General features: G+C 38.3%; 3 protein-coding genes and 1 long non-coding RNA gene across 5 annotated transcripts; 2 read left to right on the top strand and 2 right to left on the bottom strand.

The window, feature by feature from the left end:
- Positions 1–24,599: 24,599 nt before the first annotated feature.
- LOC145802411 (uncharacterized) lies at positions 24,600–25,208 on the top strand. The gene has a single exon (XM_082895122.1). The coding sequence runs from the start codon at positions 24,600–24,602 to the stop codon at positions 25,206–25,208; it is 609 nt and encodes a 202-aa protein (XP_082751248.1).
- A 66-nt stretch (positions 25,209–25,274) lies between these two features.
- LOC145802410 (uncharacterized) lies at positions 25,275–38,559 on the top strand. Its single transcript, XM_082895121.1, has 4 exons — positions 25,275–25,320; positions 26,182–26,418; positions 30,718–31,028; positions 38,236–38,559. The coding sequence occupies exons 1-4, from the start codon at positions 25,275–25,277 to the stop codon at positions 38,557–38,559; spliced, it is 918 nt and encodes a 305-aa protein (XP_082751247.1).
- A 5,349-nt stretch (positions 38,560–43,908) lies between these two features.
- Positions 43,909–46,163, bottom strand: LOC114276815 (GDSL esterase/lipase At1g71691). Its single transcript, XM_082894140.1, has 5 exons — positions 45,854–46,163; positions 45,593–45,723; positions 44,818–45,042; positions 44,398–44,647; positions 43,909–44,246 (listed from the first exon to the last, which is right to left on the bottom strand). Exons 1-5 carry the CDS (start codon positions 46,122–46,124, stop codon positions 44,074–44,076), a joined length of 1,050 nt encoding a protein of 349 aa, XP_082750266.1. The 5' UTR covers positions 46,125–46,163; the 3' UTR covers positions 43,909–44,073.
- Positions 46,164–50,860: 4,697 nt separating this feature from the next.
- On the bottom strand, positions 50,861–64,783 carry LOC114256737 (uncharacterized). Of its 2 annotated transcripts, XR_014344106.1 has the most exons (5): positions 64,462–64,761; positions 54,114–54,251; positions 53,182–53,302; positions 51,242–51,281; positions 50,861–51,154 (listed from the first exon to the last, which is right to left on the bottom strand). It is a non-coding gene; the product is annotated as an uncharacterized LOC114256737 (long non-coding RNA). The 2 variants fall into 2 exon arrangements; XR_014344105.1 differs by lacking the exons at positions 50,861–51,154; positions 51,242–51,281 and adding an exon at positions 51,807–53,097 and having other exon boundaries at positions 64,462–64,783.
- Between the last annotated feature and the right edge of the window lie 275 nt (positions 64,784–65,058).

Raw genomic sequence — 65,058 nt, 5'->3', positions numbered from 1 at the left:
TTGGATTTCATAATTTGATTTTTTAAACCATGATGTTTTATAAGTTTCCAAGTGTTTTCTAGAATTTTGTCCCAAAAGGATGTGTTTGGAGGTGTTAAACCCATGGTTTGAACTTTGGGAGCAAATTTGGAAAACCCAGAATTTTGCTTCCATACTCGAGCGAAGCATTCCACGCTCAAGCGACCACCTTCATTTTCATACTTTCGGTTGAGCGACAAAAGGATGGCTCGAGCGTAAATTGCATGCTCTCAGGCGTTGGTGTGTCTAGAAGCACACTGGAGCGACGAGAGTTGCGCTCGAGCGAAGAATTGTGTCTTACGCTCGAGCAAGCATCGGGCGAAGATTTCATGCAACTAGAACTTTTCACATTTTTGCAGACCGCTCGAGCAAAGGAGTCTACACTCGAGCGACCACTCACATTCGGTATGCTCGCTTGAGCGAAGGAAGCTACGCTCGAGTGAGACTCCTGCTTTCGGCAAATTTTGAAAAACATTGGTAAGTGCATTTTTGCATCCTCATTTCAACCTAGGCATTCCTAGGCCATGTTTAAGACATCATAATGAGGTTAATGAATTAAAACCACACCAACACAAGTAGACAGAACAAGTTACCAATTCCGGATGTGTAATCTAGTATACGTTCGTTCTGTAACTGTGTAGGGGTACGCACCTCAAGGAAGCTGAATAGCCTGTTTACAGCCCCGTTATCTGTGAGTAACAATGTTGTAAAGATATGTTCAAAGTGTATTATCTTCAGAATGATAAATTATATTGTTTCTGAACGATTACTTTTATCGATCGAATGATGATCCTCTTTTGAATTGTATTCGTGGCATCCATAGCATATTGTTATTGTTATTGTTATTGACATCGCTATTGTTACAGAGATCTCTATCAGTTCCAAATCTTGGAACTATTGTTATTGTATGATGACCATCAATTGATTGGTCGGTCTTTAAGACCTAGTGTATTGTTGCTATTAGATGTACCACGTATGACCTAAAAGAATATGATGGATCGCATTGATTGAATCGAATGATTGATTGACAAAAGATGTTAATCGAAAATGTTCTAATGCTAATTGATCATTTTAAAGATTGAAGGACATCTGTAGACCGCCCCGAGAACTCCCGAGCTCCGCGTCGCGAAGGGCACGAATTCGTTTTGTTCTTAGGCTACTACAAGTTCGGACTCAATGTCATGGTTCTGAATCTAATCTCACAAAGTGCAATGTGAGACCGATAAATCACCAAAGAGTCCAAATCCGGCAAATCGTTTTGGAAAACTGATTTTTATAAAGAAGTGCCAAACATGGATTGATTTGCCAGATATAGAGTCGCCACCTAAATATTTTATTTTGGGGGAATTTAGGAAACCCTGACTCGTGCCTAAGGCCACGTGTCTGTCATTGCCAAAGTTGCCTCGGCTCGGGAACTTGGGTACGAGAGGGGAAGGTCATGCAATGAGCACCCCCGCTCGCCCGATCAAAGATTGACCTGTACTAAGCATGATATTTTGTTTTTGAAAACACATGTGTTTTTATTCTGGTTATTAACCTAGAATTACTATGTGATGCGCATAGCATACAAGTATAGACTAGATTGCCTAAGTTGGAACAAAACATTGCATGTTCGTTTGTGAAAATGATTTGAAGTTGCTACTCGCAAGTAGGTTAAATTGAGGATTTCAATGAATTGTTCCAATTCAAGCAACCCAACATTCACCCACAGGCATTCAGGCAGTTATATCGAATAAGCAGTTAGCCTCATGGCAAGCATGCTTTCATGGAAACATTAACACACATGCAGTATGCTAAAGCGTAACCACTCACAGTGTACTTCGAGCCAAAACAAAGAACTAGTTAGAAATCATGCATGATCCTAGTTCATGTTAAAATGGCTAATACAACACATGCAAAAATGCAACTTAGATAGGCTCGGCTATCCTAAGATGTCATGTGAAATGCAACTTGGTACATGTATTCAAATTGAAATTGAAATACAATACGTTTAGTATGATGTGCCGAGCCCAGTGCATGTAAGATAGATGAATGGATGCACGCATGCAAGCATAAGGTATGCTAATCGAAATATGCCCTAAAACTAACCATCGTAAGCGGTTAAGTAAAAGGGAAAAAGAAATGAGGGTTAGAAGACATGCATCACACACACGCACGCTTATTACAACAGTTGGCCCTCTCGACGAAGGGTCCGAATAAGAAGTTAACTAGCTAATCTAAGCTAATTAAACTAATTATTATAACACAAAACTAATTAACTAACAAGCTAACTAATTATTACAAAACAATTAAGCAGCTAAACGCATTAACTACTTAGGTACAAAACCAAAGCATAAACTAGCTAAGCAAATTAGCTAAGTAAAGCAGTAAATCAAGGTCCTCAGAGGGAGAAGAGTGCACGCATGCCTGGTCGCCTCGTTTGGAAATCCATCACGATGCCCCAACTTGCCTCTGTTTTCAATTGTTCTAGGAACCTTGCACCAAGCTCCAGAAAGCTTCCAACTCACCTTGGGAACCTGCGGGAGGGTGGCCGACTAGTTGTTGATGTGGGAGACCACCTGCCGACCACTTTTTTTTACTGAAAACCAGAGAAAGTGGTCAGCTAGCTAGTTTTTCTGGCTGGCTGACCAGTTGTTGCTGCCAAACTCCAATTTGCTGCAACAGAGAGTAAGAAAGGGTATGGCAATGTATTTGCAAGATATGTGTGCACAACCACCCTCCCTATCATTTCATAAGCTCAAGGGAGTGTGGTTCTCGACCCTCGGGCCACCAATCACGCACCTCGATGCATGATGGCCGAGAAGCCAAATTGCACAATTCAATATGAAATGAATGCACACATAAACACATAAAGCCTAGAACTCTATCATGTATGATCAAGAGCGTCGACGGTCGAGAATTGAGGCACATTTCATCACTTCAAGTATGAAACGGTCCCCCGTTTCTTGTGTTTGGACTAACACCCAATCCAAACACAATGCAAGCAACTCAAGCATGCAAACATGCAATGCAACTTAAGCATCTAAAGATAATATAAGGCATGCATGCACAATGCAAATGGCATGCACTCAATACAATGCAACATGGCATACACAATGCAAAGAACATCATAGCATACACAATGCAATGAAAGATGGCATACTCAATGCGATGAACAACATGGCATACACAATGCAATGCGACCTAAGCATGCACAATGTAAAGAACATGGCATACTCAACATGCTCAATGGACTTAAACCAAAAAGGACAGACCTCAGCCATGCCCAAAACAGTGGCCATAATGTTAAGAAATGAAGGCACAAAAGCATAAAGTAAATGCATGCACATGCATTGGCCTATCAATTAGGCCTAAGAGCCCAACCCTCAAGAGTGCTCAAGGAGTGACAAATGTGGAAGTGTAACAACACTAAGTGCACTAATATAAGGTATGAAATGATGCCAAATCATTCAAACAAAACAAGTATAGCATGCAAAGGTCCTTTAGCATTAAAGCTAGCTAAGAGGAATACAAAGGGGGCATGCAATACATGGCACAAATGCATGAACCAATCATGGACAGAGCTCAAATAGGTCTAAACAAAGACCAAAACATGCTGAGATGAGAGCTCAAGGGCCTAGGTAAGATGGCATACAAGCTAAGCCATAAACAAGGCAACAATGCATAACACTTAAAGGCACTTAAAGAGTGAATGAAGTGGAAACATGGCAATACTACATGCTCTGAAATGTCTTGGTAAATGATGCCAAATCATCCAAATAACACAAATGAAGCATGCTATGGTGCTCAAAGCTTGAAGCTAGCCTAAGCATTTGTACTACAACTATGCAAAACATGAAGCATATGGTCAAGGCAACCTAAAATAGTCCTAGAACATGCCAAAATGAGTCTAAAACATGTATGGAAGGAAGCCAAAATAAGCTAGCATGAAGGGCATAAGGCATGGAATATGCAAGGCAAATAAGGTGGATTACACTACACCTATCAAGACCAAGCATGAGATGGCTTCGCCAACAAAAATCAGAGTTATATCATGGCAAAATAACCCCAAAAACATATTGAAATGATAGCTCGCAAGCTTAGGCATGAAGGCATACACAATGACTCATGTTTAAGGCATAAAGGGCAAACCCTCCAACGCATTGAATAAGTGAAAGATGCAAGTGTATGGCCATGAAACATGCACTGAAGTCACATAATAAATGATGACAAATCATTCAAATAAGCCAAGCAATGCATGCTAGTGGACTTGATACACAAAGCTAACAAGCTAGAATGCACTATAGCTATACAAAGCATGGCATGCATGACCAAAACAACACAAATTAGAGCTAGAGCATGTTAAAACATGGACAAAAGCTTCTTAGAGTTAAGCTAAAAGCATGCTAGAATGATATGTTAAAGCATGATACAGATTAAGCTAGTAAAGGAAATTGCACTACAAGTGCAAGGAGCATGCAAGGGCAAACCAAACCAATCCAAAACAGATCTGAAGCATGTTAAAACAACACGAAAAACCTACTGAGATGGACTCAAAACAAGCTAGAAAGACATGCTACTTCATGAAGCATACAAGACTAGTTTGTGAGATTTACACTACAAGTGTATTATGCATGAAAGGGACGATCAAGACAACCAAAAATAGTTGCATGCGATCTCAAAATAACCCCAAATACATGCTAAGAACAAGCCAACACGAGCTTAATAAACATGCTTAAACATGAGGCATTCAAAGCAAGCATACAAAACACAAGGAGAGGGGATGACCCTTTCCTATTTGGGACCCCAAAACCACCTTTCCACTACTGAAAATCCTCTGGATTTCAGTGGTAGAAAGGTCATGCAAAGGCTAGAACAAGAGCCAAAAGGGATGGCTCAAAACAAGGTCTAACAAGGCCTAAGAGGGAGTAGACCACCCCCAACAAAAAATGACCTTAAACAAACATGCTAAGGACTAAAAAATAGATTTTTTTTCAGTTTAAAGTCAAGCCAAAAACAACATGCAAATAGGTCTAAAAGCTTAAGCAAAGATAAGGGTTTTAAGGGTTAGAAGCTCACCCTTGAAGAACACCTTTAAGACTGTAACTCTAGCAGATTTTTCTTACCAAAACTAGCCCAAAAACTTCAAAAACAACTTCAAGGGACCTCAGCTCCAAGAGTATGGTGTTTGAGTGTGTGTTTATGTGTTAAAGTATGATAAAACTACACTTTTGAGCACAAATATGAAGAGAAGATGCCAGATAGATACAAAGGTGTATCTATATCTCTCAAGCACAATTTTCTGACCCTAGAGAGGGGAGGAAGAGGTTTTCTTATATAGAAAACCAAGCCTCAAGCTTGTTGAGGAAACTAAGGGTTTGTAGACACCCCATTTTTGACCGTCCTCAAGACTTGGACGTCACTGTTTGAACACTCAGTGATCATCCTTGTTTGTGTTCGTCTTGAGTTCTCGGAGGTCTCGGCTACACACGCCTTGTCTCAGGATCTCTCGACTCGACTGTTTTGTGTTTGGTTTTGCACCAAACACTTGTGTTTGGTTTTGCACAAAACACTTGTTTTTTTGCTTTGGAGGGCAGGGAATGGCTTACTGGCCATCCCCACACTCCATCGGCTAGGGCTTGAGGCCACCGGCTATGTTTAGTTGCCATCGGCCAAATATTTGGCCGACCAGCACTCTTTGTAGTCGACCGGCTATTTTTTTAGTCAAATTGCATTTTTGGACGGCCGACCACTGTTCATCTGCTTTTTCAGATATTTTTGTGCCAGCTGTGATAGCTGGCACCCACTTTGCTCCCCTCCATACACGTGTTTGGAGGGATCTCCCTCTTGACTAGCTTACTTGAGATGCTTTGCAAGAGTGATCTCTATAAGAGGGAGGCTGTTCTCCCTCCATTAGGGTTACAAAAAAAAAGCCAGAGGAGCTCTGATATTAGGGTTAGGTCATAGTGTCTCTATCCTATCTCTATATTTCTCTCTCTCTCTCTCTTGCCTTGTGTGTGTTTTGTCTTCCTTTTGTGCACAAACACCTAGTTCTACACCTTCTCTTGGTTGCTGAAGGGCCATAGGGTTGTTCTTGGTGTTCTTGACTAGTTTTGAGCTTTGAGGACCAGCTGGAGCATTGTTCTTGAAGAAGGTCAACAAGGGTAAGAACTTACCCCTTTTATTCCCCATTTTTGCATAGCTTTTTCACCTATCTTCCAACTATTTTTGAGCTTAGCATATAACATATAAAAGTTCTATTTTTTAGTGCTTCAAATAGTTGGTTGAGGGTGTTTTAAGCTTTGGGGTTGTTTGACCCCTCTTAAGCCTTGTTAGGCTCTATTTTTGTGCCATTTTGGTGAGCTCCGAGACCACATTGTTTAGCCCTCCTCACCACTGAAATCTTGAGGGATTTCAGTGGTGAGGATGGTTCCTTGAGGTCCTAAGAAGGAGGGGGCCACCCCCTCTCCTTGTTATCCTTGAAAAGGTCCATTTTTGCCTCATGTGTGAGCACCTAGTTTAGGTTCATGTTGACCATGCCTTAGCTGTTATTTGGTAGTATTTTTCCATGTATTACCTCTATTTCATGTTGGTTTGGACACACCTTGCATGCCTTGCATACATGTCTTGTAATGCCATCATTTAGCCTTAACATGTCTTATACTTTGAGCCCTTGTTCTAGCATGTTTTTGGCCAAGCTTTGTGAAGCTTCCATGCTTGTTTTGGTATGCTTGAAGTCTGTTTTGGGTTGCTTTGGTCGACCATGGCATGCTTTGTATAGCTACCTTACATTTTGGCTTGTTAGCCTTGAGTTCCGGACCATGTTGCATGCTTAACCTGTTGAATTGATTGTGATAGAGGTTGAGCCCCATTGTTCATTTATGTGCATTTCACTCCACATTGAAAATGCACAACTTAGTTTCTTGGGCCATCACGCATTGAAATGCGCGATTGATGGTCTGAGAATCGAGAACCATGTCCCTTTGAGTCATGAACATGATAAGGGATGTGTTGGTGCATACATTTCCTTGAAATCAATTGCCATGCCAAGTTTTTCCCTCTGTTACTGTCAAAAAAAGGTTCTGCAGGAAGTTTTGACCGGTCGACTAAATACAGTGCCGACCGGCCATCCATTGTTGGCCGATGGATCAATTTGTGGTCGGTGATCATTTCCCTTGGCCGGTGGTGTTCCTTCTCAACTAGTGGTGTCCCACAGCACTCAAAGAAGCAACCCTGGGACTTTGGCAGTCTTCAGAGGAGCAGAGCAGAAAAAACAGAGGCAACTTGTGCATGGTGGTGGGTTTCCGAGCGGAACCGAGCGCGCATGCATTGGGCCCTCTTCCCGAGGCTGCTTTTACTGTCTTATTAGATTAGTTAATTTGCTTAACTAGTTTAATTTGTCTGTAATAATCAATTAGCTTGTAGGTTAATTAATTGTATTATTCTTTCGGACCCTCTAAGTGAGGGCAATTGTGTAATAAGTGTGCGTGAGTGTGTGTATGTCTCCCAACCCCACGTCTTTCTTCTCTTTTATTTACTAGCTATCGATGGTTAGTCTAGGGCATATTTAATTTAGCATCCTTATGCTATGCATGCGTGCACCATTCATCAGTGTTGCATGCATCAGGCTCGGCACATCATACTAACTGCATAGTATTTCAAATCAAACTTGAATACATGCTATCTGTTGCATTTCACATGTCATCCTTAGATTAGCCGAGCCTATTCTAGTGACATTCTGTATGCGATGCATTAACCATTTTAACATGAACTAGGATCACGCATGATTACTAACTAGTTTATTGTTTTGGCTTGGAGTACACTGTAAGTGTTTTATGCTTTAGCATCTCGCATGAGTGTGAATGTTGATATGACAGCATGCTTACCATGAGGCTAGCTGCTTATGTGATATAACTGCTTAAGTGCCTGTGGATAGAGGTTGAATTACCTAAATTGAAATAATGCACTAAAACTGTGAGTTTTAAGCCCATTAGATAGTGGCAAAACCATCTTTTCTAAAGCCCACTTGAGGGTGGCAAAACCTGCATTTTAGCCTACTTGCGAGTAGCAAACCATTTTCAAAACAAACATGCAATGTTTTGTTCCAATTTAGGCGATTTGGTCTATGCTTGTTTGCTGTGTGCATAACGTAGTAAATCTAGGCTAATAACCGGAATAAGAACGCATAATGTTTTTAAAATTAGATATCATGGTTAGTAGAGGCCGGTCTTCGGACCGGGCGAGAGGGGGTGCTCATAGCTGACCTTCCCCAATCGTACCCAAGTTCCTGAGCCGAGACAACTTTGGTGATGATGGACACATGGCCTTTGGCACCGAGTCAGGGTTTTCTAAATTCCCCCATTAAAAAAATATTTAGGTGGAGACTCTGTATCTGGCAAAGCAGTCCATGTTTGGCACTTCTTTTCTAAAAATCTATTTTTCTCAAAATGATTTGCCAGATTTGGACTCTTTGGTTCAGATTAAGAACCGTGACAAAAATCGAGTCCGAACTGTAGCACGAAGGCCTCATGCGGGCGCGTTCACAGTTTCTGGCGACTCTGCTGGGGATTTAGAGAACTTGACTCGAACTCATGATATCTTGTTTTGACTACACTTACGTGTTTCTTTGCATTGCATGTGCATTGGCGCGCCTAGGACAATGTGTTTGCCATATGCTATTCCTGAACGATTTGTCGGAGGCTTGCTTTGTCAAAGCATGCCATAAGGCTGACCGGTTACGGGCTCTGCCAGTATGGGAGCACAAACCCCGATTTTACCGGGGCACCATTTTTGACCATTCGACCTAGTGCATATTCGGAATCTATAGTGACCATTCCAAACTAGGACAGGTTGCTTACCCGATAGGTTGTTTGAAACCGCTACGTGCGTAGTGAAACCCTAGCTCCTGACAAAATAGGACAGGGAAACCCTACCCCAACATAGGGGTGTTTTGGCTCTCACTTATCTGCTATGTGCTTTGGAGTGTATCTTTACAGGGGGAACGCGCATATCAGTTTGCAAGTTTAGTACCAGGCCTGAGGGCATCAGTATCAGTGTTTTGGGGATCGGTTATATCTGCGGGTATCAGGTTCAGTTTTTGGGGCAGTGATTTTGGGGAACAGTGATCAGTAATAGGGTACGGTTATTCAGCTATGCTTGTGTCTATTCTGATTGGGCTGAAACGCTGCGTGTTTTCTCTTTCAGTTCAGAAAATTAGTTCAGAATAGCCGGTATTCTTCTTTGCTGAGGCAAGACAGATATCTGATTCGTCAGTCATCGTTCAATTCAGTGGACTTAAGATGACACAGAGTTCAGAGGAAATTGTGGTTATGGCAGCCGCGTTGGACCAAGGGATCATCTTGCAGGATGAGACCAATGTTGATGTACTGTATCCGCCCAGGTCGCCTGCTGCGCGCCCGATCTGGGAACCCCAGATGTTTCAAGTTCGTGAACCTACTACATTGGAGTTAATGGGAATGATCAGAGACCTCCAGATATCCGTGGCCGATTTGGCCTATGGAATGTCGGCTTCGCCACCAACTGCACCGTATGCCGGGAATTTCATACCACAGGAGCCCCCGCTACTGGGGCGGATTGTGATCGAGCTCAGCCAACCAGAGGTTGTCTCCAGCTACAGCAACGACGTGTCAGCAACAACCGGGCTTCGCTCTGATGTAGTAACCCGAACCCCTGATCAGGCTGAGGCTAGAGGTAAGAACAAAGTGGGAACAGATACTGATCCCGTCGAACAACTGCTGTGGGTAGTCGAGGGTTTGAAAGCCAGGGGGATGAATAAGCAACAAGTACTCGCAGTCATGACTAAAGCTGTGGATGATGCTTTTCCCACTCCAGCCGAGGGCAGTTCAAGCCAAGCGGAAAATTGGGATGGGCCCCGTCATGCCAAGACAGTTCCTGTCATTCCCAACCCTGCACCAGGAAAAGATCAGAAAGCCAAGGCAGTGCCTGCCGACCCTTTCGCTAGTGCATCTAGCAGGAACCCTCAGACTTCAAAGTACCTGCCTCGAGGGCGCAGAGTCTTTCATGCCCTCTACATGCCTTTGTCTAGGGCATTTCAAATATTGGCTAAAAAGGGGCATCTTAAACCCCTCGAGCCTCGGCCCCTCCCGAAGAATCTCCCTCTCTCGCATGATGCTACCTTGTACTGTGCGTACCACCAACAGTCCGGTCACAGTACCGATGGTTGTTTCCGCCTTCGTCATGAAGTGTAAGATTTGATCGACAATGTGGTCATACTCCCACCTACCTCAGCAAAGTCTGTTACCACTGGGTTGTTGGACTTCGAAGATACTGCAAGTATGTGATTAGGGGTTGGACCACCTGCGGGCGGCGCTCGGTGCATTTTGGATGTGGCGTCTGGCACGCACTTTTGAGCATCTGCGAATGCCAATTTTTGTGGTTTCTGACTTAGATGTTGAGTCAGTTCGGTGGTCTTGTTTTGAGTCTGTCTCTTTGTTTTAGTCTTTTTGATTAAGGGTCTGTCTTGTCGCGTCGAGTCAGTCCCATTGTATAAAATGTCGGGTGATTCCGGAGTTGTTGCCTTGAACACCCTTTTGTTTTGTAATTACCCTTTTGCTTTCTTTTTAAATCTATCTCTGCCGTGGAGCCAGTTGCAACCAGGGAATCTGAATGAAACAGTTGCGGCTATCACGTTTCCGTGCTTACTGCTATTTTGAACCGGTTGTGCCCGAGGATTTGAATGGAATAGCAGTACATTCCACCTGCTCTCTTGTGCCCTGAAAATCATTGCATTGACCTAAGTTTTTCAAAACCTTCTTGAACACTGCGGTAAAAACAAAGGGGAAGGAATTCATCGGGATTTGCAAAACTCTAATCAAAAGAGAGGCGTGCTAAGCCCTTAATGATTGAAATCATGCTTGTCAGCATGAGTACTGAGAAGGACCCTGGCTTGATCCAGACTGGTTCCACACTATCTTCAGCGCAAGCTATTTGTCATTTCTTTAAAAACTTTCAAAAATAAAATGTTTTGCGCGGTCCTGCGAAGACCTGTGTGGAATTGCTCTTGAGATTGTGTAGCTTAGGATCGCTCTCAGCCTCAAGACTTGAGCCCTTGCTTCAAAACCTTGAACCACAATTCGGAGTGTTCAACGATCGACCATCAAGAGAGGCCTGTGCGGCCAGATTGGAAACGGCCCTCGAACAAAAGGCACCAAAGTCAGATCAAGAAGATCAGATCTCATCAGAAGAAGGTTGTGAAGCTAGAACAGAAGCACCTCTCTAACTAGGGGTAAAAATGTTCGATGTGCTCGAAGAGCCGTAGATGGGTCCTTCAGCAAATCAATATAACAGTCATTTTCCTGGATTCAGACGACTTCAGGGTCTCAAAACCATTTGGCATGGACTTGTTACACTTTTACCCTTTGAGAGGCTCACTGGGCTGAAAACCCGGAAGGGCGACCCAGGCAAAAGTTAGAGCAAGAGAAAATACAAAAAAATGCAAAAGAAATGAAAAGAGAAGAAAAGAAAAGAAAAAAAAGAAGAAAAAGAAAAGAAAAGAAAAGAATCGAAAAGGAAAAGAAAAACAAAGCTCGCAAGGTCGAAAACCCGCAACGGGCGCCTTGGCAAAAGTTAGAGCCTAAAAAGTGAAGGTTAATACCCGAGTGTACCCTAACCGGAACTACGTAAGGCTTGATTCCCATGTTTGGGATACGTAGGCAACTTCATCCTGAAGTCCAGCCCCCAACGCTTTCATAGCGACTAAGTCCATGTAATGATTTTTAATCATCCTTGATTCCCATGATTGGGATACGTAGGTAGCTTCGTCCTGAAGTCCAGCCCCACGCACTTTCAAAGTGACCGTGTCCATATATTGGTTTTGGCCATCTTCGTCTTCTCTGTATCCAAGAGTTTGGTCGTGATCATCACTAATGAGGATTGTTTACAAAATGCTGCGGCGTTATCCAGACAAGGGGCAACTTTTCGTTACCATGGGTCGCCATTCAAACCAGGGGCAACTTTCCGTTGCCATGCAGTGCCATCCAGACAAGGGGCAATTTTCCATTGCCTCCGATCCGAGGTTGTGCATCTCGAGAGTAAGTTCCGTGCTCATTAAGCATTGACTGTTTGCAAAAATAGTTTTTGAATTTTTTTTTACTGAGGTCGACCGTTTTCTCAAAAATTATATCATTTTCCAAAACTGGACCATTTTCTTGGACCCAAAAAAGGAAAATTTTCAGTGCTCATAGCCTGATTTGCAAGATTTTCAAATCAAAAATCGCACAAGTATGTTAATCTAACTCTCGTGTTGGTCAAAATTGTTTTCGTAGAAACCAAAACAAAAAAAATGGTCAAAATGATGAACTAGGGGCACAGTTGAGTCAGGTGTTCTGTCTTTCCCCCGTCATCAACATACTTGCCAGAAGAGCACAACTGGAATTGTCTATAAAGGGCTGAAAGCTCCCAACATCCTCCGAGCAACGAGGTATCAAACCAAGTGCGAAGCACAAGCCGGAATGGATCAAGATACTTCATTCCCTCATCCGGGGCATTGATTAGGCGTCACCGGAGGGAATAGCCGCGAGCTAACAGTGTTGGGCATAAACCCACAACATCTTGCTTATTCACCGACCATATCTGGAGAGGGATGAAAAAAATGAGAGAGTAAAGAATAGAGAGATGTGCGCTGAAAAAAAAAAAGTGAGCAAAAGGGTTTTGAGAGAAAAAACCGAGCCTGAGGGCCGAGAGATGTGAGAATCACAAATGAGAAGAGGGTGGGAAATAATACTCGGAGAAACTGGCTCCTCGTGATCTGAGAAGTCTCTTATTTTATAACGCGTCGGTGTGTCGTGTCTTTTGTTTTGTTTACCTTAACTCTTGTTTTGGGTCTGTTCCAAGTGTGTTTCATTATGTTTAGGTCGTATACCTTTGGTAGAGTTGTAGTATGTTGTGTTCAGTCGTAGGCTCAATACCCGGTTGAAAACCCTCTCCTCAAATCATTTGTGCTCAGAGTGCTGTGCCATTCTCCACATTTGTACAAAGTAAGATTGGTTCTTTCAACAACCGCAGGGTTTAACCCAGGACTTGTCAAAACAGTAGAACCAGGACCTATCTGAAGCTTTTGGGTTCCGGATTGCAAAGCAAGAAATTTTGGAGCATTTGAGTGTGTTTCAACTTCGGCAGAGTTCAGAATGAACCGTGTATCCAGAATGGGTAATGTGCTGCTGTGGGCTATGAGTTCAGAATGAGCAGTGTTCAGAATGGGTCGTGTGTTCAGAATGAGCAGCGGGTTGTGCAAGTTGTTTGTCATTAGCTAGTTCACTATCTGGTTATTGCAATACAAGCGTTTGATTTTTAGACAAAGGATCAATCTCATTTACATTTAGGTGTAATATGATGCAATGCAATGCAGAGTATGAAATGTACAGATGTAATAATTTTTCAAACAAAAAGTTTTATTTCATTTCATCATCTTTTTCAAGTACAAAGTTTTGGAGAAAACAGAAGAAAACCTGCATGTGGCTGTACAAGGTACTCTAGCTACCAGCAAAAAAAAGTACAAAAGAAAAAGAAAAAGAAAAGCAGCAAAATTTGGATCAATGTCAAGCGGCCTTAGGCCCCTTAGGCCTAGGGGTTTGCCCTCGTCCTCTTCCTGGACGAAGGTCCAGGAGCATCACCATCAGCGCCATCATCCGAACCCGAGTCAGTACCGTCTCCGGTCTCCTCCTCAGATGACTCCGCCTTCGTCTCCGCCTCGGACTCATCGTCATCGGGGACAGGTGCCTGTGAGCTACTCCCAACATGAGTGCGCCCCACCTTGGTGCGGGGGTATACTCTGCCCTCTTCATCTCCCCCTCAAACAGGAACGGATGGTCCAGTTGGAGCACCTCCTACAGTAGGAATCTGGAAGGGATGCTGAAAAGTACAAATGGCAAATGCATCAGTACGCTACAGAATGCAGTATATGAGTACAGTGTGCGAATACTGTAGGCAGTGTATTAGTGCAGAATGCAATGTATGAGTACAACGTGTGAATACTGTGAGCAGTATGTCAGTGTAGAATGCAATGTATGAGTACAGTGTATGAATGCCGTGAGTGGTGCCGTGAACAGTCTGTGGGCGACAGTATGTCAGATGCCGTGAGGGCAGTGTATCCAGTGTGGTGTTGTGCATTAGATATGTGAAACAGTTTATGTATGGTTTGAGACCGCGGTCAGAGAAACATACCGGAATGCTGTAAATCGCCAGAAGGTCGAGGCTCTGCTGGAGCATCCCCATCACCGAAGCGGTCAGCTCCAGGGACTGGCGAGTGTACTCCGAAGAGGCCTGCAAAAGTGTTAGGAGTCTCAGTATCCTGCAAAATATCAAGTGAATTGGAATGAAATGACTGTGTAGAATGCAAAATGCAGTAGTACATACCGGAGGCAAGCCATAAAACCCGACTAGCTCGTGGTCTGCTAGAGGGGGAGCAATGGGAATCTGGTAAGTCGCCCCACCCCGCCCTCGGCATGTCATCGTCACGGGCAGTGCTAGCCAACTAGCCCCCTGTCCCCTCCGAGCTCCACTCCTGCCACGGCCCCGAGCCACCCTTGGCGCTCCTGCTCCCACTCCTGCTCTTGCTCCAGCTACCGGCGCTGCATGTCCCCCTCTCTCAGCTCGGCGGCCACTGCTCAAAGGCCGCATGATATACGTCCTCACATACTCTGAGTAGTCGCCTATGCCTCTGAAGTGGGTCGCATCCCAGCCGATCGTATAGTCGGCCATCTGCTCGGGAGTGAACCTCTCAGTCTCCCTCATATGGTCAGGAGGGTGAACCGGGACTATCTGCTCCGGCAAACCCAGGGTCTGACGCAAGAAGCGCTCACCCAGGTACCAAGCTTGATAGACCGGGCCCTCCAATAGAAGTCTGAAGCGGGCAGTCTCCTCCGCACCGGCAAATCGCTCCCGCATCTCGGCTGGCAATGGAGCCCAAGGCTGCTAGGTGATCTGAAAATGAAATTCAGTTTGTTATCCACTGTTATGGAAAATACAGTGCAAAGCGAAGCTTAAATGAACCACAAGTTCTAAACATACCTCTGCGGGGGTGATGGTGTCAAAATAGCGACGGAAGAAGATGAACGTCTCCTGAGGCCTCCGCACACACCTCACGTCGAAGCGGCGGGAGAATGGAACGCCAAGTGGGGTCTGCACATCGGGTACTGGGGCGAGTCTCGGAAAGTAGGCGTAGATCCATAACTATAGAGCAAATACCAGTATGCTTATCAGATAAAGCAAAATGCAGAATAAAAGCAAAAATAGCAGGGCAGTGTATGGTACAGTGTATTGTGGCAGGGTGTACAATGTGTGCAGTGTACAGTCGGTGTAAAGCAGAGTATATGTGTGCCGTGTGTGCAGTATATAGTCAGCGTGAAGCAAACCACAGTATGTGCAGTGTACAGAGTATAGGAAATGCAAAGGCAGAAATGTAAAACAAAGAAAGAGATGTACCTCCCAAGCTCGCCAGTAACCTCCGAGCAACTGCCCACTGCAACGGGAGGCTAAGCTCATGTACCCGTAGAGTGTGGCCAAGGCTGCCCCACCCCAGTCATAGCGCAGGATCTGGGTGACATCCACAAGAGCGCTGAGTAGACAGAGAGGCACGGTATTCGCCCGGTCGGCGAAAATAGTCATCCTTAGCAGAAACATGAGGAAGTCACGTGCGTACTGCTCCTCCCCTACCCGAGTGGTCGGTGCCTGTTCCCGGAAGTGGCTCTTGAACCACGAATATTGCACATATCCTGCCCGAGCGAGTGGCGACTGAGTGCCAAGCAAGTGTATCTGGGCAGCATCCCACTCATCCATGTCGGTGTCAAAGGGGATCGGATCACCCCCTACCCCGATGTCGATGAGCATCGAGAAGTCGTAGGGAGTCATCGTCATGTCTCCCGTGACAGAGAGGTGGAATGAGTCGGTGGTGTCCCACCGCCTCTCTGCTAGAGCAACAAGAAGAGGTCTGCTCGTAGTGAGGCGCGAGAGTCTTCTGCAGAAGGCGCCAAAGCCGGCCTGATCGACAATGCGATGGACTCCGTCCAGTAACTCCATGTACCAATTCCTGGCAGCAACATTCCCATACCCGCGGACGGTATGAGAATCTCCCTGTTCAAAAGCAAACAGTTGCGAAGCAATATAAAATGTACAGTTTTGAAGAGCATCCAGAATTGGTGGCAATATAGCGTGTGTGCACGTTTTCAAGTTCAAACAAACATCGGGTGCTGGTATGCTAGCAGGGAACTACAGCATATGATGTGTCAGTGCGTTTGAGTGGTTCGGTATAGACATAGCGTGTGTGCACGCGTTTAGATTCAAACAGATACCGAGTGCCGGTGTGCTCGCAGTGAACTACAACATGTGATGTGCCAGTGTGTTTGAGTGGTTCAGGGCAAACACAGTGTGTGTGCACGTGTTCAGATTCAAACAGATATCAAGTGCAAGTGTGTTCACAGTCAACTACAGCATACAGTGTATCGGTACATCCGGGCTAAGCAGTTAAAGAACAGGATCAACTTTGGCAGTTAAATGTTCTACATTGCGAAAAATGAAACGGGGAAGAATATACCGCGGAAGTGTTGTATGATAGATGTGACTCCGGCTCACGCAGGAGAAGCTCTGGAGGTGCCGCCTTGTCAAAACTCCAGAACTGGCAAAGTTCGTCTGGAGGCAGTACGTGAATCATCGGCCGGTAGGTCGCCGGGTCGAACGGGCGGACGCTCAAGGGGAGAAGCTCGGCCTCTGGATCCATCTCATGCTCAGGGGGAGTCCCGCCCAGAGGAAGATCGTCTGCCATGCCAAGAGAGTGTGGAAATGGCCGGAAATGTGGAAACCAGGCAAGAATGTGAAAAGTCAACGGAAAGTTAACCCCAAGAGGGCGAAAAATGGCCGGAAAAGCCGAAATATGGAAAAGGCACAAAGGTCGAGAAGAACTCGGGGGAAACAAACCCCAAGTGGTGAAAATCGCAAAAGAGACACCGAAACGAAGTTTCAATCGGTTCAAAACGTTCGAAACGCGAAGGTATACGCGAATCGAACAACGAAACGGGGCCGAAAACACAAGAAAATGGGAGAATGAAGGAAGAAAAATACTTTAGAGAGAGAGATGAAGAATTTTCGACCAAGGAAAAGTGGGAAATATAGGGCTAGAAGCCCTATGTTTAAAGACCCGAGGCCAAAAGACCAAACTGCCCCGAATCAAGCACTTTTGGTCGGTCGGCCACACTGTTGGCCGGTCGGTCAAATATTTGGCCGATGGAACCTTTTGATGGCCGGTGGGCAGCCGGTGACCTCTTTTGATGGCCGGTAAGCCTTCTACACCTTTGTTTGGGTCAGATATGTGGTTTGGGACCTTCATTGCTCAAGACAGTGCAAGACAGTGCATTTTGGAAGCTCAACCGGTCTCCGTTTTGACCTCAGACTGTGTCTCCTGTACGCATCACTTGAATATGTGTAGGGTGTATCCTTTTGTCTCTCGCGAGATTCGAAAGTTGCCCCACATGAGTTGCTTTACAATGCTTTGTCGTGAACATGCGTTGGTCATACGTCATTTCATACGCATTGTTATGCACACATCTCGCATTGTCATGCACATGACTTGCATTGTTATGCACCTCCCACCGGTCTGGCGAGACCTTAAAATACGCACGGTCTAGGAGACCCTAAATCCTCGAAAGGTGAAAAACCTTTGGTTATCGCATGCCTACATACATCGTAACAAGCACAACTTACATTGATGTGCACTGCTCACGGGCATTATCATGTATCTCAAGCAACATGCGTTGTCGCGCATTCGAGTCCACACGCATTGCCATGCATTTCAAGTGACACGCGTCGTCGCATATTCAAGTTCACGTGAATTTCAAAAGCCGCACGTTGTTGTGCATTCCAAGATCATTTGCATTGTCATGCATCTCAAAAGCCGTGCGTTGTCGCGCGTTTCAAAATCATGCATCATCATGCATTTGCATTTCAAAACAAAAGAAAAGAAGAAAACAAAAAAAACAACATGCATCATTTTGCATTTCAAAAAAACAAAAACACAAAAAAAAACATGCATTGTCATGCATTTTTCCTTTCGTGCATTTTTCATGCATCTAAAAAAAAAAGAAAACAAAAATAATTAGTGCATATGCCATGCATTTCATTACAAATAGTACATATGTCATGCATCACTTTAAATATTGTATCCTACCCATCTAGTGCATATCTGTATATATTGCATTGTAGCTTGCATGCATTCATTGCATCACCATCCGTCTATGGCTTGTGCCTCTCCATGTTGAGCTTGGTCTGGTATGTGCCCATACTTTTCACGTCGAAGCACAGTTCTGCATGTGTACGCGCCTATTCCACGCTGGTATGTTGGTTTGAGGGTCGCGGCACCGTTTCTGTGTTAGACGCGGCTTGTATGTATCCATGCCTTTCCTAGGCAAGATACGGTTTGGGCCGCAGGCCTTATCCATTGTAAATATTCCATTCCATTGCATATCTGTATATATCGCATTGTAGCTTACATGCATTCATTGCATCACCTTCACCTATGGCTTGCGTCTTTCCTTGTCGAACTTGGTCTGGTATGTTCCCACACTCTTCGTATCGAAGCACAGTTCTGCATGTGTACGCGCCTATTCGACGCTGGTATGTTGGTTTGAGGGTTGCGGCACCTTTTCTGTGTTAGACACGGTTGGTTTGTGTCCATGCCTTTCCTAGGCAAAATACGGTTTGGCCATGGGCCTTATCCACTGCATCCATTGCATTCTCCCCAGCAGATCGTATTGTACATATCATTCATTTTATATAATGCATTGTACATACATACACTCCACTGCATATCGTATATGTTGCATTGTAGGTTGCATGCATTCATTGCATCACCTTCCATCTATGACTCGCGCCTTTCCTTGTTGAGCTTGGTCTGGTATGTGCCCATACTTTTCACGTCGAAGCACAGCTCTGCATGTGTATGCGCCTATTCCACGCTGGTATGTTGGTTTGAGGGTTGCGGCACCTTTTCTGTGTTAGACATGGCTTATTTGTGTGCATGCCTTTCCTAGGCAAGATACGGTTTGGCCCGTGTGCCATATCCATTGTGTGTATTACATTGTAGTGTAATTTTTTTTTGCATCCAGCATTAGGATCATGTTTTTAATTAGCGGGTCATTCCCCTACCTATGTCAATCCACCCAATTATTTGTTCTTTTGTTCGTCTACATCAATCATAGTTCTGCATGTGTACGCGCTTTGAGGGTTGCGGCACTTTTTCTATGGTAGACGGACTTTGCATCTCCATCATCTCTATGACATTTGTGTGGTTTTGAACTGTTCATGATTTGATCGTGTTTCAAATGCATTGCATATCATTTGCATTGTTTCAAATACATTGCATATCATTTGCATCGTTTATACATAGTTTTGTATATATTGCATATCATTTTGCATTCATCTTGCATTGTCATGCATGTTGCTAACAATATTGTACCTATTAAGTTGCTTTCTTTTACAGGCACGATATTGTATGTACGGTTCATTTGAAGCTGGTGCAACCAGACGAACCGCACAGGTATTGTATTCTCCGAGTGAGACGTATCGAGAATTGCATAATTCTCTTACATCCTTTCTGCATCGTGATGTGGTTGGGTTTGCGTTTGCTAGCTTAAAACTATTGCATTGTATGTGCTTCGTTACAGCTTTCTTTGCATGATCATAAGTTATGTTCGGCTCCTTGCATTGTCAATTGCATTTTGTCCCCACCTTCGGGCGCATATCTTTGTTTGTCTTGCATGTTTGTCTAAGTCTTCGGCCTTGTCAAAAATGGGTCGTCTCTGGGCTTTGACACTCACTCCCATCATTCTTATGACTTTCGAGTTCTGTCAAAGAGAGGCAACTATAGACACCCCATTTTTGACCGTCCTCAAGACTTGGACGTCATCGTTTGAACACTCAGTGATCATCCTTGTTTGTGTTCGTTTTGAGTTCCCGGAGGTCTCGGCTACATGCGCCTTGTTTCAGGATCTCTCGACTCGACTGTTTTGTGTTTGGTTTTGCACCAAACACTTGTGTTTTTGCTTTGGAGGGCAGGGAATGGCTTGCTGGCCATCCCCACAATCCACCGGCCGGGGCTTGAGGCCACCGGCTGCGTTTTGTTGCCATCGGCCAAATATTTGGCTGACTAGCACTCTTTGTAGTCGACCGGCCATTTTTTTTGGTCAAATTGCATTTTTGGCCGGTCGACCACTGTTCATCTGCTTTTTCAGATATTTTTGTGCCAGCTGTGATAGCTGGCACCCACTTTGCTCCCCTCCATACACGTGTATGGAGGGATCTCCCTCTTGACTAGCTTACTTGAGAAGCTTTGCAAGAGTGATCTCTATAAGAGGGAGGCTCTTCTCCCTCCATTAGGGTTACAAAAAAAAAGCCAGAGGAGCTCTGATATTAGGGTTAGGTCATAGTGTCTCTATCCTATCTCTATATTTCTCTCTCTCTCTTGCCTTGTGTGTGTTTTGTCTTACTTTTGTGCACAAACACCTAGTTCTACACCTTCTCTTGGTTGATGAGGGGCCAGAGGGTTGTTCTTGGTGTTCTTGACTGGTTTTGAGCTTTGAGGACCAGCTGGAGCATTGTTCTTGAAGAAGGTCAACAAGGGTAAGAACTTACCCCTTTTATTCCCCATTTTTGCATAGCTTTTTCACCTATCTTCCAACTATTTTTGAGCTTAGCATATAACATATAAAAGTTCTGTTTTTTAGTGCTTCAAATAGTTGGTTGAGGGTGTTTTAAGCTTTGGGGTTGTTTGACCCCTCTTAAGCCTTGTTAGGCTCTATTTTTGTGCCATTTTGGTGAGCTCCGGGACCACATTGTTTGGCCCTCCTCACCACTGAAATCTTGAGGGATTTCAGTGGTGATGATGGTTCCTTGAGGTCCTAAGAAGGAGGGGGCCACCCCCTCTCCTTGTTGTCCTTGAAAAGGTCCATTTTTGCCTCATGTGTGAGCACCTAGTCTAGGTTCATGTTGACCATGCCTTAACTGTTATTTGGTAGTATTTTTCCATGTATTACCTTTGTTTCATGTTGGTTTGGACACACCTTGCATGCCTTGCATACATGTCTTGTAATGCCATCATTTAGCCTTAACATGTCTTATGCTTTGAGCCCTTGTTCTAGCATTTTTTTGGCCAAGCTTTGTGAAGCTTCCATGCTTGTTTTGGTATGCTTGAAGTTTGTTTTGGGTTGCTTTGGTCGACCATGGCATGCTTTGTATAGCTACCTTACATTTTGGCTTGTTAGCCTTGAGTTTCGGACCATGTTGCATGCTTAGCCTCTTGAATTGATTGTGACAGAGGTTGAGCCCCATTGTTCGTTTATGTGCATTTAATTCCACATTGAAAATGCACAACTTAGTTTCTTGGGCCATCACGCATTGAAATGCGCGATTGATGGTCCGAGAATCGAGAACCATGTCCCTTTGAGTCATGAACATGATAAGGGATGTGTTGGTGCATACATTTGCTTGAAATGCATTGCCATGCCAAGTTTTGCCCTCTGCTGCTGTCAAAAACAGGTTCTGCAGGAAGTTTTGACCGGTCGACTAAATAAAGTGCTGACCGGCCATCCATTTTTGGCCGATGGATCAATTTGTGGTCGGTGATCATTTCCCTTGGCCGGTGGTGTTCCCCCTCAACCGGTGGTGTCCCACAGCACTCAAAGAAGCAACCCTGGGACTTTGGCAGTCTTCAGAGGAGCAGAGCAGGGAAAACAGAGGCAACTTGTGCATGGTGGTGGGTTTCCAAGAGGAACCGAACGCGCATGCATTGGGCCCTCTTCTCGAGGCTGCTTTTACTGTCTTATTAGATTAGTTAATTTCCTTAACTAGTTTAATTTGTCTGTAATAATCAATTAGCTTGTAGGTTAATTAATTGTATTATTCTTTCGGACCCTCCGAGCGAGGGCAATTGTGTAATAAGTGTGCGTAAGTGTGTGTATGTCTCCCAACCCCACGTCTTTCTTCTCTTTTATTTACTAGCTTTCGATGGTTAGTCTAGGGCATATTTAATTTAGCATCCTTACGCTATGCATGCGTGCACCATTCATCAGTATTGCATGCATCGGGCTCGGCACATCATACTAACTGCATAGTATTTCAAATCAAATTTGAATACATGCTATCTGTTGCATTTCACATGTCATCCTTAGATTAGCCGAGCCTATTCTAGTGACATTTTGTATGCGATGCATTAACCATTTTAACATGAACTAGGATCACGCATGATTACTAACTAGTTTATTGTTTTGACTTGGAGTACACTGCAAGTGTTTTATGTTTTAACATCTCGCATGAGTGTGAATGTTGATATGACAGCATGCTTACCATGAGGCTAGCTGCTTATGTGATATAACTGCTTGAGTGCCTGTGGATGGAGGTTGAATTACCTAAATTAGAATATTGCACTAAAACTGTGAGTTTTAAGCCCACTAGATAATGGCAAAACCATCTTTTCTAAAGCCCACTTGAGGGTGGCAAAACCTGTATTTTAGCCTACTTGCGAGTATCAAACAATTTTCAAAACAAACATGCAATGTTTTGTTCCAATTTAGGCGATTTGGTGTATACTTGTTTGCTGTGCGCATAACGTAGTAAATCTAGGCTAATAACCGGAATAAGAACGCATAATGTTTTTAAAATCAGATATCATGGTTAGTAGAGGCCGGTCTTCGGACCGGGCGAGAGGGGGTGCTCATAGCTGACCTTCCCCAATTGTACCCAAGTTCTCGAGCCGAAGCAACTTTGGTGATGACGGACACATGGCCTTTGGCATCGAGTCAGGGTTTCCTAAATTCCCCCATTAAAAAAATATTTAGGTGGCGACTCTGTATCTGGCAAAGCAGTCCATGTTTGGCATTTCTTTTCTAAAAATCTGTTTTTCTCAAAACGATTTGCCAGATTTGGACTCTTTGGTTCAGATTAAGAACCGTGACAAAAATCGAGTCTGAATTGTAGCACGAAGACCTCACGCGGGCGCGTCTACAGGGTTCAAAGCCATCCCTCCATACACGTGTATGGAGGATGGTTTCGGTGCCTTCTAGCTGTGCCAGCTGGATGAAAATATCTCCAAAAAGTTGATGAAAAGCTGCCGACCACTTGAAGTGGTCAGCCAGCTACTTGAAGTGGTCGGCCGACCACCACAAGTGGTCTCCCAAGAACAAAACTGGTCGGCCATGGGCAGGAGAAGTCTACACACTGAAAACAAGGTGGTGGTGTGGTGGCCGACCAGAAAAGGTGGCCCAAAGACTAAGGAGACCAGTTGGACGACCAGAAAACTGGCTGGCGAGAAGAAAAGTGGTCTCCAAGGGGAAGAACTGGTCTCCCACTCCCACCCTTGTACCACCTTCCAAACAAGGAAAACAAGGTTTGTTCCAAAAAAAAAAAAACCAAAAGGGATGCAAGACGAAAGTTCGGGAGTCAAGGCGCGCGGCCGGGAGACTCGAAAACTAGTCTACGAGCATCAAAAGTGGTCTACAATTACAAAAGTGGTCTCCCAGACTGCAGTGGCCCTCTAGGCCAAGGCAACAGGGTGTGGTTCGAAAACCAAGCCAAACGGAGAACGTTAAGCGGTCCCCAGACAAGGCGCGCGACCGAAGGCTCTGAAAATCGAAAACTAATCTCCAAGCAGGAAAAGTGGTCTACGACCACAAAGGATGGTCTACAAGACCTCTCCCTCCCTCTAGGGAAGAGAAAACAAGGTTCGGTTGACAAACCGAGCCAAAGCACAAAGAGTTCAGAGGCCCGGAGGCAAGGCTCTCAGCCAAAACTCTGGAAACTCGAAACGAGCACAACATGCACTATCACCGAGCGCTCAATCTATGACATTTGAGTCTTAAAGTCGGTCAAAAATGGGGTGTCTACAACATCATTCTTAACCTCTTTACACATTTGTTATTCACTATGCTATGGCTCACAGTTTATATATATATGTAGGTGACCAAGCACTGGACCAAAGCTAAAGGCACCGACCTAAGCTTTTGTTTTGTCAAGCCAATCTTTGTGCCTCACATCGAGGTCCCGAACTTGCACGAGTTAAGGCTATTTTTGGGGTGATTTAGATTTATCCTTTTTGTTCTTTGCTAATGTAATGGACGTCTAAGACTATCAATTGTACAGTTTTCTTTTTGATGTTGGGAATATGTCCCTATTATGTATTTGCACTTTTCTTTTAAGTGATATATGATTATGGCCACGTGCATGAAAGTTTTTCCGTTCAGATCTTCACAGCTCATTGGACGATGTATATTACTATTGATTGGTTTCCGCTAGCCCTTTTGTATTGTATTATTGTTAAACAGGCCTTTGGTAATCACGGATTACTGGCCAGTTACGATGCTCAACCCATAGCAGCGGGTTTGGGTCGTGACAGAATGGTATCAGAGCACGAGTTATACTGCACACACGGGTCCAAATGAGCTATAGGGTGTCCTAGAAAAGTAATAGGGCATTTCATGAGCATACATAAGTATGTACGGACATGATGTGTGCATATGAATTGACATACATGAATATGAAACCATCTTTCCTATGTTTATTATTACCATGTTTTCTATAGTGAAATGGAGAATGCAAAAAATACAGATGAACCAGAATCGTCCGAAACAAGAATTGCTAGGTTGGAGAGAATGGTTGAATTATTGATTGAGACTTTAAGACAGCAACAAAACCAACAGCCCCCACCTCCTTCTCCACAACTGGTACAACCAGAATTAAATGCCAATGATGATGTGATTGCCTTGATACAAAAGTTTAACAAAATGAAGCCACTGACATTTCATGGAGGTCTTGAGCCACTGAAGGCCGACGCATGGGTCCTAGAAACTGAAAAACTGTTTGAAGTGTTTCCATGTGCAGAGGCACATAAAGTGTTATTGGCTACTTTTACCCTACAAGAAGAGGCTAGACGATGGTGGATGCTTATTCGTGATACAAATAATGCTATGACTTGGGCACAGTTTAAAGAAGCTTTCTACGAAAAGTATTTCTCCCAGTGTGTCCAAGACCGTATGGTGACTGAATTTGAACAACTACAGCAGGGCACCATGTCAATAGCTGAATATGAGTCTAAGTTCACCGAGCTCACCTGGTACGCACCACACATGGTGGATACCGACTACAAAAAGGCTAGGAAGTTTGAGGGTGGACTTAATGTGGAAATCCTGGACTGAATTAATGTCTTGAAATTACTTAAGTATGTGGATGTCCTTGACCAAGCCATTATAGCCGAGGCAAATATGGCAGCATTGAAACAGTCTAAGACACCGGCGACCGAATGGCGGGGTAAGAGACAAAGTTTTAACTTTAAAAAGGGCTGGAACAGTTCATCCAACAAAAAGCAAAACACAGGGTCAACAACCAGTTCTAGCCAAGGCAATAACTCTATACCGCCTTGTTCAGAATGCGGCAAAAGACATAGAGGGGTTTGTTATAGAATCTCTGGGGCATGTTACAAATGTGGCAAGGTGGGCCATATAGTTAAAGACTGTTCTCTCGCTTCTCAGAATTTCAGTAAACTCGTAGCAAGTGCTGCAGCATCAACTGTTACACCAAAACCTAATTCCAAAGCCACCGGGAAAGAACCTTTGAGGCAAGGCCGAGTGTTCGTACTTGTACCAGGAGATGTGCAAAATACCGAGACAGTTGTGTCAAGTATACTTTTAATTTGTGCTCAAAGTGCTTATATTCTGATTGATTCAGGGTCTACACATTCGTTTGTCTTGCATGCTTTTTCACGAAAATTAAATAGACCACTGGAACCCATGAACTATTGGTTAGTTGTATATTCACGCGGGGGATCTATGAATTGTGCTTATGTGTATCCTGCATATGAGATTGTTATTGAGGATGTACTTTGATTTGTTGATTTGCTACCTTTGAATCTTGATCATTTTGATGTAATTTTGAGAATGTATTGGTTAACAAAATATCATGCCTCCATTGGTTGTGTAACGAAGCAAGTTATTTTTCGTCCACCTGGATTGCCTGAATTTGTGTTTAACGGAGTTGGTGTTCTACCTCCCCTATACTTGATTTCATCTATGAAAGCATTTAAATTGATTAAAAAGGGGTGTAAAAGGTATTTATGTTGTATATTGATTGTGCCTACTAATGTTAAAGCTAATGTGGACAGTATTCCAATAGTCAGAGAATTCCCAGATGTCTTTCCAGATGATTTTCTAGGGGATTTGATTAACAGGGAGATTGAGTTCACCATTGAGGTGTTGCCGGGTACACAGCCAATTTCCAAAGCTCCGAGAATGGCACCTACTGAGTTGAAAGAATTGAAAATTCGGTTGCAGGAGCTATTGGACAAGAAGTTTATTAGGCCTAGTACATCACCGTGGGGCGCTCCAATTTTATTTGTGAAAAAGAAGGATGGTTCATTAAGGCTTTGTATTGACTACTGTGAACTAAACAAGGTGATAGTGAAAAACAAGTACCCGTTGCCTCCCATTGATGACTTATTTGATCAACTACAAGGTGCTCAAGTCTTTTCCAAAATTGACCTTAGATCTGGATACCACCAATTGAAAGTCAAAGCTGAAGACATTGAAAAGACTGTTTTCTGAACGAGGTACGGACATTATGAATTTCTTGTTATGCCTTTTGGAGTTACTAATGCATCTGCTCCATTTATGGACCTTATGAACAGAATTTTCAAACCGTTCCTCGATGAATTTGTGGTTGTTTTTATTGATGATATCTTGATTTATTCCAAGAGTAAGGAGGAACATGAACATCATCTGAGAATTGCTTTACAGACCTTGAGAGAACATAAACTATATGCAAAACTAACAAAGTGTGAATTTTGGCTTGATAGTGTTATGTTTTTGGGGCATGTGATTAGTAAAGATGGCATTTCAGTTGATTCACAAAAGATTGAAGCAGTGGTAAATTGGCCTAGATCGACTAATGTTACTGAAGTTCGGAGTTTCTTGGGTTTACCCAGGTATTACAGAAGATTTGTGAAAAATTTCTCCAAAATTGCTTTGCCGTTGACTCAGCTAACACAGAAAGGGGTACCATTTGACTGGACGGACCACAGAGAATCAGCTTTTCAAGAATTGAAGACTCGACTTGTGACTGCACTGATTCTGTCACACCCCAAACCCGCCCCTAAAAGTTTGGGCATGACCTCTTTAGAGACGGACATGTAACCTGGTAATTTAACATACGGGGCCTTATCGGAAGCACAAAAATAAATAGATAAATAATAATGAACAATTAAACTCCATTGAGCTACTCCTACATGCCAGGATCTCATTCATCACATGCATTATACCGGATAAATAAAGTCTCAACTATATCCCAGAGTATGTACATACGCATTTACAGTTCCAGCCCTAAAGTCGGGCGTATACAAAAACAAACATGAAAGGTATATACAACCACTTTAGATGGACACTCATAAGCAAACCAACATCTTGACAACTTAAGAAATTAAATGACTTAAACGGTGCCTGGACATATGGGGGTTGACAAAAAGAAAGCAACGTCTTGGCTAGGACTGACTGCCTGATTGGTGACCTACAGAAACAGACATAACAGAGGGTGAGCCGGGCTCAGTGAATAGTATGATACATAAATGCACAATTTAAACATAGTACATAACAATGCATAAATAAATGCGAAGTTCATGTAGTTAATCTGTTCCTGTTTTCATTTCATATGGCCTTAGGCCTAATCCTGCAACATAAACACAATGGCTATAAAGCCTTTGAAACATGGTGGCACGAGGCCCTTGAAACGTGTGGCACGAGGCCCTTGTAACTTGTGGCACGAGGCCCTTGTAACTTGTTGGCATTGAAGCCCTTGAAAGTGGCATAAGCCCTTGAAAATGGCATGAAGCCCTTGTAAACATATTGGCATTAAAGCCCTTGAAAATGGCATAAAGCCCTTGTAAACATATTGGCATTAAAGCCCTTGAAAATGGCATAAAGCCCTTGTAAACATATTGGCATTAAAACCCTTGAAAATGGCATAAAGCCCTTGTAAACATATTGGCATTAAAACCCTTGAAAATGGCATAAAGCCCTTGTAAACATATTGGCATTTAAGCCCTTGTAACATATACTTGAAACATACCTGAAACACATACTTAAATTTATAACATACGTGAACTTGTAACATGCTTATACTTGTATTACACTTGAACTTGTAACATACATACACTTGTAACTTATTTATTTAAACCACGGTATTAGTACCCCCGGGTAAGGGCCATGTACTAAGGATATCATGAATTCATTAATTCAAACGTAACATATCATAACTAGAGCATTTCTTGATTATTTAGCCTTGTTGGCCTTTAACTCTTACATGTATTGGCATTAAACTTGTTGGCATTTAGCCCAACATTATCATAGCAAACTTATTTCAGAGTCTTACAGAATTCCAGAATCATAGGAGGGTTGTTTCATTCTTTCTCTTACTTATGTACCTTCCTTGAATCATTTACATAAACATATAACATTTATCTTCCTTGAACCATTTATATACATATAACATTTATCTTCCTTGAATCATTTAGATACATATAACATTTATCTTCCTTGAATCATTTACATAAACATATAACATTTATCTTCCTTGAACCATTTATATACATATAACATTTATCTTCCTTGAATCATTTACATACATATAACATTTATCTTCCTTGAATCATTTATATACATATAACATTTATCTTCCTTGAATCGTTTACATACATAAGTAACAAAATTAACAGAATACTAATGGCAAGCATTAGAGGTGGTAAAGCGTACTACTACTCACAGTGTTTAGATGCTAGGTCCGTCCCTGCAGATAACCCTACACAATTCGATTCAACAACATTTAACACAATTCGACATAACCCCACATAATTATTACTATCCAAGATAATCCACACTATTTAACATTATTTAACTCAATACTACCAATTATAATTCCACATAATTCAAATTAATTTGCTAAGACTCAATTCAATATTCCATAGCCAAGTTTACATCATCCACATCGTCAACAAACCCTTCCCCCCTAATCTCCTTTCTCATTAAGACATGATTCACCGTGCTCACAACAAAGTTCATTCGCAATTTTAAACATAATTTCCAAGTATCACCAAATTCCAATTAAATTTGTATATACATGATTCAATACCTCAATTTCATTATTCTACTTTCGATTTGGGTTAAATCTTTAGTTATCATCTTTAATCAACCTAGGGTTTCAAGAAAATATGGAGATTTCAAGAAATAATCAAACTTATTAACCCAACACTTTTTATTCCAACTTTTCCATTGATTATACACCTAGGACTCATAATTCACCATTTTAACCCATTAATTAACTCCCAACATCTTCAAATGAAGAGTATTCAAACCCTTACCTCAATAATCAAGCAAAGAAGTGAGCTTGAGAAGAAGCCTTCACAAATCCAAGTTCTAATCGGGTAAAATCATCGATCCTCCCTTGTTCTCTATCCTTGATGCCAAAAACCATGGTGGATCGTGAGCAAAGTAAAGGGATTCAAGGATTTGGGGCTAGGGTTTCGGACTTAGGCAAAGAGGAAGGAAGAGGGAAGAAGAAAAATATGAGAAATGATCCAAAATCCCATTTTTAAAGCTGTTGTCCCGAAAAACCCGCTATTCCCGCTCGAGCGTCCCAATTCCCGCTCGAGCGGGCCTGCTCCCAGCACGGATTTCAAAACTTCAAACAGGTATAACTCCCCGTCCGGACTCCGTTTTAGGTCGTTCTTGTGTCCAAATTGAAGCCCCGAAAATAAGCTTTCCAATGGTTCTAACCTCACATCCAAATTCCAAGTGTGGAACAAGAAAAGGGCAAAAGAGTGACGGTTGGTCGTAAACGAATTATTCAAATTAAAGTTTTTGATCCAATCTTACTTTACCATCATATTATCATCTCAATCAATACTCCAAAATAAGATAAGGAGGTTCTAAATACACTAATAAAAATGTCCAAAAACGAACCTACGTGCCTCAGAAATTTAAACTTAACCAGGAGACCCGCTCGAGCGCCCAACCTTGCGCTCGAGCGTGCAGACCAACAAGGTAGTTCGCTCGAGCGTCTAATCCCCCGCTCGAGCGGGAAATCACAACTCGCAGAATCTCAGGCCGCCTGCAAAATTTGCTGGGAACCCCAAAATTACGCTCGAGCGCCAACTATTCTGCTCGAGCAGAGGGAAAATTCTCAGGTTATTTGGTAAAGGTCACCAATCTAGTTTCAAAGGCATAATCCAACGGATAATTCTTCAATTCCAATGGCAAGCACATTAACCCCTAATTAAATAAGGATAACTTTCTATACGCACTTTGGGGGCATTACAGATTCTCACCTTACCCTCAGGTACAGATGGATTTACTATTTTTAGTGATGCTTCTTATGAGGGTTTGGGATGTGTGTTAATGCAGAATGGTAAAGTTATTGCATATGCTTCCCAACAACTGAGGCCACATGAAAAGAATTGTCCAACTCATGACTTGGAACTTGCCGCAGTAGTATTTGCACTAAAAATTTGGCGCCACTACTTATATGGGGCAACATGTGAGGTGTACACAGATCACAAGAGTTTAAAATATTTCTTTACACAGAAAGAGTTGAATATGAGACAGAGGAGATGGCTAGAATTAATAAAAGACTATGACTTACAAATCTTGTATCATTCGGGGAAAGCTAACACGGTTGCTGATGCACTCAGTAGGAAATCAATTGGGAATTTGGCATGCTTACTTACCGGGCAAAGAGAATTGCTACATGATCTTGAGAAATTTGAGGTTGAAATTGTTGTGCGAGAACAAGGTGAGACATTAGCTGTTATTTCTCCCCAGCCGGCACTTATTGAGGAAATTGAAGAGAAACAACAACAAGATGACTTTTTGAAGAAGATTATTGATGAACGGGAATCTAAACCGAGGCCGGGATTTGTTTTTGAACATAATGTGCTGAAATTTCAGGGTAGATTGTGCGTACCAAATGATGTTAAGGTAAACAAGCGAGTTTTGCAAGAAGCTCACAGTTCAAAACTTTCTATTCATCCGGGGAATACAAAAAATGTACCAAGATCTGAAGCTAAATTTCTGGTGGCCGAGAATGAAGAAGAAATTGCTGAATTTGTGTCAAAATGCTTACAATGCCAACAAGTCAAAGCCGAACATCAACGACCTGCGGGTTTGCTTCAACCCTTGCCAATACCGAAGTGGAAGTGGGAGCATATCACTATGGATTTGATTGTTGGATTGCCTTACTCCAGTAGAGGTATGGATTCAATTTGGGTTATTGTTGATCGATTGACTAAGTCTGCTTATTTCTTACCTGTCAAAACAATTTATAATGCGGATAAGTTGGCTACAATTTATATTAATGAGATTGTTAGATTACATGGAGTGCTTGTGTCCATTGTTTCTGATAGGGACTCGAAGTTCACATCAAGATTTTGGCTGAGTCTGCAAATGGCATTGGGTACCGAATTGAGATTGAGTATTGCATACCATCCTCAGACAGATGGCCAATCAGAAAGAACAATCCAAACTCTGGAGGACTTACTACATATGTGTGTACTTGATTTCCAAGGGAATTGGGAAAGTCATTTGCCTTTAGCTGAATTTGCCAACAGCAACAGTTTTCATTCGAGTATTGGTATGGCGCCTTTCGAGGCTTTATATGGCAGAAAATGTCAGTCTCCTATTTGTTGGGCAGAAGTTGGAGACGGGCCTTTACTTGGGCCTGAAATTGTGCATGAAATCACAGAAAAAGTGAAATTAATTCAACAAAGATTGAAAACTGCACAGAGTCAACAGAAAAGCTATGCAGATGTACGAAGACGAGACAAGGAATATGAAGTAGGCGATCATGTTTTTATTAAAGTAACACTAATGAAAGGACAGACTCGCTTTGGAACCAAAGGTAAGCTAGCACCGAGGTATGTTGGGCCGTCAGAAATTATTGAAAAGATCAATCCAGTGACGTGTCAAGTAGCAATCCCTCCCGAAATGGAACACATGCATGATGTTTTTCATGTCTCGATGTTGCGGGACTATCTACGGGATCCTTTTCATGTTATTGAACCTACCCATGTGGTGTTGAGTGATGACTACACTTATGAAGAACAACCTATTCAGATTGTAAATCGACGAATCAGGAAGGTAAGAAATAAAGAAATCTCGTTAGTGAAAATGGATTGGCAAAACCATGGTGGCGTTTACGCAACTTGGGAAAGAGAAGACAACATGATGAAAAAATATCCTGAGATATTTCCTCTGAATCCGGTGTTCTTCCAAAATGAAGGTAATTTGAGTTTGGAGGACCAAACTCTTTTAAAAGAAGGAAGACTGTGACAACCCCGATTCATGGTTAACGCTAATTCATGATTAAGAATACTAAGTAAATGATTAAGATGAAATCCTAGATTAATTATGTGAGTGTGTTACTTTAAATGCATTCTTATCTGTTAGATATGGAAAGATCTGTTCATGTTTTGATTTTAATTTGCAAATTGAAAGCCTTATCAGCAACCAATTCAGAAATTGACTTGTATTATATGCTAATTAGGAATTACAGAAATTTGTGGTAGGTTTAATTGAAGTTCAATTTAGAGTAATTAAATTAGAAAATGCTAATTAATTTAGCTTAAGTTATTTACATGTTTGCCATTAAGTGGGGTTTTACAAGACCATTTCTTTTTTTCACCTTATACATGTTTGACACCATCCATTTTCCACCTTCTTGCACAAAACGTGAGAGAGAGAGAGAGAGAGAGAGAGAGAGAGAGAGAGAGAGAGAGAGAGAGTAGGAAGGAAATTGAACTCAACTAGGCAATTGCTTGAAATTTAGAGGAAATTGAAGAGGACTTGGAAGATTAGGCTTCCACACTTGGGAATTCAAGACTTAAGGTAGGAATTTGCCCTTTTAATTGTGAATTAAAGTTTTTTAATGCATGGGTTCATGGAAATTAGAGGCTAAAATCAAGAAATAGCCTAAAGAGTAGATTTGAGAATCAATTCATGCATGCATGTCCATATCATGGAGTTTTGAAGTTGTGTTCATGAGATTTTCTCATGCATGTCCTAGATTGAGCTTAATTATAGGAGATCATCATGTTTTCTATCAATTTGCCAAGTTTGATTATGTTTCGAAGTAATGAAGTTCAAGAGAATTCTTGCATGTTATGTTCTTGCAATGTTCATAAAGTTTAAGTTGGGTTTTTGCACAATTGGCATACTTTAGGGCTTGGATTTTGATGATTTGATTTTTTAAACCATGATATTTTATAACTTTCTAAGTGTTTTCTAGAATTTTGGCCCAAAAGGATGTGTTTGGAGGTGTTAAACCCATGGTTTGAACTTTGGGAGCAAATCTGGAAAACCCAGAATTTTGCTTCCACACTCGAGCGAAGCATTGCACGCTCGAGCGACCACCTTCATTTTCATACTTTCGCTCGAGCGACAAAAGGTTGGCTCGAGCGTAAATTGCATGCTCGTAGGTGTTGGTGCGTCTAGAAGCACGCTTGAGTGATGAGAGTTGCGCTCGAGCGAAGAATTGTGTCTTACGCTCGAGCGAGCGTCGGGCGAAGATTTCATGCAACTAGAACTTTTCACATTTTTTGCAGACCGCTCGAGCGAAGGAGTCTACGCTCGAGTGACCACTCACATTCGGTATGCTTGCTTAAGCGAAGGAAGCTACGCTTGAGCGAGACCCCTGTTTTCAGCAAATTTTGAAAAGCATTGGCAAGTGCATTTTTGCATCCTCATTTCATCCTAGGAATTCCTGGGCCATGTTTAAGACATCATAATGAGGTTAATGAATTAAAACCACACCAACACAAGTAGACAGAACAAGTTACCAATTCCCGATGTGTAATCTAGTATACGTTCGTTCTGTAACTGTGTAGGGTACGCGCCTCAAGGAAGCTGAATAGCCTGTTTACAGCCCCGTTATCTTTGAGTAACAATGTTGTAAAGATATGTTCAAAGTGTATTATCTTCTGAATGATAAATTATATTGTTTCTGAACGACTACTTTTATCGATCGAATGATGATCCTCTTTTGAATTGTATTCCTGGCATCCGCAGCATATTGTTATTGTTATTGTTATTGACATCGCTATTGTTATAGAGATCTCTGTCAGTTCCAAATCTTGGAACTATTGTTATTGTATGATGGCCATCAATTGATTGTTCGGTCTTTAAGACCTAGTGTATTGTTGCTATTGGATGTACCACGTATGACCAAAAAGAATATGATGGATCGCATTGATTGAATCGAATGATTGATTGACAAAAGATATTGATCGAAAACGTTCTAATACTAATTGATCGTTTTAAAGCTTGAAGGACATCATTCTTAACCGCTTTACACATTTGTTATTCACTGGGCTATGGCTCACAGTTTATATATCTATATAGGTGGCCAAGCACCGGACCAAAGCTAAAGGCGCCGGCCCAAGCTTTTGTTTTGTCAAGTCAGCCTTTGTGCCTCACATCGAGGTCCGAACCTGCACAAGTTAAGGCTGTTTTTGGGGTGATTCAAATTTATCCTTTTTGGTCTTTGCTAATGTAATGGACGTCTAAGACTATCGATTGTACAGTTTTCTTTTTGATGCTGGGAATATGTCCCTATTATATATTTGCACTTTTCTTTTAAGTGACATATGATTATGGCCATGTGCATGAAAGTTTTTCCGTTCAGATCTTCACAGCTCATTGGACAATGTATATTACTATTGATTGGCTTCCGCCAGCCCCTTTGTATTGTATTATTGTTAAACAGGCCTTTGGTAATCACGAATTACTTGCAGGTTACGATGCTAAACCCATAGGGGCGGGTTTGGGTCGTGACAAATATATACTATGTGTATCATCACCGTTAGGGAGATCTATGCTATGTTCAACTGTTTACCCTGCGTGTGAAATCTTGCTTGAGAAGGCCACATTATATGTTGATTTGTTGCCCTTAGATATGACTCATTTTGACATTATCTTGGGTATGAACAGGTTATCTAAATATTATGCAACCACTGATTTTACATCTAAACATATGATATTCCGACTTTCAGGACAGAATGAAATTTATTTTAAGGGGAGAGGTGTAGTTCCCCCACCATACTTAGTTTCATAAAAGCACGTAAATTGATTAACACTAGTTGTCAAGGGTATTTTTGATATTCCAATTGTGAAAGACTTTTCTGATGTGTTTCTGGAAGAGTTGCCAGGACAATTAGTTGATAGATAAATTGAATTTGTGATTGATGTGATGCTTATTACTCAACCCATATCCAAAACTCGGTATCGAATGTCAACTATTGAAATGAAAGAACTAAAAGTGCAATTGCAAGCATTACTTGATAAAGGGTTCATTCGACCAAGCATATCACCGTTGGGTGCACCTGTGTTGTTTGTGAAGAAGAAAGATGGGACACTTCATTTGTGTATTGATTATCGACAACTAAACAAGGTAATTATTAAATATAAATATCCTTTGCCTCGATTGATGATTTGCTTGATCAGTTACAGGGGGCTCAGGTATTTTCAAAGATTGACTTGAGATTGGGGATGCCACAAATTGAAAGTTAAGGCTAAAGACATAGAAAACTGTCTTCCGAACCATATATGGACACTATGAATTTTCAGTTATGCCATTCGGAGTTACCAATGCACATGCAGCTTTTATGGATTTGATGAACCGAATCTTTAAACCATTTACGGATGAGTTTGCTGTAGTTTTTATTGATAACATTTTGATTTATTCAAAGAATGGGGAAGAACATGAACAACACCTTAGAATAATTCTAACAAACCTTAGAATAATTCTTCAAACACTAAGGGTAAACAACTACTTGAGAAACAATTGCTTGAATTAGGTTACATTTTTGGGCATGTTATTAATAGAGAAGGGATATCTGTTGATCCACAAAAAATTGAGGCAATTGTTAACTGGCCTACTCCGACTAATGTAACAAAAATCGTAGTTTTATGGGTTTGGCAGGTTACTACCAGAGATTTGTTAGAGACTTCTCTAAAATTGATGTGCCATTGACACAATTGACCTAAAAGGGAGAACCATTCGTGTGGACTGATCAGAGGGAATCCGCATTTCAAGAACTGAAGACGAGGTTAACTACAGCTCCAATTCTTACCTTACCATTCGGTACTAAAGGGTTTTTAATTTTTAGTGATGCATCTCATAGAAATTTGTGTTGTGTTTTAATGTAGAATGGCAAAGTAATTGCTTATGCATCCCGACAACTAAAACCACATGAAAAGAACTATCCAACACATGATTTAGAACTTGCTGCCGTTATATTTGCATTGAAAATTTGCTACCACTATTTGTATGGGGCTAATGTGAAGTGTATATAGACCATAGAAGTTTAAAGTATTTCTTTACACAGAAAGAACTAAATATGCGACAAAGGTTTTGGCTTGAACTGATTAAAGATTTTGACCTGTAGATTCACTACCATCCGGGTAAAGGTAATACCATAGTTGATGCATTGAGCAGAAAGAGTACGGGACCCTCGACTTGTCTGTTTACTGACTGAAAAGAGCTTTTGCAAGATCTAGAAAGACTTGAGATAGAAGTTGTGTATTATGGGCAGGACAGTATTTCGGCCACAGTGTTCTCACAGCCAGCCGTTATTAAGGAAATTAAACAAAAACAAAGGAAAGATCAGTTCCTGAAGAAAGTGTGCGATGATTTTGAAACTAAGCCTAAACCGAGATTCTTCATCAAAGAACAACTATTGAAATTCCAAGGAAGACTTTGTATTCCTAATGATATAGAATTGAAAAGAATAATTTTAGAAGAGGCTCACCAGTCAATGTTTGCTATGCATCTGGAGAATACCAAATGTACCAAGAATTGAAACAAGTGTACTAGTGGCCAAACATGAAAAAAGAAATTGCCGACTACAATTCCCTCCAATGGCAACAAGTGAAAGCTGAACATTAGAAACCAACAGGTTTGTTTCAGTCTCTTCTTATTCCCGAATGGAAGTGGGAACCTATAACCATGAACTTAATTGTCGGTCCACCACGAACACCTAGAGGTAAGAGTGTTATTTGCGTTATTGTTGATAGATTAACGAAATCTACTTAGAGATCTCTGGTGTTGACCTAGGTGATGCCTTCGCTTGACTTATATGGTCCCTTTATTAGACCTATATGGTCCATTTGTTATGCCTTCGAGCCCTTCGTCACACATTTGGATGTACCACATATAAATATGATTTGTGAACTTTGATACAACAAGTGCTCACTTATGTTTTTCTTTGAATTCTTGTGATATGATTTTGTACAATGATAGAAATCATTCATTTAACCTCTTTATACTAGTATTACTCAGTGGGCTTTAGCTCTCCCCCGTCCCTTGTATATATATATATATATGTTTGTGTAGGTCAACAAATGGAGTGTCAAGTGTAAAGCAACCTCAGGAGTCCACCATTCAGTCAAGCCATTTTGGAAGTGCCTCCGTGATGGGGCGATCTTGGACTCATTGGAGGCAAGTTATGTCAACCACGTGGATCAAGTTACTTCGTTTTGTTTTCTTTTATTTTTGGAACTTGTTGTGTATGGATAATTTTGTACAAGTGTGCTAAGATGTTTTGACATTCTATGTGTCTATATCTATGAGAAGGTTGAAGTTTAAATTTAATACGGACTTTCATGTATGCACTGCTCGATGTACATGTTTATATTTGTATATTGCTTCTGCAACGTCCCAATATCATCATTATTATCAGTTTGTCTTTGAGGCCGAAAGTAATCTTGGATTACTATCCGGTCATGGCCTAAGCCTCTTGGGGTGGGTTCGAGTCGTGACAAGGGGAGTTAGGAAACCTGCTTACTGTTGGTAGCGTTTACTTACAACAACAATTTTCATTATAGCATCGATATGGCACCGTATAAAGCCTTGTACGGCAGGAAATGTAGATCTCCAATCTGTTGGATAGAAGTTGGAGATAGAGTTTTGCTTGGTCCCGAGATTGTGCAAACGACCACCAAAAAGATTAAAGTCATTCAACAAAGGCTTAAAACTGCACAAAGTGAACAAAAGAGTTATGTAGATCATAGAAGAAGGGCTCTTGAGTATGAAGCCAGTGATCATATGTTCATTCGTGTGATTCCAATGAGTGGCTTGTCAAGATTCAGTAATAAGGGCAAGTTGTCACCCTGATATATTGGGCCATTTCAGATTTTGGAAAGGCTAGGTCCAGTTGCATTTGGAATTGCTCTACTGCTAGGGATGGGACTAGTGCATAATGTGTTCCACGTATCGATGTTGAGGGGTTACCTCCGAGATTCGTTCCATGTTATTGATTATCATCGGATAGCTCTCGACGATAATATGGAATATGAAGAAAGGCCAATACAAATCATCGATCGACAAGTGAAACAACTGAGAACTAAAGCGGTTTCCATGGTTAAGATAGAATGGAAGAAACATTATGGTACGGAAGCAACTTGGGAGAAAGAAGATGAAATGGGGCAAAAGTATCCGGAGTTATTTTTGACATAAGGTAACGCAAGTTTGGAGGACCAAACTTCTTGAAGGGGAAAGACTGTGACAACCCCGTTACATATTATGCTTTTAATCATTGATTTTGAATGTTATTCAAGTGCTTAGTGAGAATTTGAATGCTAATTATGTGCTTAATATAATTTTTGAATTTATATCTGTTAGCCGTAGGAAAATTTGTTATGATTTCTATTATAATCTGAAAAGGTCTTAATGGTGTCAAAAATCGAAATTGATTAGTTTAATATGAATGGCATAATTTTTAGAGTCTAATAAGAAGTTTAATTAAAATTTTGATTTGAATTAAATTAATTAGATTAAATCAATCAAATTAAGCCTCAGATTAATTAATCTAAGCTTTAATTACTTAGCTTAATCCTTAGTTAGTTAATTAAGTTAATCTAGTCTATAAATATGAAGGAAGTGTTGATTTAGCTCATTATTCACTCAACAATTCTAAAATTTCATCTTAGAGAGAGAAAGAGCAAGTTCGAGAGAGAAAAACAAGAAAACTTGGAACATTGGTTAGGAGATTGTGGAATTGTGAAGGAGAGCTCAAAAATTGGCTAGAGAAAGCTTGATTCAAGAGCTTAGGTGAGCTTTTGAACCTTAATTCATGAGTTTAAGTTAACAAATGTGTATTCAAGAAGTTATAAGATTAATCACAAGAGAATGGTCTAAAAATGAAGAATTTGGGGCTAGATCATATATGCATGAATAATTTTGTTGACTTTAATCATTTTGAGCATAATATTGTTATCCATGTTTGAATTGAGGATCATATCATACATTCACTCAAGAATTAAGTTGTTTTGAAGCTAATCTCTATGTTTTGTAAGCTTTGGAAAGGAATTTGGAGTTAGATGTTACATGCATAATCATTTGAGTTTGAATTCATGAAGTTTGACCTTGAGTTTTGAGAGTTGGTTTTGTATCCATGTTTATAGAAGAGTTTTTAAGTGTTTGGGAGGTTGTGTATAAGCCATGCAAGCTTTTGATTTGAAAATACATGTTTTGAAGTTCAACTATGTTCTGGAAAACTCAGAATTCGACCGCATCGCTTGAGCGACTGGAAAACCCAAAATTCGATCAAATCACTTGAGTGAACAAACTATCGCTCGAGCGCACATCTTTTACATCTAGTATTTTTGCAGACATTTGTAGTTGGCTCGAACAACTAAGTTACCGCTCAAGTGATCGCCTTTTTATTTTGCACCTTGGCTTGATCGATCGTCAAGCCTAGATTCGGACAGTCCAGTACTTTTGCAAACCATGTGGTTCGCTTGAGCGACTAATCTTGCGCTCGAGCGAAGTGTTCTATTTTAGCATATTTTGAAAAGACATATTTCTGATCACTTATGTATTCTCATTCCTTTCTGAACATTATTAAGCATGAATTGAGCATCCTAAATGAATTAAAGAGTTAGAATGAAGTCTATGAGAATTGAATAAGTTAGAGAATGATTCAAATGAACAATGCGATTCAATGTGTATATGTTTATGAATTGTGTAGGATCATCCGCAAGGACATGTCAGCAACCGAATCACTGTGAGTAATATCTTAAAAAAGATATTTTATTATTTACTCTATTTTCTAAATGTCCTAATATGGTTAGTTTTTCCGAATCTATGATTTTACAAGTATGAATGAGTTTCCATCTACCTGATTAACATGATATCTGCAAATGTGTTTGATGAAATACAAATGTATGTGATGAACCTAAGGTTGTTTTGTATATCTGAAATGGATCCAAGGTTATTCTGTAAATTTGACAAGATGGACCCAAAGTTGTTCTGAATATCTAATAAGTTTGAATATTTGTTATGTGTTGACCCAATGGTGCTTATACAACTATAATTGATTTGACCTGAGGTCATTGTACCCGTGGTCATTCCAACAAGTATGATCTATTCTGCTCTGTATCTCTGTATATGTTAGATCCAATGTCGTTCTGTCATGTATTGGACCTGAGCTAGTTCCGTTGTGATATGAAATTAATATGATGAGAATGATTTTACTTTTACATTAGATCTCATTCATATAACCTCTTTACTCTGATGTTATTTACTGGGCTTTCGCTTACTCTGTATTTATATGTATATGGGTGAGTAGCGGGATGTCTAGTCCCAGTGAACCTGTGAAGTTTACTGAGTTTCGTGGAGTCAGCCAAGGATTGCCTTACGAATGAGGCTTTTGTCTTTTGATTTCTTGTTCTCTTTTGTTGGTCATGTTTGACCATGTCTCTATATAAGTTTTTGTTTTGAATGTTAATGACATATGTATGATTTTGGACATGTGAAATCTCTTATATATGTATGGGTGACTTATTAATATATAAAAAGTTATTGTTTATGCCATTTGTGCACAACCAAATTGGATAATTCTATTTCCGCCTCTGACTCCATATAATTGAATATGATTTAATTACTATCTGGGATCGTATATAATCTCATGATTACTGGCCGATTATGATCTAAATCTCTGAGGATAGATTCGGATCATAATAGAGTCCAAATTTAAATCCATAAAAATAAAAAGAATAAGAGATGAATATAAAGAGAAGCATCGAGAGAAGTTTATTCCTAACAAAAATGGCCCCATGGTTCATTGGGATGATATTCCCACTTGTAAGAGATCTGCAACTGTGTCAGTCCATTTATGAGTAATGTATACAAAAAGGATTTGTTCTCCCCATTATTGAACCTGTAAAACTTGGTATAACGGAAATGACGTCTATCATAACAATTATATCTTGCAAACGACATATAATGAATTTTTGAATTCTTTATATGTTTAAAAGTTTCCAATGCCAGTTTGGAATTGAGTTTATAAAACAATTTTTGAATTTTTGAGTTTTATTTTTATTTTTAAATGTATAATTTAAATATATTTAAAAAATAAAATCTTTATAATTTTTTTTTAAAATTCAATAAACATAAAAAAAATTCAAAAATGTACAACAAAAATATGTATTTAGTGAAAATTTTTAAAAAATTTCACAAATTTTCTAGTTTTTCAGTGTATATTGAGATTAAGTGGACAAAAAAAAATGATTAATTTATTTAAAAACAATTCACTAAAAATCAAAAAATATGAATTAAAAACTCTTAAATTATTTTTAAAAACTGTAAAATCAAAATATTTAATGTTTTTCGAAATAATTGTTAAGGTACGATAATGAAATCGAATTTTTCTCTCTCATATATAAGAAAATAGTGTAATTTTTTTTTTTATTTTTAAGTATGTGTAGCATACTAGCATTATTGAATTATTTAGAGGTGAATTGAAGACTTAACTCCTTTACACCAACGACTCACATTCAAGTCCAGAAGATATCAACATCAAGACACGAGGTTAAGTCCAAAATTTTATTTTATTTTTTTGAAATTTTTTAATTTTTAATCATGTGGGATTGTTGAAGATGTTTCAAACTTAATTGTTCCTTGTGTTCCTTGTCATGCATTGATTTCTTATCAATTCCTTTGAGACTTTATATTCTAACATTTCCTTACAATTGTTACCAATTGATACACATACATATACCATGTGTCAAATTTGGCACAAGGTCTAGTTATAGTGAAATATGTCATGTCAACAAAGTTGCCATGAAACATTGTACATCTCTCAACGAAATTTTCAAAAATAAAAAAAATTAAGAAATACCACAATTAACTCTACAAAAAAAAAAAAAAAAAGCACAAAAAAATATAAATTTTATGACTTCGAATGGACCACGAAAAAAAGAAAAAGAAAATATAGGAAACAAATTTTCTTTTCTTTGTTTTTTTGTTTTTGTTTGTTTGTTTGTTTTTTTTTTTTGTGTGTGTGTGGCAGTGTTGGAAGAGTAATGGTTGAAAAATAGTGGTTGAAAGAATGATAATTAATCTAAGCAAAACTAGTTGAGCCAAAGAATAGCAACCTGATCATTGGAAAAACATTGTTAAATTATTCCTCAAAAAAAAAAAAAAAAAAAAGAAAAAAGAAAAAAATTGTTAAATTATAAATTTTTTACATGATTCATTGCTAAATATAACTTTAGCTATTGAATTTAGCTAGTGACCATTGGAGAAACTCTAACACTAAAACTGATCCATGATAGCTAAGTTGATATGAATGTAGTTTTCTCTTTTTGTTTCACCTTCTTTTTTTTTCTCTCTTTTAAAGACTACTTGTCTCCTAGAAACATCATCTACATAAAATATAAAATTGTTGCCAAAAACAAAACAAAAAAGAAAAAAAAAAAGAAAAATATAGTTAGTGCTCATTTGGCTAAGATTTTGGGACTAAAAAATCACAAAAAGATAAAATAAGTTATATAACCCAATAAGACAAAATACCACTTTTTACCCATAATCATTACTTTTTTTCTTTTACAAAAGTCAAAAAAACCCCAAAACAAAAATCAAACGAGGTTAAAAAAGTCTCAGGCTTAAAAAGTTGGCTATATTAGCCAATGTGCCATTGCCAACCCCAGCCTTTGGAAAATTACACTACTAGCTCTATATTCATAAGTATTTGTAAAATATATCATTGGATTGTCTCTTAGTTTTTTCAAAATCTTTCTATTAATTTTATATTTCATTAATGTTTCACAATGTATAATGAGATGATTTCTAACTAATTCGTATGCTGCTTAGCATCAATAAGATTTACTTAATTTTATTTATAGAATAGATGTATGTCATTTCTTTTTATTTTTATTTCAAAAATAAAAAGTACACTTACATTTTATTTACTAGATATTGTCAACCAACAAAATAGCTTTACTAATATTTCACAACTTTAGAAAAGAATTAAAAAGAAAAAAAAAAAGAAACTTATTAGATTTATTTGTTTGTTTTTTTTTTCTCATAAAGTTATTTTTTCACAAACCTCATGTGAGAAATTACTCTCTATCAGTAATGTACCATTTCTTTTTTCCTTTTTCTTTTTTCACACAATCACATTGGTCTCCCTAGACATAATTTCTCTTCTAGGAAAATGTTTAAAACCTATAAAAAATTTCTCACAATGTGACCTACAATGATGTGACATGATACATATAAACTTTTAGTTTGTCATTCCACAATTGTGTAGAGTCTATATCTCTTGTTACATCATTGTGGATTGAATTAATAATTCAAATTGTAAGTCTCTAATACTAGTATTCTGTTTCCGCCCATGGATATAGTGTCCATTCCTTGATTCTATGCTTCTAAAACTCACCGCTGGCATTTAAACTTTGAAAATTTTCTTAGATACTTGTAAGATATCACGTGACATTATTCCCCCACATCACGCAAACTTATAGAATCTAAATAAAAAACAAATAAATAAAATAATAGCAGGATGCTAAGAAAAATGAAGTGTAGATTAAGCGTCCAAGAATGAAGTTTAGATTAAGGGTAGATTATTTAATTGCATCATTTAAGTGTCCATAATAACTTCAGCAGAGACAAGAGCTTGTTTTCATGCCATACTCTTACTACCACACCACTCATAATTAAAATTAAACTAGCAAACTTGTTGAACCCTCAATCCTTAATAAGCATGTCTCGAACAAAGATACAATTTGCAAATTCACTGGTGTGGCTGTCATCAAAGAAGAGATATTGACATCTGTTGTCACATGGTGTAGAGTTTGGGATGCAAGCTAGTTTCCCATTTACATAGCCTCTGCAACACGGATCTTTTACATCTGTAAACCCTACACAACACAACACACATGCAAGAGACGAAAATAGCTACTTTACGGCGAAATGATGTTAAAAAAAAGAAAAAGAAAAAGAAAAAAAATAATAATGACCAGAAATCAATTATTTGTCAATTGAAAAAATAATGAAAAGAAAAACAGTTACCATATTTTTCAGTGTCTGCCAATACATCTTGAAGAAGATCATGGCTGTTGGCCAGAGTGAGGGTAGCATCAGGATGATCATCCTGGATATTTTTTAGTGTCTTAGGAAGTTGCGAGTTGTATGGCATGATGTTTCGATTCATCCGCTCATCGCACTGCCCATTTCCTGTCGTGTTTATCACCGACGGCAAGCATCCCAGAGGACCTATGTTGTTCACCACTAGATTTCTGGCTCCAATGTTATATAGTGTCTTGCAATAATGAAAACATTAAAGGATGGTTACGTTAGACTCTAATCCAATCCATAGCCATGGAAGCTATCATCTTTCACACTTAAATTACAGTTGATCATCGATTAATAGCAATAATATCGTGTTAAAAATCAACAATCTGATTTGAATGCAATTAGTTAAAAGTTTACCTGCAAATAGCATTGAAACTGGATTAAGAGAGAATTTGCAAAATATTCAGGGTCGCTGTGGTTGTTAAAGTTTAAGAGGTAGTCATTGGCCCCCATGGAGATGAAAAATATGGAATTTGCAAGATACTCAGCGAGCTCTTGTGGATCTTCAATCATACATGGCAGATCTTCCTGGACAGTCCTGTTAAATGCCTCAATCTGTGTTTGCAAACTCCAGCAATCTTTCTGAGAAACCAAGAGGAATTAAACTAGGGAGAGGCTTCTCTCCGGTCCACAGTGGACTGGAGCATGCTGTTGGACCCGTGGGACTCACTATGGATCCCGTTTCGATTATCCGAACCGTTGAATATGTAGAATTCGTCGAGTACTTCATGTGTGCAAAATATCATATCGATCGGATATCGGTAGTCCTTTGATCGGAATATATTTTTGTCAATGGTAATATGATTTTAAAAATAAAATTATTAACAAAAATGTATTCCGATCAAGAGGCTACCTATATCTGATTAATGTATTTTTTGTACGTATGAAGTACTCGAAAAACTCTATGTAATGAACAATTCAGATTATCGAAACGAAACCGGTGGTGAACCTCACGAATCCTACAACACACTCCAATCCACTATGTGGATTGCAGAAGAACCTCTCCCATAAAGTAACGTTAACAATGGTTGGGTAAATTGTAAATATATACATATATTAAAAACAAAAAGTCCGAAAAAAAATACAGATTTAGAGGATTCACAAGAAGCAAGAAAAGTTGAAAATATTTCACCTCGGTTGGTTTGGTGTTGGGGGAGATACCACATCCAGCAGAAGCATAATTGATGCCGCCCATGGTGGTCTTCCTTTGTGCTTCCATCAAGCTCAAATACGGAGGGGGTAGTGAAAGATTATATAATATCGCTTCACGAATCACATCACAACACAGAAAATTGAATTTAAAACATTTACTACTTATAATGAGAATAAAACATAACAAAACCAAACCAAACCAAAGGGAGAGTACAGTTTACGGTAGTTAGTAATATAATACCAATGAAATCGGCAATAGTTTTTCCGTTGGTAAAACGGCCAGTGGGGGTGTTGTTGAAATCAATGCCATAAGGCAAAAAATTAGCCCTTGCGGCATTGTCGATGTAATTGTTGTTGCCGGCATCAACGGTCGAGTCCCCAAACACGTAGAGAGCAGCAACCGAGTTGGAAATCGGAATGGCTGAAAAGCACGATGAATCCAACTTAGAACTTTCATCAGAATTGGCAGAGAGAAAGAGAAAAAAGAGAAACACAGGGGTAAGTGCAGCCATGCCAATCTATGGTGGGGAAAAATAGAAGAGAATGTGAAGAATATGGAACAAGATGGGTCTGGTATTTATAGACAGCCAGATAGTCTGTAAACCCAAAAACAGATAGTATGAGAAATTGAATATTAGAATATTATAAGAAATTACACTTTTTGCCAACTAAAATTTTTGAATTTTTTAGTTTTATTTTTATTTTTAAATGTATAATTTAAATATACTTAAAAAATAAAATCTTTATAAAAAAAATTTAAAAAGAATTCAATAAATACTAAAAAAAAATACGAAAATGCATTAGAAAAAAAAATGTATTTAGTGAAATTTTTTAAAAAATTTCAAAAATTTTCTACTTTTTCAGTATATATTGAGATTAAGTGGATAAAAAAAATTGATTAATTTATTTAAAAACAATTCACCAAAAATCAAAAAACATGAATTAAAAACTCTTAAATTATTTTTGAAAACTGTAAAATCAAAATACTTAATGTTTTTTGAAATAATTGTTAAGGTAGGATAATGAAATCCTATTTTTCTCTCCCATGTATAAGAAAATATATATATATTTTTTCTCTTTAAATTATGTGTAGCATAATAGCATTATTGAATTATTTAGAGGTGAACTCAAGACTTACACCAACGACTCACATTCAAGTCTAGAAGACATCAATCAACATCAAGACACGTGGTTAAGTCCAAAATTTTATTTTATTTTTTTGAAAATTTTTAATTTTTAATCATGTGGGATTGTTGAAGATGTTTAAAACATAATTGTTCCTTGTGTTCCTCTGCCATGCATTGATTTCTTATCAATTCCTTTGAGACTTCATATTCTAACATTTCCTTACAATTGTTACAGAAGAAGCACAAAAAAATATAAATTTTATGACTTCGAATGGACCACGAAAAAAAAATTAATAGAAAATATAAGAAACAAATTTTCTTTTCTTTGTTTTTTTTTTTTTTTTTGGCAGCGTTGGATGCATAATGGTTGAAAAATAGTGGTTGAAAGAATAATAATTAATCTGAGCAAAGCTAGTTGAGCCAAAGAATAGCAACCTGATCATTGGAAAAACATTGTTAAATTATTCCTCAAAAAAAAAAAAATGTTGAATTATAAATTTTTTACATGGTTCATTGCTAAAATATAACTTTAGCTATTGAATTTAGCTAACCATTGGATAAACTCTTAACACTAAAACTGATTCATGATAGCTAAATTGAAATGAATGTAGTTTTCTCTTTTTGTTTCACCTTCTTTTTTTCTCTCTTTTAAAGACTACTTGTCGCCCAGAAACATCATCTACATAAATATAAAATTGTTGCCAAAAAAAAAAAAGAAAAAAAAAAGAAAAATATAGTTAATTGCGGACCCACAGTGGGACTGGGGTGCCATCGCCAACCCTAGCCTTTGGAAAATTACACTACTAGCTCTATATTCATAAGTATTTGTAAAATGTATCATTGGATTGTCTCTTAATTTTTTCAAAATCTGTCTATTAATTTTATATTTCATTAATGTTTCACAATGTATAATGAGATGATTTCTAACTAATTGGTATGCTACTTAGCATCAATAAGATTTACTTAATTTTATTTATAGAATAGGTCATTTCTTTCTATTTTTATTTCAAAAATAAAAAGTACGCTTACATTTTATTTCCTAGATATTGTCAACCAACAAAATAGCTGTACTAATATTTCACAAATTTAGAAAAGAATTAAAAAGAAAAAAGAAATTATTAGATTTATTTGTTTGTTTTTTTTCTCATAAAGCAATTTTTTCACAAACCTCATGTGAGAAATTACTCTCTATCGGTAATGTACCAATTATTTTTTCCTTTTTCTTTTTTCACACAATCACATTGGTCTCCCTAGACATAATTTCTCATTTAGGAAAATGTTTAAAACCCATAAAAAATCTCTCACAATGTGACCTACAATGATGTGGCATTATACATATAAACTTTTAGTTTGTCATTTCTCAGTTGTGTAGAGTCTATCTCTCTTGTCATATCATTGTAGATTGAATTAAGGATTCAAATTGTGAGTCTCTAATACTAGTCTTTTGTTTCTACCCATGAATATAGTGTCCATTCCTTGATTCTATTATTCTAAAACTCACCGTTGACATTTAAACTTTGAAAATTTTCTTAGATGCTTGTAAAATACCACGTAACATTATTCTCCCATGTCACGCAAACTTATAGAATCAAAATAAAAAACAAATAAATAAAATAATAGCAGGATGCTAAGAAAAATGAAGTGTAGATTAAGTGTAGAAGAATAAAGTTTAGATTAAGTGTAGATTAAATAATCAAATCACATTCACCTAAAAAAAAATCAAATCATTTGAGTGTCCATAATAACTTCAGCAGAGACAAGAGCTTGTTTTCATCCCATACTCTTACTACCATACCACTCATAATTAAAAATAAACTAGCAAACTTGTTGAACCCTCAATCTTTAATAAGCATGTCTCGAACAAAGATACAATTTGCAAATTCACTGGTGTGGCTGGCATCAAAGAAGAGAGAGTGACATCTGTTGTCACATGGTGTAGAGTAATTTGGGATGCAAGCTAGTTCCCCTTGAACATAGGCTCATCAAAGAAGAGATATTGACATCTGTTGTCACATGGTGTAGAGTTTGGGATGCAAGCTAGTTTCCCATCAACATAGCCTCTGCAACACGGATCCTTTACATCTGTAAACCCTACACAGCACAACACACATGCAGGAGACAAAAATAGCTACTTTACGGCAAAATGATATTAAAAAAAAATTTAAAAAAAATTAATAATGACCAGAAATTAATTATTTGTTCATCGCACTGCCCATTTCCTGTCTTGTTTATCATCGACGGCAAGCATCCCAGAGGACCTATGTTGTTCACCACTAGATTTCTGGCTCCAATGTTATATAGTGTCTTGCAATAATGAAAACATTAAAGGATGGTTAGGTTAGACTCTAACCCAATCCATAGCCATGGAAGCTATCATCTTTCACACTTAAATTACAGTTGATCATCGATTAATAGCAATAATATAGTGTTAAAAATCAACAATCTGATTTGAATGCAATTAGTTAGAAGTTTACCTGCAAACACCATCGAAACTGAATTAAGAGAGAATTTGCAAAATATTCAGGGTCATGGTGGTTGTTAAAGTTTAAGGTGTAGTCATTGGTCCCCATGGAGATGAAAAATATGGAATTTGCAAGATACTCAGCGAGCTCTTGTGGATCTTCAATCATACATGGCAGATCTTCCTGGACAGTCCTGTTAAATGCGTCAATCTGTGTTTGCAAACTCCAGCAATCACGCTGAGAAGCCAAGAGGAATTAAACTAGGGAGAGGCTTCTCTCCAGTCCACAGTGGACTAGAGCATGCTGTTGGACCCGTGGGACTCACTATGGATCCCGTTTCGATTATCCGAACCGTTCAATATGTAGAACTCATCGAGTACTTCATGTGTGTGAAAAATCACGTTGATCGGATAGCGGTAGTCCTTTGATCAGAATACATTTTTGTCAATGGTAATATGGTTTTAAAAATAAATTATTAACAAAAGTATATTCCGATCAAGAGGCTATCTATATCTGATTAATGTATTTTTTGCAGGTATAAAGGACTCGATGAACTCTACATAATCAACGATTCAGATTATCGAAAAGAAACCCGTGGTGAACCCCACGAATCCTACAACACACTCCAATCCACCATGTGGATACCAGAGAAACCTCTCCCATAAAGTAACGTTAACAATGGTTGGGTAAATTGTAAATATGTACATATATTAAAAACAAAAAAGTCAGAAAAAAAATACAGATTTAGAGGATTCACAAGAAGCAAGAAAAAAAACACAGGGGTAAGTGCACCCATGCCTATCTATGGTGGGGAAAAATAGAAGAGAATGTGAAGAAAATGGAACAAGATGGGTCTGGTATTTATGACTGCCAGATAGTCTATAAACCCAAAAACAGGTCTGAGAAACTGAATTTTAGAATATAACAGGAAGTTACACTTTTTGCTGACTAAAATTTTTATTGCAAAAAAATTATTTTTAATCAGCGTAAGCATTTTTGCGACAAAAAATTTTGGTCGATAACCACTACAATAAAATTGATTTTTCACGACTTGCAATGCATGCCGTAAAAACTCTTTCACGGCATGTATACAAATGCCATTATATGACATGCCGTGGAAAGTTGAGTTTTGTTTACGGCATACAGATAAAGTTATAAAACGTAATAAATTAAACATTAATAACATACTTTGTATGTCATACATAATTTTTTACAATATTTTTGTCATGTCATAAATCATCATACTTTCCATGGCATAATGTTAAATGCTATAGAAGATTATTTTTAACATATTTATGGCATACTTTGTATGCCATGTATAATATTTTACGGTATTTTCTTATATGCCATAAATCATCACGATTCACAACATAATTTTGTAGGCCTTAAGTCATTTTTAATATATTTATGACGTACTTTGTATGTCGTATATAATCTTTTACAGCATTTTCTTACATGTCATAAATCATTACACTGCTCATGACATAATTTTATATGCCTTAGAATGTTATTTTTAATATATAATATATATACAGAAATATAACATTGCCTAACATTATGCAAATAGTAGCTTATAAAATGCAATCTGTGAACAAACCAAGCAAAAAGCAACAACTATGAAGTAAGCAAAAAAATCTAATATCCATACACCAAACAACCTTCATACTAACTTCCATCTTTAACTTTTATCATATCAAGCTAATAACAATCTCAAACATACAAACCAAGAAAAGTATCCAAATCATAAGATTTACTAATTTCTAAAATACGACTTTAAACATCCAAAAAGCATAACTACAAATCGTAAATCAATTATTCTAATATTTAGTCCAAAAAAATGAATTGACTAGGCCATGCAACTATACTTCCTATTACATCTTGAAGATCATCCATTGTCATAGCAATTATAGCTTCACGCTCCTTCCTAATTCTTTTCTCAGCTTTTTTTGAATTCTGTGCAATACACAAGGAAAAATAAGAAATAATAGGGACAACAATTGGTTATAAATTCAATTTTATGTTAAATGAGAAATAAAATACCTCTCCACTCATCTTGCTAGTTGACAATTTCATGATTCAACTGTTAATAAGAAAATGGGCATTCACATTAACAATCAGATCAACAACAAGAACAATTAGATCAACAACAAAAGAGGTAAAACACACCAACTACATAAACTGTATCAACACTACAACAAAACAGGGTACTAGGAGTAGATTGAGAGTAATAAGCAAAGCTCTGGTATTTTTTGAATAAAATGAATAACATCAAATTTAACGCATGTTCTCATGCTTTAATAGCCCAAGTGTCTAAATGTAACATAGCCTAGATGAAAACACTATATCAAATTATAGCCAGAGAGAGTCTTACATCCATGCTCTTCACTACATCGGGCAGACATTCATGTCATAAATTCACTCTAATATTTTATTTGGAACTAGGTAAAAGGAATTTTTTTTCAAAACTCTCATCCCTTTAAAATAACATTTCCATATGTCCACCACTAATACACACACATAAACAGAACGAAACATAATATCACCTAGCATAGTTTAGTTAATTAATTTAGATATTTTATTGATGCAATTTCCACTTCCCAAAAAGTAACAGAAAAAAATATCTTTTATTTTTTTAATTTATTTTATTTCCCCCTTTTCACTATGTGAGTTTTTTTTTTTTGACCAGCAAGAAAAGGAAAACTTTATTGATGAGGTGAGCAAATACAAGCAACAATAAACATCAATAAAGAAGGGAAGTGCAAAAAACATCATAGCTAAACTCCACAATCCCAACTAGGTTGGCATCAAGGAGGAAGCACAATTATATGGTAGCACTAAACCCACAGATTGACGAGAAACCAATCCAAAACAGAGAAACAAAAAGAAAAACAGTAAAAAACAGACCAACCACACCGCAAGGACAACCATCCAACTCTGCCAACTCCTTCCCTTGTAAAATCTTCCAGCAACTTCTAAACAATACACCATCAAACTCCTTGCCACAGGAAGAGGCACCAGTATTTAACAACCAAGGTAGCAACAAGCAGCACCAATAGACAGCAGCACCAACAGCACCCAAGGTAGCAAAACAACAGCTATAACAGCATGTCAACCCAGCAAACATCAGCAACAACATTTCAACCCCGCAAACATTAGCAACTGCATGACAACCCAGCAAGCAAACAACACAGAAGCTATAACAGGACTGCTAACAAACTGATAAGTGCACCAAGTACACAGCTACAACAGCACACTACTACTGCAAACTGTTACTACACATGACAGCAAACACCAGCAACAAGAGAACCAGCAACTATAGGACCAGCAGTAGCAGTTCATAACAGCAAAAACACCAGCAGAGGGCTTCCCATAACAAGACCACAGCAGTGGGACTACGCACCCAGCAACTGGACTACACACAGCAACAGCAGGACTTGACAGCAAAACCAGCACAAGTCGTCCCAGAACACTGCCACCACAGTGCCCCAGTAAACACCCTTCATCTCAAGCAATGTCTGACTTATGAACAAAATCATGCACTCCGTACTGCACACCTGGTAAATTGTTCTTAGCCCAAAATGTAATCCTGGTCTTCACAATGTCCTCCAAATCATCAAAATTAGGATGGCCACTGTTAAACAATATATCATTCCTTAACTACCAAATTGGCAAAATAAAACTAGCGGCACAATTTTCCACACCTTCACCTCTTTTTTCTTAACCAAAGCCCCTGCCCACCACTGAAACAAAGCCTCAATCGACCCAGGAATTACCCACCACATATCCCACCATCTTATATGTGAATGAGGAGTTGAGCCTGTAACATTACCTGATTTACACTAGTGGTGGCAAAGAACAATTACCAGTTCTTCAATTTCATAGATGTGACTTTAATTCTTCATTTACCAAAAAGAGATGAACGATAATTCAGAATTTTAGATATAAAAGGTAAGTAAAAAAGAGAAAAGAAAACTACATACTTCACCGTTAATGAGGATGCTGTTTATGACTATCTGGGCAGGTCCCATTAAAGGCTTTGCGAACTTAGCAAGTAGCAGAATATTTATGTCAGTCCCAATTAAAACCCAAGCGCATGATTCACTGTCAAAATACAGTTTGACAACCATGAGCTTTCTTCCACTTACAAAAACTTGAAAAAGATAAATAAAGGAGTAGCAGGCTTATGAAAAAAAACATAATGTATAATGGTCATAATAGTTAACCTCGAGGAACCACAAAAAAGTTAGGCAGCAGAACCACAAAAAAGCTCGGCAGCAGAATATTTTAGTAATTAGGGGTATGAAATGGAAAAAGGGTGGCATGGCCCAATGGTAAGACTTGCCAAATGAAAAGGTGTTAGAGAAACTTTTAGCTTACTCATAAAAATAAAAATTTCAAAAGTCACGGGTTGGAGCTCACCAGTTTATCAAATAACTTCCTCATTTAGCAGCCAACTTAAATAAATAATAAATTTAAAAATAAAATAATAAATAAATAAATAAACAGCTCTAGCTCAGCTAGTGTCAAAGCAGGTCTAGAGTCTTACTGCACAGGAAGAAATTTCACCAATGGGGGTAACAAAGGTATAGTTGGACATGTCAGCATAGGAAACAAATAAGAGGATTAATTTCAAGCAGGTTGAAGTCAGTAATTTAGCACAATATAAACGCAAGGGCTTCAAAGCATTAAGCATTCTAAATTAGATATTTATTTTTTCTGACGAAATAGCATTCTTGTTTTCGTAATCTCTTCCCCAAGAATCTCATATTAGTTCATCGGGCAACCGTTTTAACCATGCATATAAGCCATATATTGCACCATCAAAATCCACTATTCTACCGCCCTCAAATAGTAAATAGCTCCATGTGACATTCATTAAACAAATACGGAAACCAAAATCCCAAATGTCTACCCTTTCCAGAACCTGAACAGTTTGAACATCGTTCAGTTTTAGGAGTTGCTAGGTGCTGATCTCCACCGTTAACAGTTGAAACTGGTTCAACTAGGACAAGCACTCCTGAGCTTGAACAGCGAGCACAAGTAAGATATCCTACATAAACTAGATGATCAGCACATAAGCACAGCAAGTATAGACTAGAACAAGCAAAAAGAATAGCTCCCTGGTTTGCAAGATAGATGGGACCAAGAAAACTAGCACGCAGCGGCTTAAACAAATGCAGAGAAAACTTCTTTTAGTGGTCAAGAAGATGGAAGTGGGATAAAAAAAAGACAAAAAAGATGAAGGATAATTGGAATTATTCAAGAGAATCTCTTGATTCTATAGTAAGATGCCAAATTAAGGAATGTAGACCATATATAAGCCTACAATAAATTGGGTCTTGAATGACGAATTTTTTGTGTCGCCAAAGAGCTAATTTCGTCACTATAGATATTTGTGAGGAAATATTTTCCTCACTGGTTTCGTCATTGAATGTTTGTCACTAAAAAGCATCGTGACGAAAAATAATTTCGTCACCAATGAAATTACTTCAGTAACGAAACTTTTTGTCACCAATAAAATAACATTTTGTCGCCAAAAATCCTCATTTTTGTCACCAAATAATTATTCAGTACCATATTATAACTTTAGTTGACAAATAAATTTCACATGTTGATCATTGATGAGAAAATAATTTCGTCACAGTAAAATGTAAAGTTGACGAAATTTTTCGTCTCCAAACGTCATACATGGGTGACAAAATATATTTCGTGACAAAAATATATATCCGTGACGAAATTTTTAGTCACCAAACAACAAAATCAATGAAAACTTTCATATATAAGTTGCAATAATTTGTCACAAAAAATATTTATTAGTGACGAATAATCACTTTGTCATAATAACAAGTACAAATGACGAAAAAAATTCGTCACTAAACTTGTGCTGTATTTTATATTTTAATTTAGATTATTATTTCACAAATATCCCTGTTCATATCCCAAAAGGCTTTTAAATGTACTAAGAAATCCACTAGCTATTATACACCACTCCACAAAAAAATTCACTATACAATTTATATTATAAATCAAAATATATCCATCAAACAAATTTAATAATAATCCATTAAGTATAACAAAAAAACCATCAAAGCAAATCCCAAAATGAACTAACATGGAGTCCATAAAAAAAATCAACACTCGATCTTGATTTGTAGAAGTATCAATTTAGGGAAAAAAAAATTCAAGTATGCTTCCAAACGTCATCAAAAACCAATTTGCAAAAACAATAAACAAGAAAAACATCAACATATTATCAATTACATTGTATAGACCTCTCTATCCATGTCAATACAGAGAGGAACTTAATAATGCACTTAAGGAGCTGTGCATATAAGAAATGAACGATACCAATAGAATTGATAGCCACATGCGACAATTCCAATGAATGCCCTGAGACTAAAATTTAGTACTTATGGCCTATTACTGCAGTTCGTACTCTGTTTGATTTTCTCTTTACTCAACTATATACGAAGTCCAGAGAAGTTAAAGCAAGATATGCTAATTTAAGGGTGTAATATTCTAATTTTCATTAAATATATATCCCACTGCCAAAAAGAGTGTTTCCTCTCTTATCAAATGCAGTGATAATTATAATGTATTATTCAATAACATAAGTAGTAAATGGACAGATATAGGGTCCTGATCACCAATTCACCATAAACTCATTTCTAGGCACTAACTTTAAGTTCAGAATCAATTTTCCTATTACTTGTACAAATGAAGTCTTAAGTGCCAAATTCTGGCACTTAGTAAAACATTTAAATCTAAAGTTTGCAAGAATCCGCTGGTTCATAAAACTGCCCAAATTCAAGCAGCCAGTCAAAACTTTCCAACATAACAAGGAAATTTCTGAAGATGGGAAAACTAGGGAAACAAAACAGATAGCACAATTACTTAATATTATTAAACGTAATTAAATAGATAACAAATTTATGGAGTAGGACTAGCATAATGAAGCCACATCAGCTAATAAACCTTTGCTAGAAATCTATTGACAATCCCCCCCTTCTTTCTATCTACAACAAATAACCTATCTGTTTACTGTATTTGGCAGGAAAGAAACTCTTGAATTTTTCAATCTATTAGCTCTCCTGTTGAGGTGTTTCAGAGGAGAATTGTCAACCCTGTAAGGTTTAGAATTCTTTCTGTGAAAGAACTTTAATAAGAATGCCGCTAGTGATTGGTTTATGGACAGATGGAGGCTCCTTTCCTCTGTACTGAAACTGGGGTGCTTTCTTATGGCTATGGCACTAACGCTCTGAATCTTATATGCTTGGACTTACTACTCTTGCAGGTCTCCTTAGGCTGTGGGTGCTTGTTGGCTGAAGCAGCTCCTTATTTCCTCTAATGAGCTTCTTTGCAGGTCCTGCTGGTACCTCTTGAGGGATGCTGAGGGTTGAGGTGATGTGATATTTAGGTTGAGGGTTGAGTGTTGTGAGCCCAAAATGCTTATCCGTATTGCATTGTTCTCATATGTTTATCTAATTGTTTTCTCTGCAGTGTCTAGCTAGTACTGCTTGTAAGGAGAATGAGGGTTGAGATTGGTGAGGCCAGATATGTTAGGTTACTGTATTTCTTGGATATTTGAGTGATGTGAGTTCCTATATGTGGGCTGAGTGAAAGTGAGCACATATGTTTTTACTCATTGTTTTCTCTATAGGTTGTCGAGCTGGCCTTTGGGTGAGGGAATTCTTTGGTTGTGCGTTGAGTGAATTCAGGATATATATCTTTGTTGAGTGCCTCTTCCTGTGTGGGTTGAGTGAAGTGAGCCCTATATGTGTTGTGGTGTGTTACCTGCAAATGAAATAGAGTATTGTTCCAAAAGTATTGAATAATTTCTCCTTCACTATCAATTTAGAGAAAAAAATTTGGGACCTATCTATCTCTCTCCCCTCCCTCATGAATCTACCTCTTTGTCGTCAATAAAGTGGCTCTCTCCTCTCTTTGGAGTGTACATCTTTGTTATTATTACATTGGGCAAGTTATAAAATAAAACAAAGAAATATACAAGATTACAAGAGGCATTCCTAAGGCAAACAACAAACCAACCCAAAACAAAGAGGCACAAGAAGCTAACCCTAGCGAAAAGAACCAGCCAAAAAAAATAACTAAGCAACCTACCCAAGGAAAACAACAAACAAAACAAAGCCTAACAAAAAGATGCAGAACTCAATGCCCCACAAAGAAGCACCAGCAAAGCACTACTAAACTAAATTTTAGGCCTATTATCTTTCCTCTTATCAAACACATCTTTGGGAATGGGCATAATACTTTCCTTTGGCATGATAATTGGCACACTTTAGGTTCTTTGTGGTCTAAGTTTGGTGAGAGGATCATCTATGATTCTGCTATTCATAGTGATTCTAAGGTCAGTGCTGTTATTGAGAAAAACTCTTGGAAGTGGCCTGTGGTTAGCTCTTGGGAAATTAAGGAGTTAATTGATAACATTCCTCTATCCCTTACATCCCAGTCAGGATGATGATAAAGTTCTGTGGACTCCTGCCCCCAATGGTGAATTCTCTATCAAATCTACTTGGAATTCTTGGAGGAAATCTTTTGCCAAAGTTCCTTGGGCTCATGTTGTTTGGGGCTCACGTATTATCCCAAAGCTAGCTTTGTTACTTGGATGGCTATTCACTGAAGGCTTAATACAGGGGATAGGCTTTATCTACTTGGTTTATCCCAACATGTGAATTGTGTCTTTTGCCAGAACACTTATGAAGATCATAATCATCTATTTTTTCACTGTCCTATCTCTGATAGAGTGTGGAGTCAGCTGAAATCTATGATTAATGAATCTTGGCCTAGTCTTCTTTGGCCTGAGTTGGTGGAACATATCTCTAAAGCTGTTAAGGGGAATTCTATGGGCACTATTATTTCTAAGCTTGTTTTTACTTGCACAATTTACCAGCTGTGGCTTGCTAGGAATAATAGGATTTTTAATAATGAAATGTACCCTGAAGAAGTGGTTATCAAGAGAATTGTGGATATGATCAGATATAGAATGATTTCATTGTCTAACTTGAAAGTTCATTCCACTCATAACTGGTTTCTAAGCAAATAGAGGCTGCCTCACTCCATCTTGAAGGACAGTCATGGTGCTGGAAGCAGCAGAAATATGAGGGATGGGAGTTTAGTATATGTGGGTTGAGTGAAGGTGAGCAGATATTGTGTGTTATCTAACAATCTTCTAATTTTTGCAGGTTGTAAAAAGCTGGAGTGTGAACTATTATATACCATTGAGAGTTGAGTGATAGTGGGGACTATATTCATACCTTTACTTGAGTCCACAGTGAGAGAGTTGCCTAATGTTTTCTTTTATTGGTATCTCTAGTTTCTCTGTTTTTTGCAGGTACATGGAAAGGCTATACATTGAATGGTGTGAGTGTTATAATTGTGGGTTGAGTGGTGTGAGACTTGATATTATGTGTGGTCAATCAATTCCCGAGGGTTGTGAGATTAAAAATTGTGGGTTGAGTGAAATTAGCTCATATATTGTGTGTTGGTTACTTTGTTGTATTCTACACAGAGGCAGGCTTCCTGTTTGGTTGTACTTAATCCATTTTCTATATTGGGCAGGTCCTATTAATCTCCCAAGTCTGAAGTTGGATGGTGCAATTGTAGAGAGTGCTGGCAGTGACATAGAGGATAGTTATATTGTGACTACTGTACAGGGTGTTATCTTGAAGTATGGCTGCTGGACACACATGCAGAATGACAAGGCTTTTCTATTAGTTTGTATATATTATTTTGTCACTTTTGCTCTGTTGCAGAGCCTTTTTGGGTCTACCCTTGCAGGATGTGCAAGGAAAAATTCTGGTATTTGCGACAACCCTTTTGGTTTGTTTGACTTTGTTCTTAGCCCACATATGCATAGTATGAGGCCCCTGAACAGGTTTATGCTCACTGATTGCAACCAGATTTTATTTTCCTTAGGGTTTCTATTGTGGGTTTTTTTGTGGTACTTTGGTGATACTTTTTGAGGGCCCACCTATGCACAGTTTTAGTTGTTTATCTCTATGAGCCGTTGTTCTCTCTTTGGATTTAGCTTGCTGTTTCTAGGCAGGTTTTTATCCTCTGGTTATGTATAGTTCTTGCTAGGTCCTGGAGCATACCCCTTGTAGTTGTGTAAATTTTCTTGTCTTTATTTTATGACTTATTCACCCAAAAATAAAGCACTACTAAACTAAAATAAATCAACCTAGCAGAAAAAATAAAACCACAAAAAGGAGAAGCCAACCAAGGGAGCAAGCCTTCTCAGCAGGCCAAACCAGTCGCCAAAAGCAACACCACAGCAGGCCACACCAACCATAGCAGCAGCCAAGCAAACCCACCAAAGACAAGACATCCAAAAAAGTAGAAGGACCAACTGAAGACCCATTTTCCCACATCCAGCAGCTAGCACATACAAGAAATCAAGGCAAATGGGCAGCAGCAAACAAGCAACTTGGACTAGCAGTGCCATGGACATGGATTACCTAATGGAAGACAGGCTATGAACATGGCTAAGAGAAGCAGAGATTAACAAACTAAATCCATGTGCAGCTCACATGCATTCATGGGTTCTTAGATGGTTGGAACCTGGAGCACACAACAATAAAGGTTCAATTATCACTGATATATTGTATTTGTATCATCTAACCTCTTCTTTATTTGGAAAAATATGAGGCCAATGATTTGATTTCTTAATGACTTGTTATGGACTATTTTGATTGTGTAGGTCTCGGTTATTAATATCTGATCATTCCTTTGTCAAAATTTGCATTATTGGAAATGTTTCTGATAGGATCTACCTCTACCATTGTTGCTATAAGTGCTGCTAAGCAAAGATAAAATATGGGAACAGATTGATGCATTGAGAACTATAGTGGGATATAAAGCTACACCCCATGCAATGTGCGCAGAGGAACTAAAAGCTCTCTACATCTTCACTGGAGTAGAGCCACCCGAGCCTATCTCATATAAAAACCAACCATTTGATCTTATGGAAGTCAATGACAAGCTTCTATTTCCCATGTCCATAGTTGGAGTGAAGTAGGTAGAACTATTTCTCCGTATGTTATATGGTAAGGCTAAATGAAAAGAAAATAAATAAAAAGAAAACTCCACACAAGTGTAGAGACCACATAAACAAAGAGAGATGGGGTCTGTGAAATTGTTAACAGAAGGAGACCTCAAAACAGCCTGCAAGGAGGAACTACTCAAAGAGAAGATGCCCACAGCCAACTAAAACAAAGGCAAGAAATAATGGCAGTAGCAAAGCGTCAAGCATCTACAAGGATCCTCAAATAGCTAGGCATGGTATCCAAGAAGAATCAGGAGGCTAGTCCAGCTAGCAAGGATGATCATAGAAGCAAAGGAATCAATCCAACTCATAACCTAAGTAATCAATTTTATTTTTTTATGAATAACCTAAGTAGAAAAACCAATAAAATAAACAGATATTAAACAAACATTCAAATATAGAGAGGAGTTGAACCCTAATTTTATTAAAAATACTAATTAAATAGCTTATATGAATGACTCAGAAAAAGAAAACAAGGTCAACTTCTTTCCTAAACTTGATTGATTGCAAATTGCAATAGTGTTTTAGTCCAGCAAGCCAACAAGGATTTTGCTATATAACAAGCAACCATTATCTAATAGATAACAAACTTGTGTTGGGTCAATCTTAATTTACGGTTCATTATTAAAGTGCTAGTTGCATTTAAAAATTTTCCTACTGATATACAAACACACTTCAGAACCTCAATTAAGATCTGGGAAAAAATGACCAAATTACAAGAACTATAATAATGAATTTCAAGCAAACCAGATTCAGACCCAAAAAAGCATGAGCACTTGGAGAATTTGAAGTGGACTGCACTCAAAGCAAACATGTGCATATATAACGTGCTTGTGTCTATCTGTGTATATCAATGTCAATCTTTGCGGCAATATATACTTGCCTAATCATGTAATTTAAGGCAGAATTGCTCTGGCTATAATATTTATCAGCAATATTACAAATTTTTCAAAAAAATACTTAGAAAACATTTAGATAAATATATATATAAATCACAGTCATTCTAGATAAGATTCACATCATACTAATTTTAAATGTATATCATATAATTCATATTCAGATAAAATTTCAGATACCTTTTTTTGTGTATATCATATATCATATATCAGCAATACTAATTTTATTCACAGATTTTTTCACAAAATAATTCTTTCACAAAATTTTATTTACAGATTCATTAAATCATCAACCATATAATTCTTTCACAAAATTTTTAGATAATGTCTCCAACAATTCTACTCAAAAGTTAAACCGGAAAAACAAACAAAGAATGGGATCCTAGTTTCTGTTAGATATGGAAAAAGTAATTGATGCATATATGTCAATCTATTAATAAGCAAAGCAATCTTTTCTTCGGAAGAATAGAGAGAAAAAACAAACTCAGATTTGAAAAAAAAAAAAAATGCAGCAAAAGAAGAAATGAAGGAATATGCATTACATGATTGAAAACTCATATTTGAATCTCTCTTAAAAACCCATCACAAAACTCAGATTTGAACAAGATTGAAAACCCATTACAAAACATGTGAACAATACAAGGGAATATGTATATCTTCTCTTTCCAGCCCTAGAAAACACAGAAACACCAAATCAAGAAGCAAAAGGTCCAAATCTAGAGACCCATTTCGTGAAAAACACTACAAAGAAACCCAAAACAGAGAATAAGGCCTCGTTTGGGAATAGGCTAATTTAGTAACTTTTTGGTTATTTGGCTAAAATATGAGCTAAAAAAAACTAGTATATTTGGGATGACTTTTTGGTTTTTTACGAAAAGATGTGCAAAAAGTAGAGAGAAAAAAGAATTTTTTACTTTTTGGTATGGATTGTTGGCTTTTTGGCTTTTTTAATAACTTTTTGACTTTTTGGCTAGCCGGCCTGTTGCCAAACGAGGCCTAAGAGAGAGAGAACAGAAAAAGAGCAAGGAGAAATCACGTACTAAATCGGCAAGAAGAGAAGATGCGGCGGTTACCGAAAAGACTACTAGTGGCGGTGGCGACCGACAAGGCTAATAAAGCGACGACGATGGCGATCAACGTGGTGGAGGAGCAAGAGGTGAGACAAATAATATCCTATTTTGAGAGAGAGAGAGAGAGAGAGAGAGAGAGAGAGAGAGAGAGAGATGATAAACGGAAAAAGAGAGATGATAAGATGATAACAGGGTGAAAAAATTAATGCCCTACTTTTTTCATTGCGGCTTAATATATCAACATTTTCCCATCAAAATTGAGAACATTATTTCCTCATAAAAGATCTCAAAAATATTAAAAAAAATTTGTGCCGAAAATATATTCCTCACAAATAATTTTATAACTAGTGATAAATTTTTTTCTTACCAAAAGTCCCAAAATTTTGACACCATCCAAAAAATTAGCGGGAAATTTTTTTGTAACCAAACTTAATTTTTTTCCACCTAAAAGAAAGTATTTATTGACAAAAATAAATTTCGTCATCTATCACTTTTATTTTTTTATTATGTGACAAAATTTATAAATTCCTCACTAATTATTTTTATTTAGTGACGAAATTTATTTTCTTCACTAGTTTTTGTCACCAAGAGGTGCTGATGGAAGAGAACACGAGGCACTAAAGGAAATGGGCAAGCGAGCTCAGAGATGCGACATCGGCAACAGCACTGAAGGAGGAGAACAGGCGACATCGGCGATGGCACGAGAGAAGAACACATTGAAGGAGGACTAACCAGTGTTTTGTTTTGAGAGAGTGATATGAGAGGGAAAAAAAAAAAAAAAACAACGAAACAAAAAAACAAAAATAAAAAAGGGGGAGGGGGGGGGGGAAATTAGTAATCTATTTTTTTTCTGCCAATTTGTCAAAAATTTTCCTCTAAAATTAGTGAATTTGTATTTAGTGTAAAAATTTGTAGTGTAAAAAAACGGGGGAAAATTTCGTAATTTTTTTTATTTTTTGATATTTAGTGTATTTTTTTAAAAAAAATCACAAACATTATACTTTTAAAGTATATTTATGTTAGGCGTGTCTAAGAATTTAAAAAAAAAAAAAAAAACTTAAAATATTAAAAAAATTCATTGAAATTATTAAAATACGAAAAATAAAAAAGTAGAATTTTTTGAAACTATTTTCTGAAAACCAAAACCAAACAAGCTGATTACTGACTAAAATATATTTCTCATTAAATAATCTTAAAATATTTAAAATCAAGTTTTTCAAAAAAAAAAATGTAAAATTATTGATGACGAAAATATATTCCTCGCTAATAATTTTATTATTGGTGGCAAATTTTTTTCTCACCAAAAGGCTCAAAATTTTGGCACCATCAAAAAAAATTAGCGGGAAAACCTTTGATGACAAAACTTAATTTTTCTTCACCTAAAAATAAGTATTTATTGACAAAAATAAATTTCGTCACGAATTATTTTTATTTTTTTATTATATATGACAAAATTTTATAATTCGTCACAAATTATTCTTATTTAGTGACGAAATTTATTTTCTTCACTATTTTTCATCACCATAGGTTACTTTTGTTGTAAACACAACTTGATCTATATTAATGCCTGTAAACATAACCACAACGGATGTCTAGCAATCTCAAACTTACCAAAATACCCTTGACTCTCAAAACATAAGCCTCTAAAGACAACACAGTTTTAGAGTTCGATTGTGTAATGATTGTATTGTGTTAACATTATATACTAGTTATACTCATTACAAAATTCACTTACACACATACATGTTACATTTTAATAAAACAGTAAAATAGAAATCTGAGCTCATAAAGCACAAGATAAAAATTAAAATTAAAGATTAAAAAAAAATGCCAATTACAATTCACGCAAGGACAGTACAATTCACTCAATCTAACAACAAAGTGAACAACAACATTAGCTCGTATACCAAATTACATGCATAATACTACTCAATTCATCGAATCAACAATACTTGAGGCACTACTACCAACCAAAGATCATAAGATATCCAATAAGCAATTACACAATCAACACAACAAAAAAATGCCTGATTTGACTCAGTTCTCTCTCAACTACTTGTTCACCAAAAATTGATACACAATTCTCTCTACATCTGACTCAGATGCACCTATTGAAATCAAAATAAAGACAAAAAATGCAGCTAGATCCAGAGATCTAATCAATAAAAAAAAGCATCAAATTTCAACATCGATACAATATATCATTGATTCTGAAATCAATCAACTCACAGTATTGTCGTGAGCAACGACATTGAGGAAAGTGGAAGGGCGGCGCGAGGACGATGAGTTTTTGTTGACATCTTCGTCAGCAAGCAAAGCAGATGCTTGGCGCATCGAATCAGCGAGCTGAGCCAATTCGTCGATCGCGTCCATTGACTCAATGAATTGGAGAACTCGATTGAAGAGAGGGAGAGAGAGATGATCAGATCAAAGGAGGAGGAAGGATCGCCATGTATGTAGAGAGAGAAAGAAACCCTAATGAAAATGATAATGGAGAGAGATCCACCGATGATATTTGTGTTGCTGAGTAAGTAGTAGATTTTGGAAGGATAGAAATTAAAAAAAATTTGAAAATAAAATCATGCCCGGCAACAAAGTTGTTTTTTTATTCAAACTTACACTTCACAAATTGTTCAAGCCTTTCAAGCATCTATTCTTTTGAAATCTGTGAGTCCTAAATTTGTGAAATGGTGTTTGCCTCCCACAGGTCGAATCAAGTTGAACACGGATGGTTGTGCTTGAGGGGATTCGAACAATGAAAGCTTTGGCGGACTGTTTAGGGATGCCACAGAAATTCGGCTTTATTAATTAAAAATAAGTTTTTTT

This window comes from Camellia sinensis, chromosome 11 (assembly GCF_055761805.1).
Source record: "Camellia sinensis isolate YWXY chromosome 11, ASM5576180v1, whole genome shotgun sequence".
NCBI classification, from domain to species: Eukaryota; Viridiplantae; Streptophyta; class Magnoliopsida; order Ericales; family Theaceae; genus Camellia; species Camellia sinensis.
This window is presented reverse-complemented; position numbering and strand designations above follow the sequence as displayed.

Coding starts and splice junctions, on each gene's coding strand:
- LOC145802411 (XM_082895122.1), top strand. CDS start 24,600: ATGGAGAATGCAAAAAATACAGATGAACCAGAATCGTCCGAAACAAGA.
- LOC145802410 (XM_082895121.1), top strand. CDS start 25,275: ATGGCAGCATTGAAACAGTCTAAGACACCGGCGACCGAATGGCGGG. Junction 25,321..26,181: donor ACCGGCGACCGAATGGCGGG/GTAAGAGACAAA, acceptor GTATTCCAATAG/TCAGAGAATTCCCAGATGTC. Junction 26,419..30,717: donor ATTTGTGAAAAAGAAGGATG/GTTCATTAAGGC, acceptor ATTCGGGGAAAG/CTAACACGGTTGCTGATGCA.
- LOC114276815 (XM_082894140.1), bottom strand. CDS start 46,124: ATGGCTGCACTTACCCCTGTGTTTCTCTTTTTTCTCTTTCTCTCTGCC. Junction 45,724..45,853: donor AACTATTGCCGATTTCATTG/GTATTATATTAC, acceptor TGATTCGTGAAG/CGATATTATATAATCTTTCA. Junction 45,043..45,592: donor CCAACACCAAACCAACCGAG/GTGAAATATTTT, acceptor TTGGTTTCTCAG/AAAGATTGCTGGAGTTTGCA.